The sequence below is a fragment of the Achroia grisella genome, unplaced genomic scaffold (assembly GCF_030625045.1).
Source record: "Achroia grisella isolate CSIRO2021 unplaced genomic scaffold, CSIRO_AGI_Agris_v1 utg2716, whole genome shotgun sequence".
NCBI classification, from domain to species: domain Eukaryota; kingdom Metazoa; phylum Arthropoda; class Insecta; order Lepidoptera; family Pyralidae; genus Achroia; species Achroia grisella.
This window is the reverse complement of record NW_026712761.1, coordinates 232,118-304,206: the sequence shown is the minus strand read 5'-3', so window position 1 is coordinate 304,206 and position 72,089 is coordinate 232,118. Positions and strand designations below refer to the sequence as shown.

The following is a 72,089-nucleotide window of genomic DNA, read 5'->3' as shown; positions in this document are numbered from 1 at the left end:
ATCGGTTATTGGAGAAGCAAACCCATTTAATTGGCACATTGCGAAAAAACAGAAGAGGATTGCCTAAGGCTGTTGTTGATTCGAAACTGCAAAAAGGTGAAACAATGGCTATGGAGAATGAAGATGGAGTAACAGTGCTTAAATGGAAAGATAAGAGAGACGTGCTTATGCTGTCGACCAAGCATTCCGACAAAATTGCTGTGGTGGTGAAAAAAGGCAAACAGATTCGTAAACCAAAAGTTATTTTGGATTATAATAAATTGAAAGGGTTGAAGACATGAGTGACCAGATGGGTGCCTATTCTTCGCCATTGCGGAAAACCGTAAAATGGTATAGAAAATTGGCAATAGAACTACTTCTAAATACGGCAGTTGTAAATGGGTCATGTACTTGGGTCATGTACAATGAAAATAAGCAGAGCAAATCTTCAATTGTCGACTTTAGGAGGGCTCTCATAAATTATTTGACTCGGCCAACAGATTCCCAAGAAATAATTATCAATGAAAGACCTAAAAGACTCAAGCATGTTCTAAAATTAAAGGAAGGAAAAGTAAGAGACACGCGTCGTTTTTGCGTGCAATGTTATAAAGATTCAGTACAGGAATTTTGTCGTAAAGTAGCTAAGAAAGTGAGTACGTACTGTGTGCAATGTAAGGGGGAGCCTCACTTTTGTCTAAAATGTTTCAATTATGTCCATCGCTAATATGTTGATGCTATAAAAGGTTTCTTATCTCATCTTTTACAGCATGTTTTGTCAAATATTATGGCTAATTATTTATATTTCTAATGGTTGTTTGTAATTATGCTTACTAATGAGAACTTTATTTTATTTTTCAGTAAAACTGATTTTTATCTTTGTATTTCATTAAAAAATAAAGACTGCTAATTTTCGTTTAAATAATAAAGACTAATTTGAATTATATATCCTGAATTTTTATTTTGGTTACTTTTTTCGCTATCTTTCATTTTTTCAATTCCTTACAAGGTATGTTTGTCCCACTGCGCAGTATAGTTCTACAGCGCCGTGCCGGTTACGGAGTACGAATAAAGTAACAGTCAGTATGGCCGGCGGCGAGAAAAAGTAGTTTGAATATGACTATACGTTGAGGTCACTGGTGACCACCATGGCGTTTAACGTGTTAATATTATTTTTTTAAACGATGCACATATTTATATCTATTTCTATCTGTATATTTATCTATCTAAATTGAAACGGCTGAAAAAGCTAAAGCATGTAAAATAGAAGGCTCTGAATATGATTTTCTCCCATTCGGTGTCGATACCCTTGGTCCGTGGGGTCTATAAGACTTTTTAAGGAAATAACAAAAAGGTTTGTCGACATCACAGATGACCGAAGAGCTGGCAGCTACCTCGGGCAAAGAATTAGTCTAGTCATTCAAAGGGAGAACGCTGCCAGTATCTTCAGAACCATGCCTAAAGGGCCTATTAATAATATATTTTAGCTATTATATAATATAATATAAATATATATATCATATTTTATTAATTCTAATTGTTGTTGTATGTATCATAATGTATGCAAACGTGTGTATGTATACATATTTATTTAATTATATTCGGTACTGGATATTAAAATAAATTATTATCAAATATGTAATAAGGAATATTTACTTAGCATCCCTTTACGCTTTGCTTTTACGCGCGTTATTAAACCTCAATTACTCTCTAATTGACTTCCAATAGATGGAGCTAATTGTTAAAGATTAATAAAAATATGGTGGATTGTGAAACTGAGATTGTGAGTGCCAGTGTTTTAGTGGAAAAAGATCGAGAAATAAACATGAAATGTCGTTTGTTTGTTTTACAGGTAATGTTTGTTGCATTACGATAACTCGTTTATAATTTGTTTGTTCCCAAATTGTAAAAGTTTAAATAAAATTACTTTGTTTTACAGAGCCTGGTTTAATTTGTCGAGAGACCTAATAATAGATAATTGACTTATATATGTTTGTAAATTCGCAACTCGAACTTTTTAAGGATAAGATGTTTTTAATAAAGCGAAATAGGACCAAGCGTTTCTTAGTATCTGTAACAAAATAATGTAATTAATTATTAACGTTAGACAGACTGTTCCGTTAGGAAATAGGGACGCTTAGCAACGTAAATACATTGAGATCGATGTCAGCGAAACCAAATGCAGTTAATTTGCACTGCTTTTGAGATATATATAATTATAATAATAAGAACATTCATAAGTTCAAATTATATGATATTTTAAAGTATAATAATAAAGTTTGAATATATTGCCAAAGAGTTGAATCTAAATTGTAAATCATAGGTCATCTGGCAATGGCAATAACATCGCCAACGTCGTATGTCGTATCGGCAATTTGAAATTGTGGGCATTTTTTAATTTCCATAAGGAAATGGCAAGCGGTTTCAATAAATCTGCCCAAGTCAGATACCATACCAAGCGCTTGTGGGAGGACGTCGCCCAACTACTAAAGTCCTCAGGAGAAGGTGCTTTTAAAGACTGGAAAGGACGGTCAAGTGTAAGTGTTATATAAAGTAATAAATAACAATTGAGTTAAATAACTAAAAGATTTGTACTAATATTATTTTTCAGTATTGGGTTGACTATAAGGCCAAAATCAAGCGAAGAGTAACTGCTGTACGGCAATCACAGACCCGTACAGAAAGAGGACCTTCCAATGTACGGCAATCACAGAGCCGTACAGAAGGTGGACCTTCCAATGTCCCTTTCCTAGACTACATAGAACAAAAATTCTTAAGCATTCTTAGTGAGAGTTTTGGAACAGGTTTACCAAGTATACAAGTTGACTCATTTCCAAATATGAGTATAAGTCATGATAAATGTTATTTAATTTATCTTCATGTCTCCTCCAGACCGCTACTGATTTCATACCACAACAATAGACATTCATTTTCTATTTCTTTGTTGTAAATATTTCTTCCTAAGAAATAAAAAGATATTTTTCATATATTTCACTAGAAGAACTGGTAGTGGGTAATACCAGTTCTTCTGTGTTGGAGTCTAAACCCCTTATGTCTAGAGTAATGCACAACTGCTGATCGAAACTTCGGTTTCTGTAGATGAGATGACACACCCTGCTGTACAAAGTGACCAAATGCCTATTGACGTAGCGTCTGATGTTCCACCTGAGGCGTCCACAGAAACCCAAGATTCTCGTCGGGTACGTCAGCGACGTCAAACGCTACACTTTACTTTGGATGCGACTAGAAGTACATTAGTGGATATAGATAGAGCCATACTTCAACAACAGGAAAAGCAAACCAGTGTCTTGGAGGATATGCTACGATCGCAACTTCGGTTTCTGTAGATGAGATGACACAGCCTGAGGTACAAAGTGACCAAATGTCTATTGATGTACCGTCTGATGTTCCACCTGAGGCGCCCACAGAAACCCAAGATTCTCGTCGGGTACGTCAGCGACGTCAAACGCTACACTTTACTTTGGATGCGACTAGAAGTACATTAGTGGATATAGATAGAGCCATACTTCAACAACAGGAAAAGCAAACCAGTGTCTTAGAGGATATGCTACGATCGAAACTTCGGTTTCTGTAGATGAGATGACACAGCCTGAGGTACAAAGTGACCAAATGTCTATTGATGTACCGTCTGATGTTCCACCTGAGGCGCCCACAGAAACCCAAGATTCTCGTCGGGTACGTCAGCGACGTCAAACACTACACTTTACTTTGGATGCGGCTAGAAGTACATTAGTGGATATAGATATAGATATAGTATGAAGTATCATGTAGAGTACATTTCGTCCATTTGTTTACAAACTACAGTCGTTTGAGTGAAGCTACTTTCGCCTTGCTTGAGAAAAATAGGAAAACAGGAATATCGCGTCTTGATTAAACATTGTTTTTTAATGGGAAAAACTTGCACAATCATTGCAGTGGTTGCAGGACTGTTATCCCACATCTGCTCCTTCGGGAACAACAGTTTATCAGAGGTTTAGTGAATTTAAAATGGGTCGTACAAGCACCGATAATGCACCTCGCTATGAAAGGCCAAAAGAGGCTAAGAATTCAGAAATCGTAAAGCAAGTTGCATCGAATCGTTTTGAGTGATCATAAAATGAAGTTACACAAGTTAGCGGAGGTCGTGGGCATCTCAAAAGAACGGGCGGGATACATTTTTCACGATCTCTTGGAGATGAAAAAAAGCTAACGTCACGATGGGTGCCACGTTTACTGACCATTGACCAAAAACAGCAGCGCGTTGATGATTCAACGACCGCTTTGGCGTTGTTGCAACTTAATCGAACGGACTTTTTACGTTTTGTGACGATGGATGAAACGCATAAGCATGGACCCACCATGGTTGGAAAGACACGAAAGTCGACCAAAGCGGTCAAAAGACCAACGCTCGACCGGGAAGGCTATGGCCTCCATTTTTTGGGATGTGCATGGCATAATCTTCATCGATTATCTGCAGAAGGAAAGAACAGTCACAGGAGAGTATTATGCAGCGTTATTGAACAAACTGAACTAGGAAATAAAGAAAATATGGACCCATATGGCCATATACCATCACGATAACGCACCGTCACACACGTCCTTGAAAGCGATGGCTAAATTGGACCAATTACGATTCGAATTGGTTGCTCACCCACCGTATTCTTCAGACTTGGCCTCCAGCGACTATTATCTGTTCCCAAACCTCAAGTGGTGGTCCCAGAGAAAGAGACTCACATCGAATGAGGAAGTCATTGTGGAAACCGAAACCTATTTCGAAGGTATGGACATTTCGAAATGTTAGAAGATCGATATACCAAGTGAAGCCCTTGAAGGCAACAATGTTGAGGAATAAATAGAATTTTACCCCAAAAATGCTTATATTCATTAAAAATCCCGGGACTTTTCAGCTCATGTAGTATAAGGTAATCTTTGAAACAGGTGGACCGATTTTGACGGGATTTTTACTTACATATGGTAATGTTATTATTTAGGTTACTTTTATTTCAGATATTTTATTTTAACAAAAATGTTCGAAGGCTATTCATGGCATGGCAACTTGTGATAGCGTGTTACAATATGACGTCTTATTAATATCATTAATAAAAACCGGCCTTTGGTATATAGATAGACTTTGATGTTCACTAATTGCAATCCTCTATTGATGATGCAGCGGAACGTACATCATCACCGGCAACGTGAGCTCGCGGTTGCGCAAATGTGCATTTGAAACGGGTTTCCGCTCACCCCTTTGCATAGGAATCAATCTAGGATTACTCATGAATAACTGTTTGAGTAAATATAAAATAAATTTTTGAGTAAAAAAATATAACAATCCAAAATAATTGTATGCCGAATGGCCCATTTTATTATATATAGTAGTGAATAGAATGTTGAATAAACAAAACAGTTATACTGAATACACAATTCTCGTGTTATTCATTGGAAATGTTTATGTAACACTCAAAATGATTTAATATTCTTAATATTATATATACTAGAAATAATTATATATTTAAACTTAACACTCATATAAAAGAAGAACATGAGCAAGATAGGAATATATAATATTTCGTAAAAAAAATTACATTGACATTGTGAATGAGTTTTAATCTTCACATTTTTACTGTGCTCATATAGTTGCAATATAATAATATAACAGTTTCTTGTATTATATTAAAACCTTTACAATATTGTTACACTTTACTTTCAGAACGATGTCCCGAGACACCGACACCCTTATGGTCCAGAAGACGACCCCAGCTATTGTGTACAAATGAACGGACAGAAGCTATGTCATCATTATGCAATAGCTACACCAGTATAAATAAAAAAAAGGAATCTATAGAGGATCTAAAAAGACAATTACTGGAGGATGAAATCCTCCAATTTAAAAGGAAATTGTATGAATTACATGAGGTTGAAATTAAAAACGAAGTTTTAAGTCAATTAAAAGGTATTTTATTAATATTATATACAGATTAATTATTAACAGTTATCTTATGTTACTAAAATATTGAGTTATTAAATTTCTTTGAAATCCATAACTAGGGTCATTGCCTGTAATAGGTACTCTGGGTATTTGGCCATTTCGAATCAACTCATCTAAATCTGGAATATATACATCTTGGATGGGCTCCTGCTCTTTTCGTAATATGCATATGTATGTTGTGCAATATGCAACATGCAAGGATAACATTGATTGCTGAAGTCAATTTTAGACGAATCCCTGTAGCTAAAACTGGAAATCGCCTTTTTAATACCCCATACTGACGTTCAACAATGTTCCTTGTCTGTATATGGGCTTCATTATAGTACTGTTCTCCACGGGTTGATGGATTTAAATATTGAGTCAAGAGATGACTCTGAAATGACATATTTACACAAGAATATAGGTATTATAGTAACTGAAATTAATTTTATTTACATTTTTCAGGTGGCCCTTCAAATTTGCAAACACTGTATGGGTTACTAAAGCAGCATTAAATATTGTAAATAAAAAGATTCTATTTATAATTAATGTTTTATTTATATTTAAATAAGTGCCGCAAATTGCCAATAGTGTTTTATTTTATCTTCAAAGGATAACCACTGTCTCCCAACAGATTAGCCGCTCCATATTTACCACTCTCAAATTGACTGTACCGTCTGCTATTCTGATATATAGTGGAATCGTGTGTTGAAACTGGCCAACGGGCAACTACATCCAATATTAACAAATTGGCATCGCTGATTGTCTGCACATTTATTGACATGTACGAGTTTCTATTGCGAAATAGCTCTGCATCTTTACCTCCTAATTTTAATAATAAAATCAATTAAGGTAGTTTGTAGGTAAATAAATATCACATACAACTGTTAAAACAATTTTTTCTGTAAATACTTGGCGATTGAATTTTTATGTGAGTACAGTCTATGCAACCCAGTACGTTGGGAAATCGTGCCACTTTATAAAACTGTCTTTTTACAGTAGATATATCTTCTTCGCACTCTGGAAAACGTATGAATTCGTTTCGGTTACTATTGCATTTGCAACACGTTTTACAATGCGATTACAAGTAGCAACGCTAATTCCATCTAGATTCCATCATAGTTTAGATACCCTATATCTCATGAAGAAATCTATATCATCATATTTATTAAAGTTATTTTGTCGTTCGCGGTAAACACGTGCTCTTCTAAACAATCTGTGATTAAATATCATATCTACCGTTTCAATCTCTTCCAAACTCTCTAAATATTCCCACACAGAACTCTGCATTTCGTAAAAGATTATTAACATGCAAGATTTGGTTAGAAATCACTAAATAACTTTCACCTAAGACTTAGGGAGTGAAATATCGAGCTCCTAAAATATAAGGGATCCCTAAGGACTTAGGAGTTATCTAAAGGTTGGTGAAAACGAATTTCATACTAGCGGACCCCTAAACTGAAGTTAAGTGGCCCCTAAACATAGGTAGACGTTAGTGAAAACGGGCATTAGTCAAATCGCGCACGTATAGCAGTTCACTTGTTTATCGTTCACTTTTTGACGCATCGAATTTTACGGCTGGTATCGAGATATTTTTCATCTTTCATACTCGCAGTTTAGTTCATAATTGTAATTCTATAGTACATATTAGCCGTCTTGATTACAGAAATATGTCTCAAGTTAAAACACGACGAACGACGAGCTGTCCTGTGTTTGGTTTGCCGGAGAAGTTTCCTGTATCTCAGTTACCAACATATAATGACGTTATGAAAAATTATCTATTCATCATACATGAATTAAAGCCTGAAAGAACAACAAAAGAGCCGACAGTTCACGAAATATCTGAAAAATTGGCTCAACAAATTATAGAAATATGGCAAAAATCGTTGCTGCCAACTGTGAGTGTAAAAATAATTCTACATATGATTCGTTCCTACCACGACAAATGTAGAAGTTTAATGAAACCATATCAAGGCAAAAACCTCTACGAACTGATACATACGCTATGCTGTAGAAAAAATTTATAACATACATTTACACCCTGGACATATCGAATTAATAATACTGTTAACTATCGTGTGAAACACCATTAATTTAAAATGGTAAAGTCAATAATTATGTTTCTTTATCTAAGGCATTCAGAGTAATCTGAAACGAAACGGCAGAGACCAGAGCCTAAACTATGTGACATTGACAAGTAGATTGATGGATGGTTGGAACTGACGTAGCGGGAGTTTGGAGCGAAAAGGTTGGAATGTTTATATTATAATAAAAACAAATAAGAGAGAGGTAATTGTGAATATTAAAGGCATTGGGGGGTTTATTATTTGAGGTTCTCTCCCTGAACCATTCGTGGCCGGCATCAATGCCTAAGTCGTCATCATAACTAGTTGTTTTAAAAAATACACACTAAAACTCAAGTTCACATTTTAGTGTGTATTCCTTTACCTTCCACATACTTACAGTAAGATGATGATTGATGTAGATAGTCGACTAATATTGACTATAATCTATTGGTCATCTATTCGCTGAATATTCCAGTCGCAGTCGAGATACGCACTGGAGTTCAGAAGGAGGAAGAGAAACATGTAACTAGCCGCTAATAAAGCGAACATTCCTTTTAATTAAAAAAGAAAAAAAACGAGACTGAACACTCGGCGTCTTTTAAGTTAATAAGAATTTCATAAGATGACTTTGTTCTATGTTTTTCTGTACAAAATAATTATTTGTACCCGCGTTACAGAACAATTCTAGAAAATTACTCCTAGACGAAGATACCGTCTGTGTTTACTGTTAATACAAACTATTTCGCGAGTGGCGTCATTATTATATCGTCATATTCTGCAAGAAACTGTCTTCGTTTTCATTCCATCCGGACGTCTTTTAGCTACGTCTGGTGTGCGCATTGTTCTTTAAGAATACTCTAGATTAGATTGCTTCAGTCCTATTAATTCAGAAGTAAATAATAATAAATTATAAATCAATTAATTATACCTGTATTTATTGTACAAATGTATAGGGGCCGTTCAAGTATTACGTAAGCACTATAGCGGGGCTATCAAGTCGAACATGCAAAACGTGTGGTCTTTATCATGCGTCCGTCAAGTCACTAAATCGTCACATCGAGAAGATCCATAAAAAAAAGTAAACACGCACACTGATAGGAAAGTTAGACCTGTAAGAGTCGCTGCTCGTCGTGCTAATGAACTGATGTGCATTATTCAAAATTTAGAGCACCATGATGTTGAATGGCTCGATGAGAACGACGTAGACATTCCAAAATCGGATGAAAGTGAGCAGACTTACAACACTGAGCAGCAATCCAAGCAATCCAATATCATCGAAAACTTAGAATCATGGATTCGGGTTTCATGGACTGAAGACTGTTAATTTGAATTTAATATGTGTACCAAAAATTGAAAATAAGTTTGTTATGTTCGTAAGATTATAATAATTTTGCTGATTGATGATTTTACTGATATGGTATTCAACATAGAGTACTATGTTGAATACCATATCAGTAAAATCTCTACATCCTAAATCTATTTTCTTATTTTTAAAATTATAATTATAACCTAATAATTACAATATTTAAAAAAACGATACATTAATTGCAAAATGTTTACGTAAGCATGGGGGTAGGGGGTTAAGAGCTTTGCTTACTTTTGCTGACAAGGGGGATGGGGGGGTAAATAATTGTAATAAATCTGCTTACGTAATACTTGAACGATCCCATATAAGATATTCTGCATATTGTAAAAACAGAATATAGTATAATAAATTAATAATAATTAGACGAAGACGTTGGCAAATAAAGTTTTATAATCAATTCAAACGCTTAACCCTTATTCAAATATTGGGAAATTATTTCCCACTTGACAGTACCGTAATATTTCTTTATTATTTCTTTACTGGTAACTCTAATCAGTACCAATCCAGGAACAAAATAATTTTACACACTTTTTAAATATTTTACTTGGCAACATTTTGGACAAAATTGCGTAATGTCATCGTATGTCAATGTCAAAGTCACAATTTGAATTTTTTGGTGCACAAAACCGGTTCTCGCAGGACTTTCGAAAATTTTTGTAGAAAAAAAATCTGGTAAGTACATAAACAATATATTGATGTAAACTAGACTTATTTTCTGAATGCTTTTTACGGTTTCTGTGCTTTTTGCACTGATATTTCTTGGATTTTATTAGGTTTAATTAGGTGGGAAATAATTTCCCACCAATGTTCGTTCCTGCTTTGATAAACATCAGTGTCTTTATATATATATAAAATTGTTTGTCAGCTGTAATAATAACGGTATAGGAACTTGTAATACGATATCGAGTAAGTCAAATTAGTGGCTTTTTGCAAAATTGTGACTGCGTTTATGTGATTTCTATGCTTTATTCCAAACGAAGCCACTTATAAGTTTTAGGACTTTTGTAACTATTTGTGCAATATGCTGATAAAACTACATAATTGCCAACTTTTTATAATTTACTTTCAGCTATTCAAATATGGACGCAAGAAAGGAACGTAAAGTGCTCGCCAAGAAACTATTAGAAGAGGTGGTACAAAATTTAGACGACTTGTCTGATTTATCAGGCTCAGATTCTGAGGATGACTCATGCTTTATCAACAGTATTCATTCTCCTTCCGATAGTTACCTAAATCAGCTCGATGATAACCTAATTGAACAACGTCTTGAACATATCTTTGGCTTTGGATTGACGGGAGACAAACAAGACCCACCTTCTCCCCCTATGCAAACTCAACAGATTTCAACGGATGCCTTAATGACAGTCTTAGATGAAACATCGCATTTCACAAACACACCAAAAACAGACAACAGTCTTTTGCCAACTCACTTAGGTACTGAAACTGAGCAATGTTATGATCAGCCTTCTGACGTTCACACATTTAATGAAGTTCAGCAAAATTTTGATGTCATTGATGCCCCCATGGAAGAGTTTTTGGCAGATGATGGGCAAGAGTCTGAAACTAACAACGAAGTACGCAGAGATCGTTCTCAGCCAAGAGTATGGGAGATAAAATCGGAAACCCATGAAGTTCCTCTTTTCGAAAAACGTTTTAAGCCCAAGGCTAACGATACTCATAAAACATCACCTCTAAGTATTTTTGAGCGGCTTTTTCCTGATGAACTGATGGTAATAATTGTGGAACAAACCAACAGATACGCCCGTCAGAAAAATAGTACTAACTGGAAACCTGTAACTCTACAAGATATTAAGGCGTATCTAGGAGTTTTAATCCTTATGGGCTTAAATCCTTTACCGGACATGGAACTCTACTGGTCATCAGATCCCTTTTATTACAATAAGGAAATTGCCCAGGTTTTCCCAATAGTAAGATTTAAAAAAATTACAGAAAACCTCCACTTAAATGATAACGAGATGGAACCACCAAGAAACTCCCCTGAATATGACAAATTATTTAAATTGAGACCCCTCCTCACAGAACTCAACAAAGTTTATCAAAGAGAGGCATACAATTCAGAAGTACAATCGATTGATGAGTGTATGGTCAAATTTAAAGGGCGCAGCTCCTTAAAGCAATACATGCCGAAAAAACCCATCAAGAGGATTTAAGGTATGGGCAAGATGTGACGCCAAAACTGGGTACTTGTACCAATTCGAAGTGTATTCAGGAAAAGGCGACAGCACCGAAAATGAAGGGTTAGGCTACAATGTTGTCATGAAACTCTGCAGTAACGTACCAAGAAACACTTTAATTGCCTTTGACAACTTTTTTACTAGCTGTAACCTCATGAAGGATCTTTACGATAAAAATATTTATGCAGTGGGAACAGTCAGATGCAACAGAAAGGACTTACCTGATATGATAAAAAAAAAACAACCGAAACCATTGCGATTAGATAAACATCAGTTTTCAGCGGTTACTGCAGAGCCAATCACAGCCATTAAATGGCTTGACACAAAGGAAGTTACTGTCCTGACAACAGCACATCAGCCCTTAGACACAAGGATGATAAAAAGAACCCAAAAGGATGGCTCTAGAGCTGACATTCTCTGCCCGGCTGCAATTGCTTCATACACGCTCAGTATGGGCGGAGTAGATCTTTTTGACCATTTTAGATCGTCATACCCTATAAACCGGAAATCCAGGAAATATTGGATGCGACTATTCTTCTTTCTGTTCGATGCATCTATAATTAATGCCTACATAACGTACAACTACTCCCATGTCCCGACCCTGCATGGCCACCGTGATTTCAGACTACGGTTAGCACGTGCCCTTATAGATAATCACACGACACGAAAAACTCACACACAAACAGATGTAGTTTTTAAAAAAAATAAAAAAGGTGGTAGGTTTGGCGTTCCCGATGAGATTCGGCTGCTAAATGTTGGCATACACTTGCCTGAAGAAAGTGCTACTTACAAAAGATGTCGCTTTTGCAGCACAAAGCACAAAGAACAGAGGACAAAAATAGTATGTTCCTCCTGTGGAGTAGCTCTTTGTGCCAAAAACTGTTTCAAACCTTTCACACAGTTCTTACTCAGTAATGTTATTTTCATATAGTATTTGAAAAGTTCTTAATAAAATATTATTTGTAACATTCTAGTTTCATTTTATTTTTATAATTTTATTCAATCACTCAATCATGTTATATTAAATTAAATTATATAAAAAAAATAAACAAGTAAAGTAGGAGTAAGTAATATGTATAGAATTTGTAGTAAAAATGTCCCAAAAAAATGTAACCATTCCGGATGATGGGAAATAATTTCCCACCGTAAAACCCCCATTTCCCCTCTTTTTATAAAAAAAATGTTTTTTTTTTTTGAAATCTACAAAGCCCTTTTACTTAGAAACCATGATTAATTCATAATTTTATTTTAAAAAAAAATCCATTTGATTAAGGGTTAAAGATGGGGATAAATTAACAGCTTCTCTAAGAACTTGTGCTAGCGTGTTACAATATGACGTCTTATTAATATCATTAATAAAAACCGGCCTTTGGTCTATAGATGGACTTTGATGTTCACTAATTGCAATCCTCTATTGATGATGCAGCGGAACGTACATCATCACCGGCAACGTGAGCTCGCGGTTGCGCAAATGTGCATTTGAAACGGGTTTCCGCTCACTCCTTTGCATAGGAATCAATCTATGTAGGATTACTCATGAATAACTGTTTGAGTGAATATAATAATCCAAAATAATTGTATGCCGAATGCCCAATTTTATTATATATTGTAGTTAATAGAATACTGAATAAACAAAACAGTTATACTGAATACACAATTCTTGTGTTATTCATTGGAAATAGTTTATGTAAGACTCAAAATGATTTGATATTCTTGTTATTATATATACTAGAAATAATTATATATTTAGACTTAACACTCTTATAAAAGAAGAACATGAGCAAGATAGGAATATCTAATATTTTGTAAAAAAAATTACATTGACTAAAAATACTTTGTATTTGTCACATTTCATCGAAATACAAATAGCTACTTTGTTAGCATATAATATACAAAATCCTGTTATAAGTATTGTAGGAATGGGTAACTATGCCGATTGTTTTTAGTAGCATGATTCTTTAAACTTTAGTTACTGACAAAGATAAAGTCATCACAACTAATGTTAGTACAGGGTGGCTGCAATAGAACGTGCATATTTCATCACTTTTTTTGGGGGATGGAGAGCGCGCGGACAGGGTGTGTCTACTCACGTTTAGTAGTGTGTTTTGTGTAATATTGTTATTAGTCACTTCGGTCAGCTTCAGTCTTAAATAGTCCTCAACTTGAAGTCTGTGACTATGTTTTGTTTTTAAGTTCGTCAAGGCCGAAAATCCTGCAAAATAACTCTTTGATTAAAATCCAATGCTTTTTCACATAACAGAGGTCCAGATAGGCTAGCCGCATGCTCTCTTTTGTAAGAACTAAGTAAAAATTACATTCTCCAGAATTTCATTTTGAGATTTATTCATGACTACGTTGCGAGCTTCTATCTTCTTGCTCAAGCGCGCAGTTGAATTTCATTATAGTATCAGAATTCTTTTTAATGTCTGTTCCGACACCATATATTTGTACTTACTGACAGATTCACCATTTTTTATATTCTCAATTAGGGTTCCCACTTTTTTTTGCAGTTAAAGTACATTGGTTAGTACAGGTAAGAAATACACAGTATCAAAATAAAGTACGATTTATTTTTCTTTACTTTTTATATACACTCACTGCCAGCAATATATAGCATGTATATAGTGCGCCGGCGGGTGCCAACAAATCTGCTGCGGTAGGCCGTCACTAAATATTGAAAAATAATACAGAAGGTCATGGGGTCCGCCAGCGGCAGCGGCAAGATCAAGAAAGAGTGAGATCACAGAAATTGATAACTTTAACCAAGGTGTCATAAAAAGATGTGTACACAATTTTCATCTAACCAATGATGAATTACCAACAATTAACAAATTTAAAGTTAAGTTAGAAGAGAATAACATATCAACTTTAAGGGGTCGTCGACGAGCTTACGGCGCATTTTAAAGAAGCTTGGGTTTCACTAGCAGAAGGCCAAAAATAATAGAAAAATTTTAATCGAGAAAAGTAAAATCCGTTCCATCATTTAAAGGATGAGTCTTATGTCCACATTAAAAAATTACGGTCATGTTACCGTCATAACGTCATGTATAGTCATGTTTTCTTCGATTATCGTGGTGTTGTGCATTATGAATTCCTTCCGCCGGGCCAAAAAGTCAACAAGGAATATTAATTGAACGTTATACGTCGATTGCGTAACGCTATCCGCCTAAAAAGGCCGGAATTGTGGAAAGACAATTCTTGGTTTTTACATCACGATAATGCACCAGGCCATACTACACTCGTAATTCATGATGATTTCGCCAAAAACTCAACAAATGTTGTTCCGCAACCACAGTATTCACTTGATCTGGCGCAGTGTGACTTCTGGCTGTTCAGCAAGCAAAAGACCGATCCGGGGACACCGTTTTGATACGATAGAGGAGATTCCAGCCGCAACGACGACGAACTGAAAGCCATCCCGAAAAGTGACTACAATCAGAATTTCGAAGATTGGAAAATCTGCATAAGTGCATTGCATCAGGAGAGGATTACTTTGATTTGGAAGAATAAATAAAGAATTTCACAAAATATATTTATTTTCACCAAAAAATGAGGTAACACTGTATTCAATGTCACCTCATGTTTTTGAGACAGTACAGTATATAACGAATTATTTTTTAAGAGTTAAGCTTTTAAAGTTGGCGGCTCTGGTTGGTAATGGCGTCCAAACGTCATCTGTCAAAGGGAAAAGTTTTCAATATACTCTGCCATTTCATCATGGAAAGACTTATAAACGAGCAAGGATTGCAAATTGTTGAAATTTATTATCAAAATTCGTGCTCTGTGAAAAATATGTATCGTTTCTTACGACCATATTATGATCGTCATAATCGACCTGGTGAATCAACAATTCGTGCTGTTATCACCAAGTTCACTTTCTTGGACATTAAAACATTGTTTCGCATGCGTAGAGTGCGTATTGAAGAGAATATTGCAGCCATAGCGTCCAATGTTAATGAGGATCGTGAAATGTCAATTTGTCGCCGTTCTCAGCAATTGGAAATTAGTCAACCACATGGAAAATTTTATGTGTTAATTTGAGTTTGAAAGTCTATAAAATTCAACTTCTGCGAGAATTGAAGCGGAATGACCTACCACAACGTCTAATTTCTGGTCAATGAAAATCCGCTGCATTATTGAAAAATTGTATTCAGCGATGAGGCTCATTTCTGGCTTAATGGATACGTATATAAACAAAGCTGTCGCATCTGGAGTGATGAACAGCCACATGCCATACAAGAATTAGCGATGAATTCCGAAATAACGACAGTTTAGTATGGTTTATGGGCTACGACCGTGGAAGAAAGGTTACCGTCAACGGCGAGCGATATTGAACCATGATACGCAACTTTTTTTGCCCTAGTTGGCAGAGTGGAACATGGTTAACATGTGGTTTCATCAAGATGGTGCCACATGCCACACAGGTCGTGAAACAATGGACATGTAGGATGAATTTGGTGTGCAACTTATCTCTCGAAATGGCCCTGTGAATTCGTTAGTTTAAGTGGACAAGCCGAACATGATTGAAGCCTTACAGGATAACATAACATGCGTAATTCGTGGAATACAGGCCGATATGCTCGAAAAAGTGACGCCAAATTGGACCTTCCGAATGGACCATTTGAAACGGAGCCGAGGACAACATTTGCATGATGTCATATTTAAAATGTAAATGGCAAAGGCCAAGTTATCAATTTCAATAAAAAAAAAAAAAATTATATGCAAATTGATTCGATTTAAAAAAAGAACTACGCTTAAATGATCATCCGTTACCTTAAAAACAAATATAAAGTTGGTTATCCCGTTATTTGGAAATCTAATATGAAAGTTTAGTTGAGAATTTCTTCTTTTTGGAAGACTGGTTTGGAATTTATTTTATTCCAGAAGTAGAACGTTATTGCCAACAGAACAATATACCATTTAAAATAATGTTACTAATTGAAATGTTTAAAGTGAGTATCGGCTAGTTTAGTCGCTTTAAAAGTTGTTGTAATTGGCATAACGTCGCAGAAAGTGAAGGCGACAAGTGCTTACAAGCCAAGCAAAATTTTAAGACCTTAAGAAGTAGCTAATGCAGCAGCCAGACATTAAATATTTAAAGGTAATAATGGCTGATTTAGCCGGTTTAAAAGTCGTTACAATTGGCATAACATCGCTGAAAGTGGACACGACGAAAAAATATTCGTCTCTATCCGGAAAATTCAAGAAAATGATTGAAGGCGATAGGTGCTCTAGCCAAACCATATTCATTTCGTAAACGAAACCGATTATATCTGAAAGAAAATATCTTGGACTTAAAAAAACCTTTTCTTATGTGTGAATAAAACCTTTCCGACAGAGATAGTTGGTGCCCTAAGCTGGTAACAGTAAATTGAAACCACTCATATTTTACCACTCAGAAATCCTAAAGCATGACAGATAAATGTAAAGTTGGTTGTAACGTCATTCGGAAATCTAATATCATACGACAGCTTAGTTGACGTCCAATTACGAGTAATTTCGATTCATAGATGACAGTTGTATTTTTACCACTAAACAACAGCTCGCTTCAACAACCTATGGACCAGGGAGTCATTAAAGCATTCAAACTTTACTACACAAGACTTTTACTTGGATATCTAAATGAAGCTGTAAGACAAAATAACGCGCTTTTTGTCAGACTTTTGGAAGCAATTTAATATTTTAGACTGGATAAAAACTATAAATCAATTTTGGAATGAGATTAAACTTAGTAAGGCGTCTAAGAATTTTACCTTTGAAATTTAATATTAGTTAGATGTATAAAAAATGGGCTCCATCGTGAAGATGCGAAAGGTCTTTTTAATATATATATGTAAATATTTTTTCAAAAAGTCGGCGGCTGTGTTAACATTGTCGTAGTCAGTAGGATTTGCACACGAGCCTAGTAATAGTGTTTGCATGTGCGTAAAAGGTACTTCGAAGTCACGCAGATGACTTAGAAGTAAAAGTTTGACAACATATGATTGCATTGAAAAATCTCAAGCAAGCAATGAAATCATTGTACAGGGTGTCCGGTGGCAGAATTAGGATTTGAATTTCGAATATCTCCGTAACCGTTGAGCGGAGGAGCGGGGACGGGGCCGCGTTGGCTTCGTCATCCGTGCGGGTTATTTAGTCGCGATGTCGCAGTGGACAGGTGAACAACGTGCTTTCGCAATCGAAGCGTATTTCAAAGCCAATGATTCATGTGCAATTGCTCGTCGAAGATTTTGTTCACGGTACAATATTCGACGGTTACTAGACGCCCCAAGTGAAGATTTGATTCGATTATAGGTGCGAAGGTTCCGGGCAACAAGTTCAGCAGAAAACAACTCACGACCGGGGCCCAGCCGGACGTCGAGAACAAATGAAAACATTGAACTCGTCGCGTCCAGTTTGCGGGATAATCCGCGTCAGTCAGTTCGCAAGAGAGCGGCTGCCTTGGGGCTTCCAAAAACTATAGTGCACGAGATATTGAAGAAGGATCTTAAATTTCACCCATTTAAAATTCAAATTGTGCAAGCGCTTAAGCCTAATGATTACAATATGCGTAAAAACTTCTGTGAGACAATGTTGGAGCGATTTCGCACGGTGAACACTATTGTTTGGAGTGATGAAGCCCATTTTCATTTAAATGGAAGTGTAAATAAGCAGAATTGTCGTTATTGGTCCCCTAAACGACAAAATCCCCGCTTAAAACATTAACAGCCACTTCACAGTCCCAAAGTGACGGTTTGGTGTGCATTATCAAGCAGGGGGATAATTGAGCCGTATTTTTTTGAAAATCATCAAGAGCAAGCAATATCTGTAGACGGTGTTGCTTATAGGCGAATGCTTAATGATTATTTTGTTCCAAAATTGAGAGAACATCCTTTCTTCACTTCGCAGACATGGTTTCAGCAAGATGGCGCCATGCCTCACACTGCTAGGGATACCATAGCGCTACTTCGTGATTTCTTCCCTAACAAACTGATAAGCCGTTTCGGTGACATCCTCTGGCCACCCAGATCCCCGGATCTTACACCAATGGATTTTTTTCTGTGGGGGTATCTCAAAAGTAAAGTCTATGAAACAAGCCCGGCGACTATCTCAGCATTAAAAGAAAATATCGTTCGCGAAGTTCATGGCATCTCGGCGGCACTTCTCCAGCGAGTGGCAAGAAATACTGAAGCCAGATTCCAAGAATGTGTCCGACATCACGGTCAACATTTAGACGACATAATCTTTAAGATATAAAACCCGCATTTGTCTTCTTTATAAAGATTAAAAATATAAATGTATATCTTTCGTAGTTTTTTTGTTATATACATTTTAAATCCTAATTCTGCCACCGGACACCCTGTATAATAATAATATAGTCGAGCTTGGTATAGGTGAAATATTAATATACGCATGTCACTATTCTCAATCCCTGACTAAAGAACAGAGTAGGTTCCATTTATAGTATTAATAATTTAATATATTCAATTCCAATTCAATTATATTTTACTTTGGTAGTAACAAAATTGTAATAGTATGACTGGAGGTAATTTTTATCTACCTAAAAACAAAAAAAGTATTGCTACATTACTTTTCGCGGTTGCGGCTGAAACTTTAGTAACAGACAATGTTAGCAAGCCATTCGCTGTATTTACATTTGGACACATAGCATCAATAGTATTAAAGTTGAGAACAAAAAGCAATATTAATTATTATATGGTTTCGACGCATTATTAACACGTAATCTAGACCAACATCCGCTTGAGAACTTCTTCGGAAATGTTCGTTCTTTGGAAGTCCAAAATATAGCACTAAATTATAAAGGATTTGAAACATTATTAATTAATAATTATATTACCACTCATTTATACAATGCTAATTGTGAAGAGGACAATAATAGGTGTTTACAAACACTTTTATTTTTTGTTGAAAATAAACAGTCGAATGCCCCCTCAACATCCTCCACATCCTCATCCTCAAGATCTCAAAATATTGTTAATAATTAACCCTTAATTTGATTTTGTTCACTGTGAGAAACATATGAGAAAAAAAATGATTTCGTTATATTTTTACACCAAACTCATATTTTTTGTAATATTATCATACCGTATATAATATTTTTAATAGTAAAAAAAATATCTACGCACCTGGCAACACTTTTACTTGTCATTGTCAAAGCAAAATGTCGGCGCCTCGCAGGTCGTCTATGTTCCACAAGGTAAATATAAAGATTTTACTTGATTTTCTATTGTTTCAAGTATTTTAATGCTTTCACTAACTTATCTAGACTATTTGTTATATTTTGGTGTGTGAATTATGTGCCTTTATGTGAATCCTCAAGTTTTATGAACCGCCAAAAGCTTATGTTTATTGTGATGAACATTGCCAAATAACCTATAAAGTACCTACATGTTATGTTCATCACGGTAAACGATGCCAAATACCTAATGATAAATTAATCCAAAATAGTTATGTCTTTTTTTTAACATTTTGAAGTTATGGGTTTCATTTTGCCTATTTCGGTATTTTCTGTTGCCAACAGCATACTTTGCATGGACGCACGGCAAAAATATTGGCGCTTGTGCCTATACAACATGCTCCCTCAGATACCAGTGATAGGTCCGACATGGACAATGAATTGGCAGATCTGCATACTCCAAGTTTAGCTTCATCATCATCACCATCTCTAGATTCATCTTTAGAGCGAATGCATATTTTAAGCAGTCCTAAACCTGATGCTGAAGATCATGACACTGGGGACGATCCACCTGAATTTGATTTTACAGAAGCATCATTGCAATTGACTCCAGTTCTACGTCAAATTTGCCCAGCTACGCCGACTAGAGAACATACCTTCCTTATCTTCTATACCATCTCTTCCGTCTGAAGCCCCTTTATCAACTCCTGAAAGTGCTACCAGGAAAACTCGAGCCCAAAGGCACATTACTCCAATGCTGGCTAAAAGACGAAAGAAAGTTCCGAAATTCGTACTAACCTATAAATGGAAAAAAAGCGTCACCTTCCGACAATTGAAGAAAACCAAGACCATAATATAATGAATGCCTCTTTCCTGCCCACTGCAGATTCCCTAGAATATTTTAATATTTTTTTTTCTTCAGACATTATGACCGATATTACCGTACAGTCAAATCTATACTCTGTTCAAAAAACTGGCAAATCTATTCAAGTGACAAAAGACGAAATGCGTGATTGTATAGCTATCCATATACTTATGGGTATTGTCTCAATGCCTAGTTACCTAGACTATTGGAGCAGTAGATTCCGGTATGCTCCGATAGCAGATCTAATGAGTTTAAAACGCTATCAACAGATTCGTAGATTTCTACACTTTGCTGATAATAGCTTAGAAGATACTGATAGATATTACAAAGTAAGACCAATAGCAGAAAAAATAAGAAAAAACTGTTTGCTGCAAGAAAATGAAAACAAATTTAGTATAGATGAGACGATGATTGCTTATAAAGGAAGAAAGGCAAGCAACAGAAAGCAGTACATGAAAGATAAACTCAACAAGTGGGGATTCAAAATTACGTGCGAGCTGGAGTAAGTGGCATGATTTATGACTTTATCCTATATGGAGGAGAAGATACATTCCGTTTTCATAAATTCACTGAACAAGAAATTTCAATTGGGTTTGGGGCACAAATTGTAATAGCTCTTTGTCAATCTATTCAAAGAAAGCCAGCCACCATATTTTGTGACAATTTTTTTTCATCGCCTGAGTTATTTTATATTTTAAAAGAAAATTATGGCGTATTTTGTTTAGGTACGATTCGTAACAATAGAACCAGGGGTGCTGGATCTATTTTGCCTAGTGAAAAGGCAATGAAAAAGAAAAAGAGAGTAGCTTATTCACGGGACGTATGTGACAAAACCAAGCTGGCTCTCGTTCGCTGGAACGACAATAAGCCTGTCACCCTGATAAGTTCATTTGTTGGATGCACACCTGTGCATAAAATAAAGAGATATTGTAAGGTAGAAAAGCGAAAGTTAGATGTTCACTGTCCTCAAATAGTAAGGGAGTACAATATATGGGGGGTGTAGACCTGGATGATATGTTAGTATCTCTTTATAAAATACCATTTAAGTCTAGAAGATGGTATATAGGTATATTTTGCCAGAAAAAAAAATCTTTGAAAATATTTCGGCAAGATCTATATCTAAATTTAACAAAAAAGAACCGGTCTGTACGTTCTCACTCTATCGTTGAAAATTCAACAATAAAGAACCCTAAGTTACCCAGGCCCATTAGCCCCATACGTTTCGGCAATATTTGCCACTTTCCTAATACAAAAGAAGACATGAGGTGCAAATATTGCCTAAAAAATACTACTGTGTACTGCATGAAATGTAATATAAGACTCTGTTTTGTTACCGGAAAAAATCTCGTAATTGTTTTCTCAATTTTCATACACAATAATACAAAGTTTTGTGTTTGTGAAATGCTAGAAGAGGCTCTATTATGTTATAAAAGATATTTTGTTATGTCTTTGTTTTGTTTTTTATATAAATAAAAATATTTTGTAAACTGCACTACCTGTTTGAATGTGTACCCTAATTTGATTATGTTCATCACAGTAAACATTACAATAAAGTGGTATTTCTCGACAGATTTGGCAATGTTCACTCTGATGAACATTGGTTTCCTGGAAACCTGAAGGTCGCAACATTTTTTTTTATTTTTCTGGATTCCTTACTACCCTAAACTTATAAATATACATAAATTTTACATATATATAACACATTGATCCTCTGCCAAATTAAGGGTTAACAAAGTAATAGAAAATATTAGTATTAATATGGATGAGGATGCTGGGGCTGACCAAAGAATATATGTAAGCGGATGGGTGTTAAATCGCTGCTTAAATAAAATAGTAAAAAATTGCAAAAAATGTAGATTAACATTATTGGGGGACAGAAATAAAAAGACATGCGAATATTTACGTGCAAAAGACAATAATCACAAGAGATAGTTATGCTATCAATATTTTCATGTAATAACTTGTTTTAAAGATATACAGAATATTACCACATCACTATTAAATTCAGTGCCTTACAAAAAGGGTATAAAAGAAGTAATAATAAATTTAGTAAAATTGTTTGTAGATTTCAATTTCATTAATTGTAACATTCTTTCTATATCCCCAGAAATAATGTTTTCGGAACGTGTGTCACAATTCGTTTATTACTCCGTTGCACTCGACGAGAGTACAGACTTAACTGATACCGCGCAGTTGGCTCTGTTTATTCTCGACATTGACAGGAATCTTGTTGTCACTGAAGAATTGGCTGCTTTAGTTCCAATGAAAGGCAGCACAAAAGGTAGTGATTTGTATGAATCATTCAATGCTGTCGTAAATAAATATAAGCGAAATATGTCAAATTTGGCTGGGATTACTACAAACGGCGCTCAGGCTATGGTTGGAAAAAATGAACGATTTGTTGCTTTATTAAAGAAAAATAATCCTGATGTTTCTTTTGTACAGTACCATAGCATGATTCATCAAGAAAACTTGTGTGCAAAGTTTGTTAATATCAAAGAAGTTATGAGTATTGTAGTAAAAACTGTGAACTTCATTAAATCTCGAGGCTTGAATCATAGCCAGTTTCGGGAATATTTAAAGGAGATCAATGCTGAATAGGGTGACAATTTATTTCTGCGATGTTCGTTGGGTGAGCCGATGTAAAATATTAAAACGATTTTTTACTTGCGAAAAGAAATTGCCAATTTTAAGCTGTGCCGCATTTCAGTGATGAATAATGGGTGGCCGATTTAGGTTTTCTTACCGAAATCACATAACAACTCAATGATTTGAATCGAAATTTACAAGGAAAAAATAATTTAGTTCACGAATTACTTGGTTTTTTAACACAAAAAACACTGAATAAATTGCTCAAAACTATGTGATGGAAATTTACATCTCTATGCAGTAATTTCACTTGTAATGTATGGCAAACATTTTTTTGTAAATGTTTATTTTATGTTGTGTTTTAGGGAAACTTGAATGAAAGAGATATTGAAGATTATCTTAGTAAGTTACAAGGCGGTTGGCTCTCAGAAGATGACCTCGATGACCAAGATTCCGATGATGAAAACCGCGATTCTGTTGACGTTATAAGAGTGTTGCAGGAGGAGAACGACGATGATGATGATGGGGATGATGTGGATGAAACTGCTGACATTGATCCTCCTCTTGTAGAAACAGGAGATCAAGAACCCTCTCACCCATCAACTTCATCCAATTTGCAGTCTTCATCCAGTTTTCCATTTGACAAAAGAAGCTTGATTTGGAAAAAAAGGAATCTGGTGTATGACACAGATAAAATTACTTTCTTGGGGACTTCTACTGCTTCAGGTGGTCTATCACACCTAGAAACTCCATATCAATGTTTTAACTATTTTATCACTGAAGATTTTATCAAAACATTAGTAGCGGAGACAAATTTATACATAATACAGAGTAATCCCAGTTCATCTATAACAGTTACAGAATATGATTTGTATAAGTTCTTTGGTATATTATTGTACATGTCAGTAATCAAATTTCCTAGCACAAGATCATACTGGTCGCCAAAGTTTGGATATGAGCCCATTTCTTCAACAATGCCACTGAACAAGTTTGAGAAAATAAAGTTATCATTACATTTTAATAACAATGATCTTCACAAACCTATAGGTCATCCAGAACATGACAGGCTTTATAAAATCCGCCCTGTTATCAAGCATCTCAATGAGAGGTTTGCCACAGTGCCAATGGATCAAAGACTTTCTGTGGATGAATAGATGTGTTCTACCAAAATAGGGCATTTTTTAAAACAATATCTGCCTAAGAAGCCCCATAAATGGGGCTTCAAATTATATGTTCTCTGTGATTTGATGGGATATGCCCACAAGTTTGAGGTATATTCTGGACAAGAGAATACAGAAAAGCTCACAGATGAACCAGATCTTGGTTCAACAGGAAATGTTGTAGTTCGTTTACTTCGAGGAGTGCCAAGAAAGCAAAACCATATCATATACTTTGATAATTTTTATACATCTTTGCCATTGGTAGTTTTTTTAGCTAAATCAGGCATTCACACAGTGGGAACTGTGCAACAAAACAGGATTCCAAATAATAAACTTCCAGAGAAGAAAAACTTCATGAAAAAATCTGTGCCCAGAGGTAGTTTTGAGGAAAGAGTGTCTGTGCATGATGGCATAGATTTGAGTTGTGTGGCTTGGAAAGATAATAAAATAGTAACCCTGCTATCTTCTTATGCTGGAGCATTACCTGTAACTAAAGTCAATAGATATGACAGGACAATAAAAGAAAAAAATTGATATTACTTGCCCGTTTATTGTCCAAGAGTACAATAAACATATGGGAGGAGTAGATCTCATGGATAGCTTTTTGGGCAGAAACCATATAACAATAAGGTCTAAAAAGTGGTACTTGCGTATATTTTATCATTTATTAGATCTAGCTATTATAAACTCTTGGATTATATATAAAAAAAATGCTCAAGAAAGAGGTGAACCCAAAAAGAGTTTACTTACAATGGGCCAATTCAGAAATGAATTGGCCTTTGTGCTATGCAACAGAGGACCCACCAAAGACGCCAAAAGAGGTCGTCCTAGTACCAGTTCACTAGAAGAGGAATTACTATCAAAAAAAAGAAAAGGTTCTCCAGCACCACCACCTCCAAAAGACATAAGAAAAGATGGTGCTGAACATTGGCCAACAGTAGGTGGGTCATTCCGGTGCAAATTTCCCAAATGCAAAGGCTATTCCACAATTTCGTGTAGTATATGTGGCGTCAATTTATGCTTAAATAAAAATAATAATTGTTTTTTAAATTATCATAAAGAATAAAGAAGATTGAGTAAATAATATTTTTTTATTTATTTAGTACTGAGCCAAATATGTGACAATGCATGATGATGTAAATTTCCATCATATTGTTTTTTACATAATACATATTTTTATTTACATTAGGATTTTTTTGAATATTTTTCCTTTAATCTAGAGCATTAATTACATCACCCTGATTTATTTTAAAAAAATAGCAAAAATCATGCAAAGAAGGGTTAAGCGTTTGAATTAAAACTCGAACTATCAGCCAGTTCCAAAGAAAAATTACGACGCTTTACGATTATTGGAAGTGATAAACCTACAGTGCAATTCAACCTTAAAAAATAAATTTGATGTTGATTTGCTTGATTTCTTTTCGAAATACGTCTCTATTACAGATTTTGTGAACTTATGTATATCACTTTTTAGATCCACATATACATGTGAGCAGTTATTTTCACGCATGAAAAACGTGAAATCCAAAATGAGGACCAGAATCATCGATGTTCACCTTGAGAAGTTTTAGGATTGCAACCAGCAATATTAAACCAGATATTGATAAGCTGGTTAAAAATAAGAAGTGTCGAAACGACAATTCTTAATAAACACTTTCATAAATTGATAAATCATAATGTTTTTCCATTAATTATAATCGTCATGAAACGCACTTTCTATAGGTATGACTTTGACAGTTGTAAAGTATTATACTTTTTGAGAAAATTGGACTAAAGTTCAAATGTAGCGAGTGGCCCGGTTTATTTGCTGTCCAGTGTATTTTTTTAAAAAGTCCTCGGCTGTGTTAATATTCGCGTAGTCAGTAGGATATGATTTGAGACGAGCCTAATAATGAGTTTGCATGTGCGTAAAAGGTACTGCACAGCACCTGCATGACTTGAAAGTAAAGATTCGATAGCATATGATTACATTACAAAACCTCAAGCAACCAAAAAATCAATGGGAAGCGATCTAGTAAAATTAATAAAATCATTACATAATATAGTCGAGCTTGGTAGATATGGGTAAAATATTGTTACGCGCATTTCTCTATTCTCAATCCCTGACTATACAAAATAGGTTCACTTATACTATTAATCATTTAATTTATTCAATGAGATATCATTGTAATGTTTTATTTTGATAGTAAGAAAGTTGTTACAAATATATGATATGACTGGAGGTAGTTTTTATCTACCTAAAAAACAAAAAAAGGCTGAAACTTTACAAACAGACAATGTTAGCAAGCCATTCGCTGTATTTACCTTTAGACACACAACATCAATAGAAATAATGAAAATATACAAACAACTTAATAACACAAAAACTGTCCTGACGATATAAAAAAGTAACGAGTTTAGGGATATTTAAAGCTGATTCTTCCGACTTAGCAAAGGCCACCAACAATTTATAATTAAGGTAATAATTATGTAGTTAAGGTTATGAGGTTCAAAAACTGTAACAAACTGTAGCAGCACTGTTGAATTCTCGATTCAAGAAACTATACTCGCATTTGTATCATATGATTCTGGGATATTCTATTCTTTAGGATAAAACAAAATGCTAAACAACTTGATGTTCCTGGAGCGCTATCAAAAGGACTCGACCTTTGACGACTATGGATGCTAAATACCTTACAGTTGGTCTCGATCTACCTGAACTGACCCCAAAGGTTGTTCAGGCTGCTCAAGCTGCTGCTATTCCCATCTCTCTTTACACCAAGTTTCGATTTAGTTTGTTTGAATAAATATATGAAATATATAATTTGTTCGTATCATAAAGATAGAAATTACTGTTAATGCCAAAACTTGGTTTGATAAACACTATTCAGACTCTGCACCAGGAAAATCAACCGTTGAGAAGTGGTTTGCTAAGGTTTAAAAGAGGCGAAAAGCACCGACGATTTTGCAAGTACTGTTTCAGTCGAAAACCAGAAAGGCCACAAAATAATTTTGGTTGACCGTACTTAAAGTGAAGTTGATCGAGATAGCTGAGACTCTCCCGAGACCGAAATCAATAACAAAGGAAAATGTTGGCCATATCGTGTATGAATATTTGAGTATGCGAAAGCTATGTACAAAGTGGGTACCGCGCGATCTCACAATCGACCAAAAACAACAACGAATACAGGAATAGAGATTCTGAGTAGTGCTTGTTGTACGACCATATATAGAACTAAAATTGTCCTTTGTAATATTGTGAAACCTAGCCACAGCATTTATTGTTTTGCATGTCGATTAAAAAACTTCTCTTTACCACGCAATTACCGGATACGCTTTTTGTAATAATATTAGGCTTTTTATACTTGTCCCAATCCATATAATTTCTGGTGTTTTCCGCATTCGATTAAACATTCTTCTGACTTCATTCTGCAACCGTTTGAGTTGTGCATCCCTCCAGGCTGGTTTTAGGTATTGGGGGCTCTGTGACTGGATATTAATGTTTCAAATCATAATCTTCTTGTTTCCGAGTTCCTGTTTGTTTTAAAGCATAAGGGGCGCCAAAAACGCCATTATCGAAAGCATCACAAGCGTTTATTCCATTGTTAGCTTGCTCTTCTACTTTAACTCTTGTGGTTTAACTCTTATCACTTGCAATTGTACCTGCGTCGCGTCATCGGTCCATGATAATTGGCGGTACATGCGATCTCTGACATTCGATGATTTCGTGTTCGCTTCCCTAGGTTTATAACCTAGTTCCGCCATAACCAACTGTTTCTTCATAAATGTAGTAATCTCTGAATTCTGCCTTTGTAGGTTACAACGCTGGATAGACAAATCTGGTTCAATTATATTTAGCTGCCCTACAGCCAACGAAGTAGAGGGTATGGACTCATTATGGATGTAACCAGACGGAACAAAATCAACAAAAACTTTTTGAGATAATCCAGGTGCCGCACACGCATTCGATGTAATTTGAGTGAAACTAGTAGTAGGATTATCATCAGCGAGTAATAGTTTCTGAAGTTTTAGCTTTGACCGTGGGCGTGTACGGAAGCGTTTTCGCCACCTTCTCTTAGATCGGACACAAGGCTCTTGTTGTGAGTCGTGTTTATTATTTGAATTGTGGTCGTTGGGTTTTTCGAGTATCCTTAACGATATGGATGGTATAGGTTCGCACTCAGAAAGACTAGGTGTAACTAAAGCATCTTGGGAGAGATCAGATACAATAATGCATGAATTTATAACAGAATTAGAAACGTTAGAATTATCTAAAACCACTGGTTTGTTGCGTCTTCTCCTTGTGCGACGGAAGCGTTTCCGTTTCTTGTTGTTGGAAAGAAACGACTGTTGACAAGAATCGTGTTTAGAATTGGGATCGGATACCGGAACAGAATTTAATTCCGATTTAACGCCTAATTGACGGTCGTTAATCTTCGCTATGGACTGTGAGCAATCCTTGCCCTCCCCAGAATACGAAGGGCAGCCTGAGCTAAGCTCAGGGAGGGATTCTCCTCTGCTGAAAGCAGCGGTACCCTCCTGGGGTAATATCTTTTTAAAACTGCTCATGATGGATGAAAAATGTGGGTATCACACCTGCCGTTTACCCAACACGACAGAGTACAAACTTTTTGGATGATTTAAACTCCAGGGCCTTGTAATTGCCAGAGGTGATAAGGTCACCTTTCCGTAAAATAGACCGAGACTACATGCACTAAAATAATAATGGAATGACTGAAATTAATAGCATATTACGACTAACTTATGCACAGAAATTCGGCGAAACAGCTTAATAAAAGTGCGCCTTAATAAAAATATTGACTTTGCAAATAATAGTGCTAACAAGAACTGTATAGCAATATGCGTCTGCAATAGTACAAAAAGCATCAGGATACCATAAATTATGGCGACAGCAAAAACAGAAACTATATATTTACATAGTACTTAGATTTTTTTTCATTGCATTGAGCTACAAAATCATCGAGTTGAACAAAGTCTACATAGAATATTCAAAGTAAGTTTTAAATTCTATTACCGGCATACGCCAAATTATTTCGTATAACAGTTTTCTAGTTGAAACAAGAAATTTATACTCTACAGAAGACCGTGCAATAATAATAATATACTAAGTATATAAGTTACTTACGTAGTATGTTTCATTTTACTAAATATTATCAGTGTGTAACGTCCAGCACTCACTACGGGACGTATCTTTATTCTGACATGTTTTTATCTTTGTTTAAAGACAAAACGTAGGATGTATTGCGACTAGGCTTCGTGAATATCTGATACCCACGCTGATTCTGAGAAAGGCCAATCATTCAATACTGGCATGACTTATACTTTATTTTATTATAACTTCAGTGTTAATAACGAACATACAGTGGGTTGCCAAATTAATCTGTAATCGCCCAAAAGAAAAGGCAAATGTGGCAGAAAACGTAACACAACAGCACGTTTCGATAGGAAAATTCGGGATATCTATTTGCAAAACAGAAAGAAAAGTGCTGGATTCTTAACTCAGATAGTACTGGTATCTGGAATACGTGTTTCTAAAAGAACTGTAGCGAAGGTTGGCAGAAGAAGGCCTGACAGGTCATCGTCCAGTTAAGAAAATCCGTTTGACAGAGGCAATGAAAAAGAAACGGCTTGCTTGGGCACGTGAGCACCGCCTGAAGACTGTTGAAGACTGGAATAAGGTCAGTTCTATTGTTAATTATGTTTGTGTTACATAAAATCATATTTACAAAAATTATAAATAGGTTCTATATTTTTTTAGGTATGTTTCTCAGACAAGTCAACTTTTGAAATTCTGGCCAACAAAAGCAACTTCGTGAGGCGGCGCCCAGGGGAGAAATTTAATCCTGATTGCATAGTGGAACGTATTAAAAACCCCGTAAAAATAATGGTTTGGTCTGTCTGATGACTGCGCCCAACCAATATAGAGGCGCCCAACCCCTTTTGCGCATCAGCGCAAAAGGGGTTGGGCGCCTCTATATTGTCCAGGGAACCATGAGACAGGACCAATTCAAGCAAGTATTAGAAACTCGCCTGTTGCCGCAACTTCAGAAATGGTTCCCGAATGGGGAGTAATTTGTGTTTACGCACAAATCAGCTTCATGTCATAAAACGAGGAGTGTAACCGAATTTATGGAAGACCACAACATTCCAGTTTTACCTTAGCCTGGCAATTCTCCTTATATGAATCCCATAGAAAACTTGTGGGATATTACCAAGGCGGAAATTGCCAAGGAAATCATAACTACAAAAGTAAAACTGATTTAAAAATTACTAAATGTATGGTTTCACAAACTCATAATAAAAGTAATTGCTAAACAGTGTATGGAAAGTATTCAAGGCAGATTCAAGCACTGATAGAAGCAAAAGGAAATGTGACAAAATACTAACAATTTCCTATCACCATATTTATTATACTTGTTTATATTTTCTAGTTGTTCAAATATTAAATTATTGTAGCCTAAATTCATTATAAGATATAAGTCTCATATTATGAAATATAATTATAGCCTAGTGACGTTTTTTAATTTATTATATAATATATAGACCAATATTTTACAAAAAACGAATATTTCGTGACTGTCCCTATTAATTTGGCAATAAACTGTAAACCTGAAAATATCCAAAGTGCCAGATCCAAAAAAAAGAAAAGATACATTACTTTACATGCAATATTCTTTATTTAAATTGTACAGATTATTTAAATATCATACAAGAATAGAATAGTCTTAATTCATAAGAATAGACCAGACCCTACAAGCAGGACCCATTTAAACAAAACCCATTTTTATTTAACTAAATTTTCTACCTCTATGGTACATTTCCCTGAGTAATTCAATTTATTTTTAAAATTAAATAAATCAATTATTGCATTCAACCAAATTTTATGAGAACAAACAACCTGATCGCATCATAGTAACTTTAAACATTTTAATACAACTCTATTCAATTTTTTTTTTATTGACTATTAAAGAAAGAAATATAATAATAATCAACTTTATTTCATAGTGAACAACACAAAGACCAGTTTCCAATACCAGTAGCATCAAGTGACTAAAAATCAAAGAGTGTGTAGCTATAATCGAAGACTAAATCGTACATTGAACCTTAGACCAATTAACTCCATTTTTACATAATTTTCCAATATCATGTATATCTGACAAATCTATTTTTACACAAAAAAATAGAAACATAACAAACCACTTTTGTAACTACCAAGAAATTTATTAATGAACAATAAGATAATTTCCATTTTCATTCTAATCAACAGCGTCAAATATGAGATCCTACTTTATCCTACTAAGACAACATTTCAAACAACTCCATTCAATGTATTTTTTTTTATTTAACCAACCAATATGATAAAAATTATCATCAATCATCAATAACACAAAGACCTGTTTACAATATCAGAAGAGGATCATAGTGACCAAATTCGAAAAAGGTGTAGCTAAAATTGAAGAAACTTGTATATCAAACCTTAACCAATTATTATTTTAATAATTTTTACAAATTATAAATATAAATATCGAATTTTCCAATATCATGCATACCCCCTCTGATAAATCAATGTGTGCGTAACTATGAATATCACAAAATAATACAGTAATAGTAATTATTACCTTTACCAACGATTTTTGTAACTACAAACAAAAATATTAATGAACAATAGGTTTATTTTCATTTTCAAAGACCGAAATCCATTTCCAACCGAGACTGACAAGAGTTTCTATTTTTGTACTATTTAACTTCCAACCTCAAAGAAGAAACCTAACTAATACCACATTTAAGAAACGACTAACAACAAAATAACTGAAAAATCAATAATGTAAGGCGGCCAGCCGCCGACGAACAGTGAACCAAGATTTCGTAATCTAAAAGCACTGAAACTACTAACCAAAATTAACAATCTTTTTTTTTTATACCCTTAGGTAGCAAACAAGCAAACGGCCCATCTGATGGTAAACGGTTACCGTAGCCTATGGACGCCTGAAACACCAGGGGTGTCACATACGCGTTGCCGACCCTTAAGAAACCTTAATATACCCTTCTTGAAAAACCCCATGCTGTAGTCTCTTGAGAAAACCTCGGCAGGTAGTTCATTCAATCTGAATGACCATTAAATATTAATGGAAAACAAAGACGAAATTTCACTAACTGTAAATTTTATAATTTACAGAAAAACGTTAATGGAGGAAGAAACATCTCGAACAAAATAAATAGTATGGAACAAATGAAAATGCGAGTGATGATTGACATGAATAATAGACAATCCTGTATTTTTTGTTAAAACTTTATGGCTCAGAGTACTAGCTCAATTGAGGAGCTAAAAATCATATCCAAAACGGTAATATTATTATTATTACTAAATGTGAAATTTTAATATTTTTTGAATAATGATATACTTTGTTATTGTATATTAATAAGTGTTAATAATAATAATAATTTACATTATATATTTTTGTATTGTAGTTAATTTGTGTGCGAGTTTCACCACGTGTACTGTAAATCAACCCAGCTGAAAATAAATGCTGGAAACCATATTTCCAGTTGTGGTCCACATTGACTCAGTTTTGTATATCATTGTTTATGTTGTTTACTTATACTCTCCTAATATTTATAATGTAGTTCTAACTTTTGTTTGCTGTTGTTTTAGCTTTATCTTCCAAATGGCCGTAAAACTGTGCAAGACGCAAAAAATCACAAGATTTTACTTTGTATCAAATAGATTTTCTTGAAATTGAAGAGTTTTTTTGCAGTAAACGAGTACATTGTGTCTTCTAGGAATTATACTGTACTGTACCAGTTTGTATATGTGACAATCTGTTTGTCAATCTGTCATCAATCATCATATCAATTGGAAATATTTATTCCTATATTCTTATTTTTAAACTTTATAATTTTATTTGCAAAACACAGTCAAAAATTATAATTTTCAATAAATTATTTGAGAGTTGTTTCAGCTAGCAGTTTATGTTCCTTGATCATGGCGTAGTAAACATTCACCGTGTTTTCAATAAAATGTATATCAAATCCATTGTTATCGTACTGTTATAAATATCTCGTAATATACGTTCAATTATCCAAGTTGTCTATGTAAGTAATCTTTTAAAATATGAAATACTATAATTAGAAGTGTACGATAAATGTTCAGGTAGTGACTGAAATTGACAATGAAATTGTTATTTTGGTCATGATCATCATTGGTAAAAATTACAGTATCGTAGATGTAGGAAATGTCGAGACAGGTAATTTTATATTATCTTAAGGTCTGACTAATTATATTTATTAATGTATACTAAATGTGAAAGTTTAAATGTAATTATTTAGTGTACTTATAGCTGATAATAGAATGGTGCACCCTCAACAAGCACTAACGGTTTATACTGGCTGGAATTTATTTGGTGTTCAATTACCATTCCTGTCATATATACATGTATATCATAACTTCCTTCCTAATAATACACACACAAACACATAATTGTTCTAACTAACACATTAATATGAATACAAACATGTGTCTTGTAAATTTTTATGCTTAACTTCTAATAAGTAACTTTTGTTTACTAATATTTGGTATCTAATGTTTTGAAATATGTTTTTAAAAAAAGTGACAATGTATATGAAAGATTGGGGTGTACCAGATACATTGGTATGCTTACTAGGTCACCCCAACACTGTTATTGTAATTCAATTGTATTTTTTAATTTTTATTTTTCAATAATTCTAACTATGTTATGGTAGCCTGAAATCTCTCTTTTGGCACAACTTTTTTTAGCCAAAATAAATATGTCATGAAAGTGATGACATGCTTATGTCTTTCTTTAGACACCTTGTTCCTGTTTTATGTTATATAATTAAAATAATGTATTATCACACCAGATCCCTTATAGGGTTCATCTATGCCCTAGAATTAGTTTTTCTAATGTGGGGCCCATTGCAACAAAGGCTTTTTGAGTTTTAAGGGGCAATTCGAAAATGGACACTTGCTCTGGGCCATTTAAATGCAATACTAGATTTTGATGCCAAATGTAATGAAAAAGAAAATTCTGGAATAACTGTCTTATCACTAAATTAACATAGGAAATTAATATAGAAAAATCTTTATTAAAATTATTTAAAATTTTTAATTTCAGTATTTCTTCTTTATGTTTAAAAATTTAGTCATCATGTTTCATTAACAATTTTCTACAATTTCTTCCCAGAACATTTACAAACAATTAATTTTTTTTATATGATCTACTATATATGTTACATTTTACAAAGGCTAATGTGAGGCATGGCGCAATAAGGATGGTAGGGAAAAAATTATAATATAAAATATTCTCATAGTGACTAAAATATCCTACATGAATAAATTATTTTTTAATTAATAAATCTGTGGTAGACTAAAAACATAACATTTCAAAAATTGTTTATAATAATAATAATAATATACCCCTTTTTTCCGAAAATTGGGGTACATTTTGGTGTTTACAAAATGTCCTACAATTCGGTGTGCCTTTTGGCATAGGCCTACTCCAGCTCTCTCCACTGAACTCTGTATTCATGTTCATGTTCATGAAAATGTTTACATAAAATTTATTTGAATAACCATTTCTTTTTACTTAAATGTAATTACAATATAATTGTTTATTTCAGTGTGTCTGCACCATAGAGTACAAATTTCAAAATGGAGGTAATACAGAATCGAAGTATTAAAGGCAATAATGGTACAGATAGGAAAGCAGATGACGCTAACAATGAAGTGTCTTCCACATCAAGTGATGAACAGTTAAGTCGTGGTGTAGTGAGGAAATATAAGAATTTCCATAAATCTCCCTATGAGACTGCTACATCTGATAATGAATCTTCTAAACCCAGAAGCAGATCACTACAATCCAGGAGTCACTATAAAAGCATGGGTAACATTAATGATAACAGTTATCATGGGAGAGATTACAACAAAAATGTAAACAAGGTACAAAATAGCGTAAGTACAATAGATCTAAGTCTGCACAGGGAAGAGATTAAGAAATTTGAATCCCTACAAATACCAATAGTAGGTTATGAAGTTATGGAGGAACGAGCAAAGTTTACAATTTATAAGCTCAAAGTTGAAGATGACAAACGTGACCAATCCTGGCTCGTTTTCCGTAGATATACGGACTTTGTTAGACTATATTCTAGAATCAGAAGTGAGCTACCAAATATAATACTACCATTGCCAGGGAAGAGATGGTTCAGGGATAACTTTGACACTGCATTCTTAGAAGAACGAGTGAGAGGTTTGCAGATCTTTGTAAATGCAATATTGAGTAAACTTCCTAACCATGCAACGGTTAGAGAGTTCTTCTGCTTGGATGAACCTCCTCAAGTGTTCACCTACCAACCGGAGGTCCAAGCAGTGTATGGTGCATTAGAGGATTCAATAACGACCCTAAAAATTAAACTAAAACAGAAAGACGCAACGATTGTGCATTTACAGAATCGTATCGCACAATTAGAGCTGCAATCGAAGAATTGTCCTAACTGTAGTTCAAATATAAATTGTATCTAAAAATAGTAATGTAAGGAAGTATTTATATTTGGTTATTTTATTATTGTACAAATGTATACAGAATGAAGCATTCTGATAAGGAAGCCTTGTTATAAACTCAAATAATTTCTACTGATTGTCTTTTACAAACATTTTATACTGGATGACATTAAAAATATTTAAGTCAGGAACCATACTCCAGAATATTAAAGGATAATACTAAAGGAATACTTTATAACTGATTTGTTGAACTCTTAAATGTATATATAAATGTAGTCGATGCTAGATCTCCCAGCGACTTATGCACACCTAGTATTCCAAACAAATAATAGATTCTTTTTTATTCACACACAAAAATGTTACCACTAAGGTGATGACCTGACAAATTGTATTTGTGACAATGGATCCATTATGAATAAACATCCCTCGCTCCTTGTCAATTTATGAATTTCAAAGATCTGTAATTCCATAGAAGATTATTGTCTTCTGTGAATAAATATAAAAAAAACCAAAAGAGTACAAATAAAATTAACTTAAATAAAAACAATTTACGGGTTTAGTCTTAAAGGGTATAGCTGAAAACGCTGTGGAATACGAACTACTTTGGAAAAGAAAATGGAAATCAGGAATTGTCATTTACAGCCGATTTAGTCTTTGGCAGCATGATTTGTTGAAGGTTTCAAACATTATTTCTCCCTTTGATAGAGACTATCACTAGCATTCATCCTTTAAGACTAACCCTGCATAGATAAACTATACTTAATACAAGAATCTCTTCCATCTCTCTTTCTCTCTTGTATTTATATGGCAAATCAGGTATTTGTGGACCAAATATACATATCCTATGTGAAATTAAGATATTTTCAGCTAATATATAATTACAATAGAAGAAATATAATTATTCACATACAATTAATGCAAAATAAACCCAAATCGATTATCTTTATGCATGTATGTATATTTCTGTCTATTTTTTATTTTATTTATTTATAATAATTCAAATATACAGTCAGTTCGGAGTGCTTTAGCTAAGCGCTAAGGAGCTAAGAAGAACGGAGAAGAAACTCGGCTATTATTCTTCTCAAATAAGCTTGTACACAATTACAAACATAAAGATTTATGTTAAAGCTAAGAGATATATTTTGTATCAATATGATCAGGGCCGGATTAATTTTTATTTTTTTAACTTTAATGCACACAATATAATATATAGTACAGTACATTTGGCGGACTTAACACCATGCGGCATTTTCTACCAGTCAACCATAGGTGGTGCAGAGAATAATTGTTGGCGGTGCAAAATTATAAACGTAAACAAAATGCAACAAAATATAAACAAAATAATTAAACGTAACAGGGCCCATGGGCAATGGTAATCTCGAGGCCCTTGTCAATCCGAGAATATTGATAGGAACTAGTTTATATCCATATATTAATAAAATTTCGTTCTATTACTCAATTCGTAGCTAGAAAATATGTACTAATTGTATTGAATACGAGATGGTTCTATACTGTAAGTGTCAATGAAATATTTTATGAACTACAGTTTGCGTCGAAAATAACTATGACATTGTACCTGACACTGAGAATTAAAAATTTCCAATTAATATGTCGCTCTCTGAAACATTTCAAAACAAAAGATATTTTTAAGTCCGCGCGGGACCTCTAGATCCCCTACTGGTTAATCCGGCCCTACACGTGATAAACATACATATATCCGTAGATACTGTAATTTTTTAAAGTAACTCTAATTTAGGTGCTATATTTGTCACTAATTTTATTATTTATAACTCTGAACTATTTATAAAATTGTTATAAGGGGTCATCCATAAACTAACATACGTCACAATATACTACAGAAACGTAAAATATATATACTATAATAAACTTCACATATTAAAGGGGCGGCGTCACAAAATGTGACATTGTATAACAAGTGATTGGTGAAGAACATAATTAAAAAAATCGAAAGAAAAGTTATGTCACAAAATGTAGGCTTGGGATGGTCCCAACCTTTTTTTGTTACTTGGAAAAAATCTTTGTCCGAGATACCCTCAGGGGAAAAACGGGTACTGTGAGACTCCTACTCACTAAAAACTCGAAGATATCCCTCGTCCAACACCATGTGCCGGAGTAGCGGGATCGAAACAGTCCACCGCGACTCCGACGGTGAGATGAGCCCAATTCTACATTTTGTGACGTAACTTTTCAATGACGAGCTGTGACAGGGATGGGGGTAAAAACTATTGAAATAAGTGTGACGATTTATGTATGGCCTCTTACAGATAATCCTGTATTTATAAAATTGTTGTAACATAAACTATTCATAACACAAAACATACATTTCGCATATTCAATACAATAACTTAAAAAGTACTGATTTTTGGAATTATACTTAAAAGTAAAAAAATAAGGTAGATTTTACTAAATTTGTATTTTTTATTAATGCAGTATTTTTTAGTAATAGTGTATTAACTCAAAAATTACTTATTTTCGGAATGAGACCTCAAAGTTGTGAGATTAAAGTGGATTTTCCAATATAAGATTTCAATAATGCTGGATAATTTATACATTAGCATCTATTACAGTTCACGCTAAGCGGAGCTATGGGTACTAGAGAACTGATAGAATTTTTTTTTCGTAAATACAATTTATACACAATAAACACTCAACAACAGTCATACTTATGATGATGAAGCCGCTACAAAGTAAGGCGTAGTGTTAACCGCTTGACTAGCAGGGCCGTGTAGCATATTTTTATTGTATTGAGTGTGCGGTTTAATGATTGTAATCCGTGATATTTTGTACAAGAAGCAATATCAAAAGTGCCTTATTATACACAATTACATTATGCAGCGAGATAAAGCGATTACTATAGTGTTATGGACAAGTTAGACCGTTTGTTTTATCACTTGTTATTTACCCCTACGTCATCTGCTTTTTATTAATATAAAAGATAACATTTGTGAGTCGAAACTTAATATAAACTACATTTATAGAGAAAAGGTTATTTTGAGACTAAGTTTCGTATAAACTATATAATAGAGGTTCGAACCCCTAGCGGTGTCCTCACAGTAAAGTCGTATCCGTCAGGTGGGAGTTGGCCTTCAGCCGCTCCATAAGTCTTTCCTCGGGTTTGGAGTGCCTTCTGCACTCGCCCTTTATCGTCCGGTGACGCTGTAAAGGCTAGCTGCGGCCCACAGCAATAGAGTAGTCCGAAATAACTCTTGCCTTTTTCAGTTCAATAAAAAAAAGAAATTTACACTCTAGAAAAAACAGGGGTAACTGATATGAAATAACCTAAAAAGTTCATTGTTTTATATCGCTGTATATATTTTGCATTTACTTGTTCATCTAATGAGTTATATAATGTATATATTATGTATTAAGTGTTCCACAATTTCTAATTGATCGTTTGTGATATAATTATAGGGTATATATACTATATATCTTAAAGTATGGTGGTAGTGACAGATTGGCGGAATACTACAAATTAAAATATTCTCGAAGACCACTGTAAATAAAATATTTGATCGTGTTTATCCTTTCAACAGGACTAGTTCATAAATAAATTATATAGTTCAAAATAGCGCCAAATACGAAATCTTGTCTAGTTCATATACGAACTAATTCAAGTTGAGAACTATTTCACAGATTCTATTCTTTGATTCATTACCGACATAAAAAACAGCATAAAAGTGGAATATTGTAAAAAAAAATAGCAAATTTACTGATTATAAAAATACAAGAACACTCATCCGAGCTTTAATAGGTCAGATTAAGTCAGTGCAGGCTACATTGCAGGAGTGGTAGATTGAAAAAAAATAACTATGACTATTTAAAAGTACTTAAAGTAAATTAATTTGAATAAAGGATTTTCTATTCTGTAATTGAGGCAAGCAATAGAATATGATTTCAAATAGTTTACAAAGTAATTTTTTGTTGTTCTTTTTATCCTTTAAAAGAATGGCAAAGGGAACTGCACCAAAACAGCCCTGTCTGCATGTTTTTAATTTCAAAGGTATATATAATTTTAATACGTCATCTGTCACTAACACAGAATTTATCGCGCGAAATGTTTTTTTTTATTATTGTAGTGCACCCAGTACCTAGTGTGTATGCGTAGCATATCTATATAGTTTTTGATAGTGTGTAAGTATGAAATATGCGTATCCTATTTTATTTAGTCGTTTGTCTGGATGAGAGGAGAGTGGCCTCCCCCGCCTTTGTTCATCAGTGGATATCTTCCGGGCCGAAATGCTGATGATGTTAATGAAGTAAATTCATTTTTTGTATTTCATTTTACATATACATTTCATTTTACATACATATATAGATATGGCTCGAAAAGAAAAACAGATAATATTAATATGAAATTGTAATTTTGAAATGTATAGTGGAACACGTTTTTAGGTTTAGAACAAGAGTGAATTAGTTAATTTATATAGAAATATGCAATATACTATACCAATATTGAAATTTATAAACGTTTTTAGTTAAATAAAGTTGTATAACATTTTAGTAAGTATTTTATTTAAAATATAGGATATTTTTGATCTACTTTAAAAAACAGTACAAAATACTACTGTCATGTTTTTTTAGTGATGATAATGGAACGATGTACTCGTCTGCGCGAGCGGTTTACGCTGGCGGGGACCAGTGAAGGATGATAGGATAAACATGCGGTCAGGTCAGTTAGCAGATCCTGACAAATTCACCAGGAATGTTTTCGGGTCAGGATGGTTTCCATGGAGAACCGCGAGGAGGTCAACCTGATAGGGCACATTCCTAGCAATGGGGTCATCAATTAAAAACAATAACCATTCCCCCACTACTGTCATGTTATTTCTATTCATATTGTGGAATAAACTAACTGCCGAGATTTTCTCAAGAAACTACAGCATGGGGTTTTTCAAGAAGGGTATATATATGTCGCAGGTGTCCATAGGCTACGGTACCATTTACCATCAGATGGACCGTATGCTTGTTTGTAGTTAAAACAAACTGTAGTAATAAAAGAAAAACTTTTCTACACTAATATTACAAAGCTGATGAATATATGTGTGGTTGAACGTACTTATATCACGAATTACTGATTCGAATTGAAAAACTCTTATTGTTGAATAGCCCATTTGACGAGGCACGGTCAAGGCTGTATAACGGCGACGCATCAATAGAAAATGTTCCAAAAACGGAGAATGAGAGATTTACAACGCCCATCTCTGTACTTTTTTGTCTTACGTGACACATACGAAGTTGCTAATGAGCAAGTTATTTATGAGTATGTTTGTTAGAACTTACCAATTTCTGTAAATATACAAAAAATATTTTTAAACAAGAGTACCTAATACTCTTATTTAAAAATATTTTTTGCATTTGATAGTTCGTTTTGCATGAAAGCCTTAAAAACAGTAAATAATAGAATGTACATAAGCTAAGACGAAATTAATAGCACGAGCGGACGAGTAGACGATACGATGCTATGAGTCAGATGTAGAGGGCGACTTTCATTTTTTAAATATACTGGCAGCTGAATTATTGGGATTAATTAATATAAGACTTCATTGACATTGACTCCTAAAAATTTGCTTTTTGTTTCAAATGAATAATCTAAAATCTTATCACAAATAAAAAAAAATGTAGATGGATGACTGTATAAATACAGTATCTTTGCCTTATAAAATGGATAAACAGGACCAAAAAAATAAATATTTGACATTTCGTTTGTTTACATTTTGTTATCATTATTTTTATACACTATTTCTCTCTGAAACGATAACTTAATATAATAAATAATACTTCTACTTGTTTCCTGTTTGAAGTAATGGAATCAAATATTTGTCACATCTGCTTAAGTGATAACAGAATATTACAACAACCTACAGAAATATTACGTATTACGTTAAAAATGTTAACTCCAGGATTGGTATGAGCATTTTAAGACAATAGTATTCTTTATTCCTTTGAAAACACTATTTCAAATGCAAAAAATAAGTATCCAGGTGTTTTCTTCTATGCAATTATATTAAAATTGTTATATTAAAAGTTTTTAAGGTCTTTAATATAACAAATTTAATATAATTTTATAAATTTTAAATTGGATAAATAAAATATCAGTTTGAGATGTTGACAGAATCTGTTTATTATTCTTTAGTTCTAATTACATGTCATTCACTAAGAAGTTTCTATATAGAACATCCTTCTCTTTGCATAAATGAAATTAATAAAAAATAACTTCCTTATCTTAATTAATAATCATATCTATGAGGACGATGTATTATTCGACCAGAACGAGTAATATATGGGAAAATAGTGTCACTATTAACAATTGTTTCTTTTACCCATTGTAGTAGTATTATAACTGCTGGAGAAAGCTAGGATGAGCATAAAGTTATGTCTGGTACTTTAATGCCGTGAATTTACCAGGAATTATCCAAGATGGTGTACAGAGGAAAGATATGGAGATATGGAGAGGTACTTTACTAGTGATGAGGCCTTACACGTTTTTTCAAAATTACGACTTCGGCAAACAGGCCTATGGCCCATCTCATAGTAAATAGTTACCATAGCCTAAGGACTCCATAACTACTAAATATTAATAACAATTACCATCCTAAGTCATAACTAATTTAAATTAACTGTTTTCTTTTTATATGTTTCAGGATATACAGAGGCTGTGTTGGGAATGTAATGCACATCTAAAACATGCTAATATTTTAATGAGAAATGCTCTCCTATCTAAACATATATTAGATGAATATGCCTTGGTGAGTCTTAAATAAATAATAATAATAAATAACCCTGAACAATTAACACAGCGCCATCTAGTATCACGGTAAGCACAGCTTGTGTCATGGGTACTAGACAACTAATATAAATACTTAGTTTTTTTGTAAATACATACATAATATACATAGAAAACCCACAGACTGATACAAATAATCATATGCATGGATACAATTGGTAAAGCGGTGTGCTCAACCCCTAGACCATCAAGCTTGTTGATGTCATATGTATATATATATATAAATATATAACAGGTAAGGGCAATGTGCATGAATCACGATGGTGGCTTTAAGGTTATGTTATCCTTACTTATATTAAAAATGGTCTGACCATCTAGCAAAGCACAACACACTTTCACTCAAAAACTACTGAACCTATTTAAATGTGTATTGGTACACAGATAGTCTAGATACTGAGAAAGGACATAGGCTACTTTCAAAATCGAAAAATGGTTGAAAAGGTAGATGAAAAATTGTATGGAAGTATCATTTTTAAAGCTAGTGACATATAGAAGGCAGGTAAAGGAAATCGCAGGAGACATCTGGTACCTCTACAATAAAAGGTTAAAACATCCACTATACCATGTGCGCTGTAGTGTGAGTGACAGTTTCAGTAACATTTCATTTACAAATTATGACTTAGTATTTCAGCTGTACCACATTTGTAATATATTAAATCATTAATAACTGTAGTAACTTAAATATAACCCAGACAGAATGTTCTAGTCTACAAATACAGGCAAATGTCACTCCCACCATGCTACAGCACACATAGTATAGTTTATAAATGCAACACATTTCAGGGCCAAAACTGCTGTATGATACCAAAATCTAATTTAAACTTCTCGAATCTATCAATAATTAGTTCTCCAGAAGAGATCACAGATATATCTGGTATACATAAGAATGATTTATCAAAATTCAGTAATAAATTAAATTCTGAAACCACACATATTAAAAAAGTACAGCATTCCAGACTAAATATGATTAAAAAATCCGAATATTCTGTACAAACTGCAAACAGTGAACAGAAAGAGAAGAATATTTCAGAAAAAGAATCAGGCAATGTCAAAAGACGAAGTATAGTTCTTAAAAAAGTAAATTATAAAAGAAGAAATAGACTGAGAGCAGCGAAAAACGATTATAAATGTAAGGAGTGCAGTAAAGTTTTTGAGTAAGCAAAAACAAATATTCATTATATTTTTATATATACTATATTATAAAGCTAAAGAGTTTGTTTATTTGAACATGCTAATCTAATCAGATTACTGCCAATAATTTCCCTTGTCGAGCCTGTGGTAGGCCATGCCGTTCTCGTATCGGTTTATACAGCCACGAAAAGAGCTGTTCACGGACCATTACGCCATAATTCGTCTATAATAGACGCATAGGCCATTATATATATATATAATCTCAGGAACTAGTAGTTTGAATTTAAAAAAAACTGAATAATGATGTCATTTCCCATGTTCTATCTAGGTATATTTTTTACATTGTCATTAGCATGAGTAGTTCTGTCTATTAAGCAGTTTGCTTTGTAAACTGTATTCCTGGTGGGAGGCATGATCTCATAGTCTACCGGAATGAGTTCTGTAGATAACCCTGGTTATGTATATAGACAAACAAAAATACTTATGAATACATATGTTTGTATCGTGTGATCCCGCAACCATCAGAAGTCAGTCAATGTGCTAAAAAGCTAGCATTTTATGAGTTATGTTTACAGTGCGCAATAAAAAAAATACGTTATTATTACAGGAGCCGTGGGAAATATGAATATCACAAGCAGAAACATAATGGTGGACTGCAGTGTCCTATATGTATGAACACGCTCGCGAGTCGGGCGGCACTTGCAGCGCATCGACGAGCCAAGCACGCACGCCAGCGAGCACGCACCGACGATACCAAGTACGTATATTACGTACGTGTGACTGTATACAGAGTACTAGTAGTAAGCGTGAGTAGTAGTAGTAAGCGATTGCATGCCATGAGACTCTACGAGTCGAGCGGCTGCAGTTGCGGGGAGTCGGAAGAGGACCTCCCACCACGTTGTGTGGGAGTGCTCGCTGTATTCCGACCTTAGGGGGAAGCTGTCGGAGGGGATACGTCGAAGGAGAGGGTCCGGTGTACTACCCGGACTTGGTGTCTACGGAGGAGAATTTTAGGAGGCTGCGGGAGTTCGCGCATCAGTGGCACCGGAGGCGGAGCGAGTACGAGAAGACTGAAGGTGGTACGCGTTCAAGAAGGAAGGAGGCTGCTGAATATGGAGTGCTGCCAGCACCGAAACTGTTGCTGAATCTGAATGTTTCGTCCGCTGCCCCAGAAGGGGTAGAAAGCAACAGAAGGGACAGGAGTGGAAATAATTTGTAGGGGTCCAGAAAATACGTGCTTTTCAGCGCGCATTCCCCGTAGATTCGGCCAGTATAACCGAAAGGTTGGAATGGCCATGGGTTGGTGGAGGGTTGTATCCAGAGTACATTTTTAAGGCTAACGCAGGCAGGGCACCAGTGCAGGATGATAAGATGAGCATGAGGTCAGGCCAGTTCGCCCATCGTGACAAATTCACTAGAAATTTATCACGATGGTTTCCAGGAGGAACCGCGTGGAGGACGACCTAACATAGTACATTGATAGCAATGGGGATTACTAGTTCCCATTACTAACAATCGTCTTCTCCTCGAGTGTACATATTATAATTGATGTAGCCAGAGATAAGGTGATGAGAAATGAGTGTATTATCCATTATACACAGACATACATATAAGACGACAGACATAAACTAATCTACTCTAATATAGGCGAGTAGCTAATATTGTATATGACTCGAGGATTGACATGTATAGAAAACAATATTAAGTACAGATATTTGTCAAATTTCAGTTACTACTGTCAGCCGTGCGGGAAATTTTTCAAAACAAACTGCAGCTACAGGAAGCACCAGCGTACTGCCAGTACCCATGTGGACATTAGCACATTGAAGTAAGTTTATCGTATTTTTGTGTGTGTAATGAATGTCAAACAAGTTGACGGCACACCTTTGTTTGTTTTTTGTTGTGGAGGACATAGACTTGAAATAAAATGAAAAATTGTGTTAACTTTAATTTGTATTTTCTTATGGATGATAATGGAATTGCGCACCCGCCTGCGCTATCGGTTTACGGTGGTGGGGCACTAGTGGATAAGATGAGCATGAGGTCAGGTCAGTGAGCTCAACTTGGCGAATAGGAATTTACCACTATGGTTTCTAGGGGGAACCGGATGAAGATTATCTCATCATCATCATCATCAATCTAAGATCATTAGTAACAGTCCCTAATCTAATGTCTATGTTAAGCATATAACATCTATTTGGATAAATAATTTAAAAGTAATAAAAATTTTAATTATGTAAATTAAAATTATAGGTATACATGCCAGAATTGCGACATGCGCTTCCCAAGTTCCGCCAAAATGAAACAGCATAATGATACTGTGCACCTACGCATGAATTTGCTGATATGTGATATTTGCAATAAACGGTATTGCAGCGCTCGAGCGCTTGATAATCACAAGCGACGTAAGCATTCCAGCGATGCGCGTATAAGGTGCTTTATGTGCGAAGCCTGTGGGTATAGGTTTAAGGTATGTTATACTATATATATATATATTCCGCATGAAGTACTATTTCTTTTCATTAATTTTCATTGTGAATAGTCTTGGGTAATTAATATTATATTAGAGAAAATATTTTCTGTTAATAAGTATTATAATATACTGGCTGTGAGTAGTGGACAGTACTCGAAATTGGACCATAATAAAAAAAAAACAAAAAGATCTTTGAATCAATAACAATTAAACAAAAGAGTGTATATGCGTGTGTGTCAAATATATAGTAGTGTAAGTAATGTTTTTTTTATTGATTTAATGTATTTTTTATGCATAATTTTAAGAAAATATTAGGATTCTGCACTCCTCAACTATAAGTGTGCGAAATTTCATATTTCTCCGTCCACGCAATTCACGTATTAAAGGATGATAAGGTTTTGCTTCACGTATTAATATAACAATAATAACTCAGTGCTAGACGCGAAGATGCTGAAAGCCCGACCACCTGCGGCTATCAGCTATAATTATATGAGCGGTGTGCTCTCATGCCCGCGATGTGCGAGGATTTTTACACACAAAATAGGCTACATAAGTCACATGCGAGCACATCAACGGCAAAACTGGAATTGAAGACAGTCACCGTGGCCGAAATCGGCCGGGATTACACCATCATCATCAATAACCCAGTACAATTCACACAGCGCCATCTAGTCTCAAAAAAAGAACATATACTTTTGACACTAAATAATTGAAAATTTGTGGTTTAACAAATAATAATAGAGGCGGAATTAAACAAAATAATAAAAATCTATTAAGTAAAGAAATGACTTCAATAACACCTAATTCCAATCAAATAGATAATATAGTTTTTTTTTTATTTCAGACATTTCAAATACTGAAACGCCATCTGCAGACACATTTCAAAGGACAGCTTAAAGAAGGAAATAAAACATAATATATTTTTTTATGAGCGTTTCGATTATAAAACTCCAAGTATATATAAGTCATATTCAATCATTTATTCATGTAGGACATTTTAGCCGCTTATGAACGTAACGATTTATATGATACTAGCTGTCCCGGCAAACGTTGTTTAGCCTTAAAATAAAAAAAATAAAAATTATGGGTGGACTAACATTTAGGGAGATGAAAAATAGATGTTGGCCGATTCTCAGACCTACTCAATACGCTCACAAAATTTCATGAGAATCGGTCAAGCCGTTTCGGAGGAGTATGGGAACGAAAACTGTGACACGAGAATTTTATATATAAGATTAAGTCTTTTCCCAACTTACCTTTCATAGGCATTAATGGACAATAACGATCATTCATTCATTCATAATTTAAGAGCTGTGCTCTTGTCGGTGGAGCTCCCGCCTCCTTCCACGATCTTCTATCAGTCCTTTTACCTGTTGATAGGACACGACTTCAACTTTTTCTTTAACTTGCTTGATATAGCTGTGTCTTGTCTTCCCCTTCCTCTCTTTCCATCTATTTTTCCTTCAATAATGTTGTTAATTAGTTCGTTGTGTCGTATCAAGTGCCCCAACATTTAACGATAGCAATACTAATAATGTGTGGCAAATAATTAGCATAAAGATAAAAATAATTAATTGCTGCCAATTAAATTAAACGAAATAAATACATTTAAAGGACACTAAATTGAAGGCGGCTAAAAGACCCGGTTCAGCGTATGTCGACTGGATGTTCCTGTGCGGCACTGGACCCTTTTCTACAAATTATGGACTCACTAATGAAAATCACTATTATATCCTTACTTAATATTATAAATACGTAAATAACTGTCTGTCTCGCTTTCACGCTGAAACCACTGAACCGGTTTAAATGAAATTTGCTACACAGATAGTCTAGACTCTGACAAAGATCCTTTTTAATGCAAAAAAGGGTTATAAGAGGTTGAAAAGGGAGATGAAAGGTTATATAAAAGTATCGTTATTTTACGCAGACGAAGTCGCGGGCACAGCTAGTCATAATAATACTTTTTAACCGATTTTCATGAAATATTATATGTATACTCGGTAGGTTTGAGAATAGGTTATCTATTTTGTATACCGCTAAATGACAAGGGTAACCCATTAAACATTTTTTATTGTTTTGATAAAAATATGTACTTCAACCCTTCTACTATCAACCCCTATTGATAGCGATATTAATTTAGGTATACTGCAAAGGAACTTATGCGGGAACCAAGTCAGCTTAGAAGGTCGATGACTTCATTAACAGAAAAACAAACTGAATTATAAATTAACAGTTTTTCTAGTTGCGAGATTCGAATTCACGATCTTCCATGTTTGTAAGTCAAGGTACTCAACCATTTAGGGCGTTAACTGCATCACTAAAACAATAAATATATTACAATAAATGTTTATTTAATTTAATTAAAAATAAAATGTCTTAAATAGTCGTATATGCTATTTAACATAATATTATTATATATAATAGTCACTTAATTAAATATATGATGTAACAATGTATTTATTTACATAAGAACGTAAGACACTAAGGTGATTTCGAATTAGGATTGAGTTATTATTTCATTTGTATAATTTGTATGATAACATTATGAAAGAAATCATAAAATTCGTGTAAAACTAGTGAATTTCGAGTGACAACACTGAAGTAATCATTATGTTCAAGAAATTATGAATATCCTGTGATCAAGAAATACTAAAAATTAATAATCAAAGAATTTACTTTAAATAATAAAATTTGTCTGACGTAACAAGAGTCAAGAAATTGTAATGTGTTTGAAACTATTCTAATGCTGTTGGCCGCAGCTGGCCTTTAGCTTCATCGAACGATAGGGGGCGAGTGCAGATGGCACTCCAAACCAAAGGAAGGACTTATGGAGCGGCAGAAGGCCAACTCTCTCCTGACGACTGTAGTCTGAGAGCACCGCTAGGGTTTCGAACATCGGCTCAGGCCGTCGTAATTTAGATCCCCGTTTGAATTGGATGGGCAATCAATAAGAATTCGTGTGTAATGCACTTAATTATGAAACTCGTGTAACATAACTCGAGTAATAATGAAACTCATGTGACATGACTCATAAAATTATGAAACTCATGTGACATAATGGAAAGTTTACCTTATACCCAACGTTAATACTTTATTATGTTGTGATGATGACATTAAATCTAATGGAGTCTTGACCTCTATTGCTCTTGTTTTGTAGAGTCCATGAACTCGACAACTCGCTTCACCGGATACACTTTGTGAACCCGTTTCCGGTGCGTGTACAACGACGCTTTCTGTTTGAACGACTGTTGACAAATGTCGCACGATAGCGGGCGATCGCTCGAGTGTATTACTTCATGTTGGGTCAGCGCCTTCTTGTCCTGAGATAAAATTAAATATAATCAGACTGTTACCTCAGATGGTATAGACAGAGGCATTGAGTTATCAATGCCTCTGCAATTGGTGAATGCAACATTTGATTTCAGAGGTGAAAGGGGATTGTTAGTAATGTGGACTGATGATCTTATTGCTAGCAATGTACCATATTAGGATGTGGTTCCCCTGGAAACCATTGTGGTAAATTCTTGGTGAATTTGTCACGATGGGCTGACTGACCTCATCTTAGCATCCTCCACTGGTGCCCAGCCAGCGTTAACCGTTAGCGCAGGCGGGTGTACCATTTCATTATCATTCATAAGAACATTTGATTTGTCGTTTAAGTGGGTATATTTAAATGAAACATAATTTCAAAGTTAAGAACCTTGCAAAGATACAATAGACATTATTCTAATTTTTTTACACTGATAAATAACATACCGTAAACGCTTTGCCGCAAGTTTGACACACGTGATTCCTCGGCTTCTCCTTCTTTTCCGAGTGGACGCGCATCATATGCTTCTCCACGTATGCCCGCGACGCGATTGGCTGAAAAGAAAACTTGAACTTAATAGAGAAAAAAAAGTTATCTGCGTGGGCACTACAGTCTCACTTATTTCAGCCACCAAGCAGCTTGCTTTGTAAGCTGTTTCGGTTGTAGGATACAGATTAGACAGTGAAATTACAGGATAAGAGACGTGACATCTTAGACCTGTGGAGCAGCAACTCTCAAGTTTACTTATATGAGCTGTCAGCTTGTTTCCTATTCCAAACTATACATACATATAAAATAGGAGTATGGAGTATAAATAATATTGAATTTAATTTGTAATATTGAAATAACCGTTTTTTACTATATGCATATGAATATAAATTCGATACATACACCAAAATAACATTGTTAACATTTTTTGTCTGTCTGTTTGTTCTGGATAATCTCTGAAATGGCTGGACTGATTTTGATGGAACTTTTATTGGCAGGTAGCTAATGTAATAAGGAGTAACTTGGCTACTTTTATTTTAGAAAAATTCTCGAATTAACTTTTTTGTTAAATTCCACGCGGATGAGGTCGCGGACAGCTAGCTATAAATAACAAAACTTTACTACCTTATCACAAACGGGACATTTATGCGCCGTTTTCCCCAAATGTTGGTAGTTAAAGTGGTCTTGCATGGCTTCTTTCGTGGGATACCCCTTGTTGCACATTGGACACGGAAATCTGTAGATTAATAACATAGGTTATAACCATAGACAATTTACACAGCGCCATTTTTTATTTTTTATTATACTTCATTAGAGGCAAACAAGCATACGGCCCATCTAATGGTAAACGGTTACCGTAGCCTATGGTAGGCTGAAACACCAAAGATTTCACGCGCGCGTTGCCGATTTCTTAAGAAACCTTAATATACTCTACTTGAAAAACAAACATGCTGTAGGAGGGAGAAAAAAAATTAGTGAAAGAATGAGATTGACGGCAGCTAAATGAGCATGTTGAATACAACGAATGGGATAGCAATACTCGTGCGCTCCCGCTCGCACCAAGGTTATAAATATAACAGCGCCCGCATTGTTAGCATAAGGGCAACTAACCTCCCCTAAATGGTCTACCCGTTCCATCCCTATCACGCTATCGCACACACGACACCGTCCTCGCCGGCGAAGACGATGACCTCAACCACATCATACAGCGCAATCAACTGGGCGCTCCACATCCGCTCCGATCGATTCCCCGTTTCAAACGGGGACGTATCCGTCAGGCGTGAGTTGGCCTTCAGCCGCTCCATAAGTCCTTCCTTTGTTTTGGAGTTCCATCTGCACTCGCCCCCTATCGTCCGGTAAAACTGTAAAGGCCAGCTGCGGCCAACAGCATTAGAGTAATCCGAAAAACAAAAATTATAATTGCGCATGCAGTTAGCTCACTATTTCTCAAATGACGTGCGTTGCTATGACTTCCTATAATTAATCTATGATTTACTTACTTGAAAACCTGATCGGACGCGTGCGCCCTGCTGAACTTGAGATGCGCCTGGTACGTGGTGAGGTGCGAGAACACTTTGTTGCAGTCCGTACATTCATAACGACTCTTGTTCTCGTGTCTCCGTATGTGGTACTTCAGTTGGATGACGCGCACCATCTTGTGACAGATGGGGCACTCGGACCGCGGGAGTGGACCCTCATGCAACCTGTTATAAGGACCAAAATTGGTTAATTTATCCCTAGCAAATAATTTAATAAAACCTAGATAATAACAAAAATAGTAGTTACTGAACCTTGAAATGAATGAATATAAATAAAAACTATTTAAAAATCAGTGATTTAGTTACCCTTTTTATCTGGTCACTAGATGGCGCTGTGTGATTTGACCAGGATTATTGTGGCTGGAGCAGGACGGGTATGTAATTATTACAAAAATCAGGAATAATATTTTACTTTTGACTTTGTTAAAAACTCTCTTGGGAATTATTACTTTTAATTATTCCTGATTTTTATAATAATAACATACCCGTCCTTTAGATTCATTAAATCTATACATATAAATAAAATTGTAATGTCTGTTTGTAATCTTGCAATAACCGTTTTTTACTACATGCATATGAATATAAATACATACACATATATACCAAAATAACAATTTTTACTATGTTTATCTATCTGTCCGTTGTTCCGACTAATCTCTAAAACGGCTGGACCGATTTTGACGAGACTTTTTTTGGCAGGTAGCTGATGTAATCAGTAATTTAGGCTACTTTTATTTTAGAAAAATAAAGTAAAATTCCACGCCGGACGAAGTCGCGGGAACAGCTAGTGCTTAAATAAATAAATAATATAGAATCACTCACCGTAGATGTGTGGCGAGCGTGGTTCGGTTGACGAATCGTTTCTTGCAGTGGTCGCACTGTAGCCCTTCCCGATGGAACCTTGCCACGTGATTTTTGCGCGCACGTGAATTTCTATAACAAATGAATACTAAACTTATAACATACAATAATATAATAATAACCATTTTGTAGCTTTTATTCTATATGCATGCAGGAATATGTGCTGGGACACAGAGTAGAAATGAACTTTAACTACCGTTATCTCCTCTGCACCGCCACCATTCATCTACCCCTTTCATTCGATGACAACGCTTTTTCGTGACCGAATATAGAAGTTTCACTTAAAAAAAATAAAAAAGAAAACAATACTATGCTACAAGTTGAAAGGCCCTCAGCCCTCAGGCCTCCACTCAGCCATTGCTGCAGCATGTCACTGCAGCGCTGATTTTCAATTGATCCGAAGTCGAGAGAGATAGTAATCATGACAATACATAAACAATTAAAATATATCTGATATATAAAGATTTAAAAGACCCTTGTCTGCCTGGGTGGGTTAGAGGTTTACTTTAAAGCACGCCTCTTTACTTCCGATGGACGCGGGTTCGATTCCTCACACGTAAAGCTGAAGAATTAGTTTGTTTAGTTATATGCGCGAATCTCAGGAACTACTGGTTCGAATTAAAAAATTCTTCTAGTATTCTATAGACCATTTACTGAGAAAGGCTGGCTATATAACATCACACTACGATAAATAGGAGCGGACCATTATTGAAAATATTGCACAACTGGGGAAAATGAAACGAGGACGGAGTCATGACTATATAAGGTTTCTAGAAGCGAATCATCATTAAAAAAATCTTGAATCACAAAAGAGGCGGATGGACGCAGATGGAGTTACGTGGCTTAGCTATTCAGCTGCAGATGATACTTACTTGAAGAACATGTCACACTCCAAGCACTGGTACCCCTCTATCGTCGTCTTAGACAGAAGTTTCCTTAAATCACCCTGTCGTGGTGTCTTGCCTTTAGATTCTTTCTTCTTTCGACCCTGAAACAAAACATTATATTATTAGTTTAAACGCGAGCTTGAAAAAAGCCGAATTATTTTGAGCTACAATATCATTTTTTTATAATAAAACTAGCTGTCCCGGAAAACGTTGTTTTGCCTTAAAATAAAATAAAAAATTTTGGGGTGGACTACCCCTAACATTTAGGGGGATGAAAAATAGATGTTGGCCGATTCTCAGACCTACTCAATACGATCACAAAATTTCATGAGAATCGGTCAAGCCGTTTCGGAGGAGTATGGGAACGAAAACTGTGACACGAGAATTTTATATATAAGATATTACATAGTAACTAAAACTCATCATCTGCTTCTTCCTTATCCCATTTCTTTGTGGTCGTCGTAATATGTTTTTCGCTTCCATTCATCCCTGTTCGCAGTCATCTCGTTATTTACTGCTTTTCTTACCATATCATCTTTCACACAGGCCATCTTTTTGGCCTTTCTCTGCCCTTATACGGACGGCCTAGCAATTACATCGCCTTACATCCGATGGTCGCGGGTTCGATTCCTCGCACAGCACAAACATTTGTATTCATGAGTATGATTATTTTTATCAGTCCACGTGTTTTATATATATAATATATTTACGAAAAAAATATAGCTATATGTTTATCAGTTATCTAGTAACTATAACACAAGCTTTATTATTATCTCTGATCAACGCGTCGGTTGACTGGTAGAGAATGCCATCAGGCATTAAGTCCGCCATGTATACATTTTTGTGTGCAAAAGAATAAATAAATAAATAAGCTTTAGGTAGCGTACTTGGGTCTAGATGACGCTGTGTGAATTTTTCTGAGAATATTATTATTATATCAGGTTAATCGTAACGTGTTTCCCCCTGGAAACCATCGTGATAGATTCATGGTGAATTTAACACGATGGGCTAACAGACCTGACCTCATTCAACTGATCATCCTCCACTGGTGCCCCACCAGTGTAAATCGTTACCGCAATATTGGTTGAACCATTCCATTATCATAAAATATTATGTAAAAATATGTGTAATAAAAAAAAATTATCCATTAAAAAAATTTGCCTGTAATAAAAGTGACAAGTAAAAAATATATACCTTGCCAGTTGGACGGGCTTGTTTGGTGATGTGTTTGTTCATATATAACTGCATCAGTTTTGTGCTGTATTCTATATATGTAAATTTAATGTAATGTAAATTTAAAATTTAATGTTTATATGGAAATATTGTCATTTTTAAAGCTAGAAGCTTGAAGTTTAATTTTTAGCCTATTTATTCAATATATATTTAGAAAAAGAGTTATAGGGGTTGAAAGAGTTATGTGTGGAAGTGTCGTCATTATTGAAGCAAAAAGGATGAAACTTTTACATTTGGCTTTTATTGGGTTAGGTCATTAAATATTTTTTTCGTTATTTGGTCAAGGTCACTAATTTACGCGGACGAAGTCGCGGGTACAGCTAGTGTAAATGTAAATGTTACCTTGCCAGTAGCAGACGGGCTGTCTCCGATCTTGATGACAGTGTTGGGCACTTGTTTGGTGGTGTGTTTGTTCATATGTAGCTGCATCAGTTTGGTGCTGTACTCGGTGTGACCGCACAGTCTACACGTGCGTCGCAGGTAATGCTCGTCCACGTGGCTCGACAGCTTCCCTTCATCCACGTACACATAGCATACTTTGCAGGGCACGCGGCCTGGTTTCTGTAAGTTTTTTTATTATGATACACCGCACACCATTGTACTTCGTCGATCACGGGTTTGATTCCTTACACGGTACATATATATATGCACTTATGTTTTAAGGGGGTGTGTGCGCTGCTGCCGGTAGCAATTGCCGGCCTGGAGGTCGCGCATTGCTAATGTTACACGTGCCGTGCGATAAGAATTCTAGGAAGTTTCAAGGACTAAAGGTGGCACGTGTAGAAAGTATGCTGCTACACTGTAATAGTTTGGGTGTTTCCTATGCATATTTAAAAAAAAAAATTATCAATTGTCTAGTACCCATAACACACCGTCTAGATAAGAGGCTAAATGCGGAGAATAGAGTCCTTCTAACATTACATTACGCGTAACACAAGCTCTGGTTAGCTTGGGACTAGATGGCGCTGTGTGAATTCTCCAGGGACATTATTATTATTAACTAGCTGTTCCCGCGACTTCGTCCGCGTGGAATTTAACTTTATTTTTCTAAAATGAAATTAGCCTAAGTTACTACTTATTACATCAGCTATTTGCCAAAACTAGTCCCTTCAAAATAGGTCTAGCCATTTCAGAGATTAGCCGGAACAAATAGACAGACAAAAATGGAAAAAAATGTTATGTTGGTGTATGTACCGTATTTAAATTCATATGCATGTAGTAAAAAATGGTTATTCAATATTACAAACAGACACTCCAATTTTATTTATTTGTATAGATTTATCTTACCACTCTATGTGCGCTTACAAAGTGATCCTCTACTTGTTGTTCAGAGTAAAACCCAATTATGCACAATTCACATTTGTAAACCGAACTAGCGTACTGTAGTTTTAGTTTTGCCTCTTCTCTGCAAAGAAAAAAAAAACAAAATGACATTTTAAACCGTGTGGAGACATAACATATTTTTTTTATGTAAATGATTTTTTTTTATTTAACTTGAATGCCAAGCAAACTAGTGGCTCACCCGATGATAAACCATCACCTACGTACATGAACTACTTACATCACGTTATCATGTAAAACCCGTGATACAACCCATGTGTTGTCATTCTAGAAGACTAAGTAAGGCCTCTTATCTTGTAATTTCACTGCTTAGTCTTACCCATCTTTCTAGAACCGAAAGATGGCTTATAATACAACCTTCTTGGTAGCTGAAATAGGTAAGGTCGAGGTACCACTTCTTACAAAGGTTTTTTTAAAGCTTCGTTAAAGAAACGAGTTGTGAAACAAAATGAACTACAGATTCCCACTTTTATTTACCAAACAATTGCAGAGACCACAAATATATAATATTTACGACTTTTATTGCATATAATTAATAGTATTTTTTTAAACATTTTTTATGCAATTTAATGGCAACAAATTTGACTTTCAAAATACATAAAAAATTAATAAATATATAGTTTAATTGGGTTTTAATCTAGCTTTTAGCCTATCTATATCTATATTCTTGTTCTTAGTTTTAATTGCTCTGTGATAATATTAACTAACCTGTACGCTAACATTTCCGCCTCTGTCATATACTCTGTGACATATCCCGACTTTATTCCCCTCTCGTCGTCGCCGGGCGACTTACGACAAACCGCGATCATTGATTGTACTTTCGGCGACGTCAGTGTTCTGAAACAAACATATATATTCAAATTAAAAAATCATTTATTCGTGTACATTTTAGGAGCTTATGAGCGTAGAATATTTATATTATAATTCTTTCCTTGTCGTCCAGTTCAGTATACAGAATCAATTGAGAAGAACTGGTAAGACACTCAATTGAATTTCTTTTTTTTAAAAGCCAGTGTTTACCTTTTACACTTATATAGGTGTCTATGTCTAACATTAAATGTAAATACCGTGTATTACCATGCACGTTCGTCATTGAAGTAATCGTTTAGTGAGTGCTTTGCTCAATATATATGTGGGATTGGATGTTTCTGGAAGGCGTGTGAAAGGAATAGTAACGAGTGAAAGAGATGCACGATACAAGTATGATTGGTGGACGAATGAGTATGGTAAGATGGCACTACGATTGTAAAAAAAGAGCTGTGGAGCAAATAAATTTATAAAAATTGAAGATAGTCTGATTTTCCGCACATGACTTCCCACATATATGTCTAGTTGACCCGCGCAACTTCGTCTGCATTACACTTATATGACATTTATCATTATATTTCGCCCAATTTACATAATATCTTTTAAAATCCTAGCCTATGTGTTGTCCTGATATAAGTCATATCATTGTAAAGTTTCATCATAATACGTTCAGTAGTTTTTACGTGAAAGAATAACAAACATCCATTCATACTCACAAACTTCGTTCGCATGTTTTTTTAAATGAAAAGCATCCTATGTTCATGCTAATACCTCTAAGAACATGTGTACAAAATTTTATGATGATCGGTTCAGTAGTTTTTGCGGGAAAGCGTAACAAACATCCCTACTTTCTCATTTATAATATTAGTAAGAATTAAGATTTAACAGATGTGTCTGAATAGATCTGACTATTCCACCTATGATGACGGTCCTAAAGGTACTATAACAATTGCTAAGCGAAAATGTGACTTACTCCACAACCATCGAGGTTTCTTCTTTGTCGTACATATCGGGACGGGAGACCAGGGCGTCGCTGCCGACCACTATATGCGACATCACGCCCGTTACCGGATTCTCCAGCACTATCTCCGGCACTGAAATGGGAATTTATATATTTTATTTATTTATAAATATATACAAAACGCCCAGAGTAATACAAACAATCATACTAATGAATATCGAACAAGCGACCACCTGGAAGTAAACCGTTAGACTAACGAAACCGTCATTTAACGTAAATAAAACTGTCGAGTTTATAATTTTAAATGAACCATTTGAGAGTTGCAGATAATTGGGAATATATTATTTTTTATATTTCTTGGCGGCGTATATGATTACATGGCGTATTAAGAAACAATCCCAAAAAAACAATCATTGTAATCGAGGCAGCGTACCCACGACACTGGCAGCGTTGCCTTTGAATGGGCATATACCTTCGGGGCAAACTATCTACCAGCTCTCGGGTCACGAGTAACCTCGATAAGCCGCGCTGAAATACTCGTGAAAAACAATTTAGCTTCCGGGCTCCATGGATTCAGCGTGTCTACGGCAAATGGCAAAAACCAATACGACCCCTCCATATAAGATTTTGATTTTGTCGACAGACACAGGTCAACTGTACTCCTCTAGGGGGGTTGACGGTTATGGCATCGGGGCAAACACATTTTCTGCAATATCGACTTACCCTTGACCCTATCCGAAAACTTCAGGAACACCGTCAACTATCTTACCTTCCAGCATTGACGTCGTGTATCGTATATATTATATTGTCGATATTGGAGCAAATGGCCCCAATATCGTCTCTGGGGACACCAAAGTTGTCAAATATCTTAACTTCCAGCATATGGTCGTCAATGTCCAAATTGATATGCTTTTGACGTGGTGTATCGTCGCTATAGACATGAAGTCTTGGAACCGAAGGCAATATTGGCAAATGGGGCAAATGGCCCCAAAATCGACTCTGGGGACACAAAGGTTGTCAAATATCTTACCTTCCAGCATATGGTCGTCAATATCCAAGTTGATATTGTCCCGCACAGCCTGCGCCACATCGTACTGCTCGCTTTTGACGTCGTGTATTGTCGCTATAGACATGAAATCCTGGGGCCACTCCGTTTCTTGTGCGTACTCCAAATATATCTTGTCATAATCCACTTTGGTAAGCATCTCGAGGGAAGACAGGGATTGAGACATGTATGTGTGATCCATACTCTGAAATAGGATAGGTCCCATCTACAAATTATGTGACACCGATTTCAGTAATGTAACGCGGGATAGCCAGCGCGCTATCGTGAGGGATTTCTCTTTCGTGCGCAATAGCCCGTATATTTGAAGTCATGTCTCTTTCTTCTAAAATTTTATTTATTATTCAACAGATTTTATTGTCCAAAAACACGTTTAATAAATTGACAATAACTCCATAATTATGCATTTGCTCAATCCTCAGATATCCTATATTGCAATGGCAAGTAATTATTACAAAAGAGCACGCACGATTGTAGGACAAGGGAATGCGCTCACTAGCGGCGCGTGCGGTCTTTCTCGTTCTCTTTGTCTACATTTACAAGCACATTCTTTCCCGAGTGGAAGCCGATTCGCGCCTAAAAGAGCGTACGTGTAAAGGCAGTTAACAAATGTCGTATTTATCGTAAGTATTTCATTCGACGCCCCTATTGCCTTGATGCGTGATAGCGGCGCACATTTCGCACAGAGGGCGGTGTTATGTTATGATGGTAATGGTATGAGTATCACAGACGTGAAATGATGACGTGGCCAATTATTGCGTTACCGTGACCACATAGTATGTTGGTTTCATGCCAGCATATGTGTCATAATACTTTTAAACTGTTGTTGTTGGCGCCTTGCATTACTATTGCTGAAATATTTGGCTTAAGGCCTAATAAGTAGTATTAAATACAGGTATAGTTCTATTTTATATCTATAGTAATGCTGTTGGCCTTTACAGCGTCATCACGTTCTTATTGATCCCGACGACCCCATTTCCGCCCCGACCACGCCTTCACACACATACACGACACCGTCCTCGCCGGCGAAGACGACGACCTCAACCTACCATATCGTCTGGTAAAGCTCAAAAGACCAGCTGCGGTCAACAGCATTAGAGTAGTCCAATAAAAAAAACAGCGTCACCGGATGAAAATGTAGACGATTTCCGACTGGACCCTCTCCAATACCTGCAGAATGACTTACGGAGCGGTGCAGGCCAAGTTATGGCCAACGCATATCACTTTTGTTTGAGAATATTGCTTAACCCTAGGGGTTTCAACTTCAAAGGGCTATAAACTTTGGTAGGAAAGGTAATTTATATAGATGTTTTTTTTCTTATGAATGATAATGTAATGTCCCCGCCTACACGTTTTACCTTGAAGGCACCAGTGGAGGATAAGATGAGGTCAGGTCAGTTAACCCATTATGGTAGATGATTGGGAGAACCATGCAATATAGTTGTTAGTCCACATTACTAATAATCTCCTTTCCACCCTATATTGATGTATTATTTTGTTGCATGTATGCTCAAGATGAAAATAAATCACTTATGAAAATGAGGCAATTGTTAGTACTGGCCAATAGTGGCCAATGCTAGGAATGAACCATGTCAGTTCCACCTACATGATTCCACCTTGTATACCATTATAATTATTTTCTACTGAATTTGTCACAATGTGCAAACTGAACTGACTTTATGCTCATCCTATTACCTTCTACCGGTGCTCCTGTATATTGTTAGAGCAGGCGGGTGTCCCATTATTATATTTTTTTATAAACAAATTTTTATATACCTCTTGTGTGCTGCTTATGGCGAGAACACGGAGATGTTCCTGAGCATTATGAACCTGCTTCTTGAACCGAGCAAATCTTTTTAGGATTGCCAGACATTCCCAACAGACCAGTTGCTGCATATATGTTTTATTTTCAATTACCTGCAAATAAATAAATTAAACAGATTATAATAATTAAATTAAGAAAATTAATAAAAGAAAACATAAAGAAGTTAGAGAGAATATAGAAGAATGGAATGAAGTACCTAGTACACTTTTAAATTTTCATTTTTTAACACTAAGATCATGTTTTGTCTTAAGAATGATATAATTAATCTTAATAAATAAAATTCTTCTGTATGTGTTTATCATCAATCTTCTTCTAAATTGCTGGACTGATTACAATGAGATTTGTGTGTGTATATTTTAAAGGGTTCCTGGATATTTTTTGTCTAATAACACTACCCTAAAAATCACTGTAGAATTATATTTATTGATATTGAAGTTATTTCACAAATAATATTAAAAATTAATTCAACCATATTAATATATACATAAATGGTTAAAAACTATAATTATTACCAGAAAAAAAATACAAGTTTGGCAATGATATTTAATTTAGAATTTAGTAAAAGAAGTAGACTAATTGTCTTGAGTTAGTAAGATTTATATTTATTTAAAAAAATATAGATCAATGACCTCATTCTCATTACATTGAGTGTTGAGCGATTAATTCTGATACCAATAATAATAACAATGAGTTTCAAATTCAAATACATACCCTGTCTACCGGGAAATCATATGTAAGCAACCTAAACATTTCGTAAACATGTTGTAAATTACATATAGAAAATAAATCCCGATCGCTACTTAGGCAAGCGCTGCAAACAGTTCTATAGCCATTATCCACATCTTGCTCCATTTTAGGTTAATTAATTTAATATTAATATAACTTTCCAAACTTGTTTATTGTTATGATTAATTTTCAAACCACAACAAAAAGTAATACTTCCATGTAAAATAGACGAATTTTAATGAAGAACAATCAAGTTAACTACGACACCACAAAATGGCTGCTTTACCCGGTGTTACAATAGTATAAATAATTGGTACCATTAACAATTTTATACTTTATGTAATTCTGTATTGTATTACTTAGAACGCAAACTACTTAAACGCATAACGAAACTGTACATTTTTATTATGTGGTATCATAAATTAGTTTTGGTTATAAACTACAAAAGGAATATTCAAGTATTTCATTTAAGTAGTTTCATTGAGTAGTATTTAAAGTATCAATTTGATATATATGGTAAGACCGGATGCTAATCTGTCAAAATAAATTGTCAATGTCTAGTAATGTCATCCGCGTTCTTTTAAATGTTTTCTTTATTTATTTGATTTAACTTATTATAAAATTGGTTGAATGTTAATATAGAACAATTTATTTTATTTTAACTAATATTTTCTATGAATATAAATAATTTGAAAATTACAAATTTAAATAAACTTATATTAATAATGTAGATTCATTGATTTTTTTTGGTCGTATAAGCTTCTGGCGAATGCAATTAGAAATTTTATGTACTTATTTTATTTGATGTAAACAAGGTTCAACAAAAATGGAAAAGAAAGATGATATCGCGTGCAAATTGATATGTATGTCTTGTTTATGTTTTGGTCGATCTCTGCAAGCAGTGACCGAGGAGAAATTAAGGAAATATTATGTGGACATATTGAACGAAATACCAGTAAGTAGTAATTAAATTAAGAAAACTTATTTTAATAAAAAATATTAAAATAAATGTTATAAACAAAACTAATATTGCACTGTCTTTGGTCGGATACAATTCAAGCTTTCTCTTTTTATTCTGTGCCAAAAAATATTATTTATTTAACACAATCAATCAAATACAATTACTATGATGCACCTTTTTTAATATTCTTATAATATACTGTTATCATTAGTACTTTTAAAAATAAATAGAAAATTTATTATAAAAAAATCACATTACTTTCTACATAGCAACAGCTTGTAGTCCTACATTGATTGATTGTAAGTTGTATATTAAATAGGATAAAAAAATTATTGAATTATTATTTTATATTAACTGTGCCTGTAGTTACACCTGCATGAAATATAGCCTATATGTTATTCTGATGTGTAAGCGATATTACTGTAAAGTTTCATAAAAATCCATTCAGTAGTTTTTGTGTGTGACAAACATCCATCCATACTCACAAACTTTTGTGTTTATAATATTAATAAGATTAACTAACTAATCCAACTCTTTTCCCAATAATAATATGATGCTTTTCTATCCTTTAACCAGTGTTTTCATATTATTTGTTACAGCTGTGCAACACACAAATATCATACCCCAACTTGTGTGTAGACTGCAAAGCTTTGCTCAAAAAGGCTGTCTCATTTAAAGAGCAGGTACAAGACTCATTTAGGGTGCTACAAACATACACAAATGAGGTAAGTATTATTTATTTCTTTTGATAAAAGCAAAAGTACTCATGTTAAGTTTATTTGAATAAAGATTATTTCTATTTCTATTACAATAAATAAAAATCTATGTCTTTGTTGTGTTTATATATTTTATTGTAGAATATAATAGTTCCGCGGAGTGAACTAGATGTTTCTTTGTTATTATGTCTAAGTTCTATGAAATGGCAAGGTTATTTTGCATTCAATGATATTATATACATTATTTTGACATGTCAGCCTATTCTTACTATGGAATATACTAAGTTATAAAGATAAGGTTGCATTTTAATATAATTACTTGGTGTTTTCAGACTCTCAACGAGTGTCTACTGACGGAAGTGACGCGACAGCCACGACTCCGTGTCCACACCATAGATTCCATTAACATATCACCTCTCGATGATGACAGTGTGGAACTCCATGATGTCCAGTTGGTGTGTGTTAAAAATGAAGTCAAGAATGAATGGAATGACAAAGGTGGTGTCAAATAACCTCTATGTTCTAAAGGTTTAAGATGGTTTTTTACTTCCAATGATCGCAGTTTCTATTCCTCGCATGGTACAAATATTTCTATTGACTATGATTGTTTATATCTGTCTGAGTGTTTTCTATGTATAATAATATGTATTTACAGAAAATGTATTTATGTCAGTTGTCTAATATTCCTAATGTACTCGTATTTATCTATAGATGGAAGATCCCGGAAAGTGGCAAGAGACCTCGACCGACAAGAGCGTAACTCTTAGACTATGTATGAATGTCAAATACCCTTAGCGTAGCTTGGTACTAGATGACGTTGTGTGAATTGTCCCGGGATGTTATTATTATATCAATAAAATGTAAATGTAAATTGGACTCCAGTCTCCGCAATTAGCCTCTCATTTGGGCCGTTGTGCCTGTAGAGCCAGACTATTACAGTACCCAGCCAGCATCATAAATATATGGTTAGAAAAATATTATCCATTGTCAACTGTTGATGTTGTGGTCAAAACTACACTTAATATGGCCACATTTCATTCAGCATATTTAAATTATTTATTTTTTGCTATGACATCAGTGTTTTCTTGTGCCTCAATCAGAAATATAAATTGCCACACATCTGCCAGATTTGAACTCACAATCTCTAAAATGTAATTGAGGGTAGTAAAGGATTGGGCCACGATCCCCTCTTTTCTAGAGCTGTCTATCTACTCCAAACCTAAGCAGAGCATGTGGTATGGGACAACTGATCAATACAAACAATCATAGTCATGAATAAAAATGTTTTCATGATAAATGGAATCAAACCCCGCAATCATAGGAAGTAAGGTGATATGCTAAACTGCTAAGGATGTAAAATTATGAATAATTACTAACAATATTTAATAATATATCGTTTCTAGATTTAGATGAGACAGTGCACTCCGATTGTCCTCTATCTGAACCAGAGGATATAAAAGATATTGATGTAGAATTAGAGAGTTTACTGCGAACAGTGAAGAAGGGCAAGAAAAGAAAGAGGAAAGAACAAGACAGCAAGGAGAGGAAAGGAAGGAAGATTGTCAAAAGTTTACAAGTCAACAGTAAGGTATTAAATATTCAAATATTAAATACTATTTGGTTGTATTAGTTAGCCAACACTGCTGGAGTAGCAGTAAACTGCTAGCGTTTTTATGGATAATAATGGAATGGTGCACCCGCTTGCGCTAACGGTCTACGCTGGGGGGCAGTAGTGTAGGATGATAAGATGGAAACCATCATGATAAATTAATAGTCAATTTACCACTACGGGCTGACTGACCTGTCCTCAAGCTCATCTTATCCTCCACTGATGCCCAGCCAGAGTAAACCGTTAACGCAGGCCGGTGCACCATTCCATTACCATCCATTGACGGGATTTGGCCTTCAGCCGCTCCATAAGTCCTTCCGCGGGTTTGAGGAATATCTGCACTCGTCCTCTATCGTCCGGTGAAGCTGTAAGTAGTCCGAAAATAAAATATTCATAAAAAATATTTATTTCCAGGATATAAATAATTCAAAGAGACCAAACGACCAAAAGATAATAACCATAGAGCTAAGTTATGAAGAAATGCTGCTAGAAAGAGACAGCGAGTCGAAAAGAGAGAGCTATACACGTTCAGAATACAAGTGCGAATCTTGTCTGGTCGGATTTAATTACAGTAAAAGTTATAAGAGACACGTATCGAGTAAGCATTCACCAGTGAGTATATGTTTATTTATAAAATTAGAAATAGAAATCCTTAGTAATAATATTATAAATGCGAAAATAAGTCTATCTATCTGTCTCGCTTTCGCGTCAAAACTACTGACCCGATTTAAATTAAATTTGGTATATATAGTCTAGAACAAAACAGCCATTTTTTTGTATGTAATGTATATAGTTTTATATGCATTTAGTGAGAAGCAGTTAATTTCAAATTACAAACAAGCCAGTCAATTTATTGGTAAAGATTTACATAGAAATATTTTAGTATTTTTATAAGGTTTCTAGTATCAATATCACAAGCTTTGCTTAGTATGGGACTAGATGGCGTTGCGCGAATTGTCCTGGATTATGGATTTGTTTGTTTATTTGTTGCAGGAACTGGGGGATTATAGTTGTCCCATATGCAAAACGATTATAGCGTCAGTTGAATCATTTACGGCCCACTATAAACGACATATGCGAAGGTAATTTAAGCAATAACAGCTTTGTTTGAAACATCTCACAAAAAAAAATGTAATGGAAAATAAACTTTAAATGTTTACTTGTAGAGTCCATTTCTCGAAATGTTTTTAAAGCTAATACGGTTTATTATCCAGTGCGTCGTATGCTGTAAAAATACAAGTGTAATATTAGAAGACCGATTAATATATGATTAATTTAATCGATATGTTGGTTTATAGATACGAGTGCAGTATCTGCCAGAAACGAACCCAAGACATGAAGGTGATGCAGCAACATTACTACAGCACCCACGACATATCACTGAAAAGGTACAAGTGTGACCTCTGCGGCAAACTGTCCAAGTTAGTATTGAATTATATTATTTTATTAGTTTAGGTTCTAAGGATGGTGTTACATAATGAATGTGGATGGTTATAAGGGCAGAGGAATACCGAAAAAGAGATGGATGGACTGTGTGAAAGATGATATGGTAAGAAAGGAAGTAAATAACGAGATGACTGCGAACAGGGATGAATGGAAGAGAAAAACATTTTACGACGACCACAAATAAATGGGATAAGGAAGAAGCAGATGGTGATGGTTAGTTTAGGTTTGTATATTTGATTATTGTCTTTTCACAAATAAACAGCTTGATCAATCCTAACGAAAGTTGTATTATAAGACGATATAGCAAAATAAATTGTGTTTTATTTCAGTTCCATAGACACACACCGGTACCACAAGGACACGCATAAAGCACGCGTGCAGTGCTCAGAGTGCGACAAAACATTCACCCACCGGGCTGGCCTCATGAACCATAGACTGTGAGATTTCTTTTTTATAATAAAAGCATATTAGAAGTGACTCATAGAACGGTATTTAGCTTTCCTTACCATTTATAAAATATTTTTTATTTTGTAAAATTTATATCAAAGTCATAATTTTATTTATTCTTATGAATATTTTGAATATATATGCATACATTATATTTAATAGTTTTGAAAATATTAAATGGAACTAGCAAAGGTCAAAACGTTCCAAGTACGGTTTGGTTTACGCATTTAGTAATTAGGATCAAACACATGCTAATGGTAGCAAAATTAAATAAAACAATATAAATTCTCATGTCGACAACATATAAAGATCAACATTTAAAGAGTAGGATGTAAGATCTAGGAAAGTGCCAAGAGATCCACAATCTCCTAAAGCAGATTTCAGTGACTGTAACATCTAGCTTCTTTTTGGGATAATAATGAAATGGTGCACCCGTCTGCGCTAGCGGTTTACTCTGGCCCCCGCCTCCACCAGTGGAGAATAATAAGATGAGCATAAGATCAGGTTAGTTAGCCCATCGTGACAAATTCACTAGGAATTTATCACGATGGTTTTCAGTGGGAACCGCGTGGAGGTCAATCTGACATGGTAAATTGCTAGCAATCCCCTTTCCCCAAACGCCATCTAGTTTGAGTTAGATAACGACCACAATATATTCCGATCTCCCGTCCAAGTACAACGGGGATCGAAGTTCGGCCTAAACCGACGTTCGTGCCCCTAGCGGTGCCCTCAGACTAAAGTCGTATCTTCGTATTCGTCGTAGTTGGCCTTCAACCGCTCCATAATGATGTTCTCTCTTGTTCTCTCCTATTCTATCCTTTCTGTATCCTATCCTATACCTAAATGTATACTTGTTCTATAACATTTGTTTGTTGCAGTGCAGTGCACGAGTTCAACAATGCGTTCCCCTGCACTGTTTGTGAGAAGGTGTTCCGATGGAAGACCAGCCTCAAGAGGCATCTGGAGAAGCATGCTCTGGAGGTGACATATATTTCAGGACATAATTGACTCAGCACCATCTAGTCCCAAGCTAAGCAGAGCTTGTGTTATGGGTACTGGGATAGAAATACATTTTGTAAATACATACTTAATATAAGTGTATATAGAAAACGTCCAGACCAATACAAACAATCATACTCAGGAATACAAATGTTTGAACCTTGTGAGGAATCGAACCCGCGACCATCAGATGTAAACCGGTGTACTATACTGCTAGAACACCGGGAGCCTCAAATTAACTGTCTTAAAAAAAATATCAGTTGAGTTTCTTGCCAGTTCTTCTCAATTTAATCTGTATATTGACTTGGACGGTAGGGAAAAAATATAATTAAAAAAACTTGATTTTCATAAGCAACTAAAATGTCCTATATGAACAAATGATTTTTGGTGTATTTTGATTTGAAATATATGGTTTTTTTTCGGACTAATTTCATGCTGTTGGCCGCAGCTGGCCTTTACCAGATGATAAGTGCAGATGACACTCCAAACCAAAGGAACGACTTATGGAGTGGCTAAAGGCCAACTCTCGCCTGACGGTATTCGTCAAGCGACAGTTGAGGGCACCGCTAGGGGTTCGAACCTCGACTCAGGCCGTCGTAATTTCGATCCCCGTTTGAATTGGACGGGGGATTGATCAGAAATATATGTCTATCTATAATGTTACAGGGTAAGTCTGCTACAGCGGCCGCATTCTGTTCAACTTGCGGCGTTAGTTTCTCGTCTGTTTGTTCATACCAGCGTCATATGAAGAACAGCCTCAAACATGTCAGCCATGAACAGCTCAGGTCTGTATAATAACTGTTTTTATATTGCTGTAATGGCAAATAGAATATAATAGAATTATTATTGCGTGGGGTACATAATTTATTTTTTATGTATTATAATGGGCATGTAAAGCGTAGGAATGAAGATAATATTTTAAGCAAGTTGTTACGTATGGATGTGGATGGTTATAAGGGCAGAGGAAGGACGAAAAAGAGATGGATGGACTGTGTGAATAAAGATATGGTGAAAAAGGAAGTAAATAACGCGATGACTGCGAACAGGGATGAATGGAAGAGAAAAACATATTACGACGACCACAAATAAATGGGATAAGGAAGAAGCAGATGATGATATAATGAAATGGTGCACCCGCCTGCGCTGACGGTATACTCTAGCGGGGTACCAATGATAAGATGAGCATGAGGTCAGGTCAGTTTAGCCCATCGTGACAAATTCATCAAGAACTCATTACGATGGTTTCCAGGTGAACCGCGAAGAGGTCTTCCTGACATGGTACATTGCTAGCAATAAGATCATCAGTCTACATGACTAATAATCCCTTATCCCCCCCGGGTACAATAATCTGTAATTGATATAACAGTATTAAATTAAATATATACACCGCAAACGTTCTTTTGCCATATAAATTAAAATTGGGGTTGGTGATAGAAGGGTAAGAATTTAGGGTTACATGTATATTTTTAATGCCATAGTATTAAAAAAATATCTTAGGGTAGACAACCCTTATCACTTAGGAGTATGAAAAATAGATAGTAGCCAATTCTCAGACCTACTTAATATGCATATAAAATTTCATAAAAATTGGTCAAACCGTTTCGGTGGAGTATGGTAACTAACATTGACACGAGAATTTTATATATAATATTTGAACTTTCTCGTTACAGGTTTATTTGTGACCATTGTAACAGGCGGTTTGCGGATAAAACGAAGCTCCGGGACCATATAGAAGAGAAGCATTTGCACAAAACGTACCAGTGTCATATTTGTCTCAAGGTAGGACAGCAATATATCTTATATAGATGAATATAAGCGGCGATAATATAGTATCGGTGACAGCCTAGCGGTTTAGCACACTGCTTTACTTCAGATAGTCTCGGGTTCGATTTCTCGCACGATGCAAACATTTGTATTCATTTCCAAACTTTTCAATTTATATTTACTTATTATGCTTCACTAATCCCTTCCAATCGATCCCCCATCCAAGTCAAACGGGGATCGAAATTACGACGGCCTGAGCCGAGGTTCGAACCCCTAGTGGTGCCCTCAGACTGAAGTCGTATTCGTCAGGCAAGAGCTGGCCTTCAGCCGCTCCATAAGTCCTTCCTTTGGTTTGGAGTGTCATCTGCACTCGCCCCTTAACGTCCGGTGAAGCTGTAAAGGCCAGCTGCGGCCAACAGCATTAGAGTAGTCCGAAAAAAAAAAAGCTTCACTAAACTTCTAATTTGAGTTTCACTTACATAATACCACTTAAAGTAAGTTAATATGTTATATTTTTTTATCTGTACAGCCCTCTAAGAATCGAATGGGGCTGGATCAACACATTAGGAATGTGCACCGAGGTAGACCGAACAACAAGATATGCCATCACTGCGGCAAGGGGTTCCCGGTATGTAACACAACAGACCAACAAACACTCTTTTATCTAATACTAGTAGAGTTATTATGGATGACAATGGAATGATGCACCCGCCTGCGCTAACGGTTTACGATGGGGCACCAGTGGAGGATGATAAGATGAGCATGAGGTCAGGTCAGTTAGACCATCGTGACAAATTCACCAGGAATTTGGTCATCATCACGATGGTTTATAGGAGTCGGGTGCACCATTCCATTATTTTGATGTGGATTAATAATATTGTCGTATTCAACAGACGAAGGTGCAATTGGAGTCGCACATACGAACACACACCGGGGAGAGGCCGTTCATATGTGAATACTGTCCGACCACGTTCTCGCAGCAATCGAATCTGTACAAGCATAATAGACAAGTGAGTTATTTAGTTTATGGTATATTGTATACTAGCTACTCGCCCGGGTGTACATGTATTCTACAAATAAATCTTCCTCTTGAATCACTATCAATATAAATATCTATAAATAAAACGCTTCAAAATCCGTTGCGTAGTTAAAGATTTAAGTCTACATAGGGACGGACAGACAGCGACAGTGACTTTATTTTATACTGTTTAATGATAATTGTATAATAATCATTTCACATCATTACCTCTTCTTATGACGAGACGACTTGACCGATTTTTATGAAATTTTATATGTATATTAAGTAGCTCTGAGAATCGGCTACTGTCTATTTTGTTCATACACCTAAGTGATACTGGTTGTCCACCCCTAAGATTTATTTTTTGGGCAAAGCTTTTCGTTTTTAATTTTTTTAATGTTCCATTAAAAATACATACAACCATAAATTTTCACCCTTCTAACCATCAATGCAACCCATATTTTTGATTAGCGATTTTAACTTATATGGCAAAACGACGTTTACGGGGTCAGCTACTTATATACATATTAAAGTTGCTTGACGTTCATAAGCGGCTAAAATGTCCTACATGAACAAATGCTTTTTCATCTGATTTGATTTGAATGAGCAAATTCTCACTTTTCAAATCGAGTATTTGTTTTCCAGGTACATCTCAACATAAAGACTAAAAGGTATTCGGCGTGTAAGAAGAAACAAGAGGCAAGAAATGAACCCCCGCCCGCTCAAACACAAGCCGACCCGTACAAGCCAGTCGCAGTGTTACACTACACGCTACCAGACAGAGGTTTCCTCATAGGATAGTTAGTTCTAATTTTCAACCTTATTTGGGAGAGATTAAGGTATACTTTTGTATAAACTCATCTGCGTAGGTAAATTCTGCCTCCTTTTCTTTTACTGTGTACAAGCCGACCCGTACAAACCAGTCGACATGTTACAATACACGCTGCCAGACAGAGGTTTCCTCATAGGATAGTTAGTTCTAATTTAAAACTTTATTAGGAACAGATTTTGGTATACTTTTGTGTAAACTCATCTGCGTAGGTAAATTCTGCCTCTTTTTTTATTGTGTGGATTTTTGAACGTAATTATATTGGCAGTCTGATGGTAAACGGTAATCGTCGCCTATGTTACGACTTTAATCTGAGGGTACCGCTAGGGTTCGAATCTCGAAATTTTTGATCCCCGTTTGAATTGGACGGGGATCTATTGTAGGCCCGGTTGTAGGGTATAGAATAGGCCGTGAATTTAAAGGTTAAGGGCCATGACAACTTAGTTTTTTTTTCGGACTACTCTAATGCTGTCGGCTGAAGTTGGCCTTTACAGCTTCACCGGACGATAGGGGGCGAGTGCAGATGGCACTCCAAACCAAAGAAAGGACTTATGAGCGGCTGAAGGTCAACTCCCGCCTGTCGCATACGACTTTAGTCTGAAGGCACCACTAGGGGTTCGAAGCCGGAAATTTTTGATTCCCGTTTGAATTGGGCGGGGATCTGTTGTAAGCTCGATTGTAGGGTACAGAATAGGCCGTGGAATTGAAGGTTGAGGGCCATGACATCTTAGTCCACTTGATCATTCTAATGGTATAAGATGTTATGCCTTACGCACATGAACACGGGTGATATGAGATCGCGGGTGTCACATGATAACATCTGTAGTGCTGTTCATGTATATAGGCGACGGTTACAACTAGAGTTGCCAGATTTTTTTCAGCCTATAAGGGGAAAACGGCAATTAAATAGGCAAAAGAATACGGAACTTTAGTTTTTTACCCGAGACAAATTATTAAAACACGAAGTGTCTAGT

The 72,089-nt window shown here is 35.2% G+C and overlaps 4 protein-coding genes and 1 pseudogene across 4 annotated transcripts; 4 read left to right on the top strand and 1 right to left on the bottom strand.

Annotated features, from left to right (window-relative positions):
• Nucleotides 1-20,049: 20,049 nt before the first annotated feature.
• On the top strand, nt 20,050-21,118 carry LOC131843022 (uncharacterized; annotated as a pseudogene).
• A 12,092-nt stretch (nt 21,119-33,210) lies between these two features.
• On the top strand, nt 33,211-36,669 carry LOC131842983 (sorting nexin-16). The gene is made up of 2 exons (XM_059191577.1): nt 33,211-33,454; nt 35,000-36,669. The coding sequence occupies exon 2, from the start codon at nt 35,031-35,033 to the stop codon at nt 35,895-35,897; it is 867 nt and encodes a 288-aa protein (XP_059047560.1). The 5' UTR covers nt 33,211-33,454; nt 35,000-35,030; the 3' UTR covers nt 35,898-36,669.
• A 4,946-nt stretch (nt 36,670-41,615) lies between these two features.
• Nucleotides 41,616-47,832, top strand: LOC131843007 (zinc finger protein 479-like). Its single transcript, XM_059191598.1, has 7 exons — nt 41,616-41,802; nt 42,539-42,643; nt 43,465-43,835; nt 44,420-44,569; nt 45,542-45,640; nt 46,066-46,282; nt 47,130-47,832. Exons 1-7 carry the CDS (start codon nt 41,701-41,703, stop codon nt 47,199-47,201), a joined length of 1,116 nt encoding a protein of 371 aa, XP_059047581.1. The 5' UTR covers nt 41,616-41,700; the 3' UTR covers nt 47,202-47,832.
• Nucleotides 47,833-48,994: 1,162 nt separating this feature from the next.
• On the bottom strand, nt 48,995-61,608 carry LOC131842998 (zinc finger and BTB domain-containing protein 41-like). Its single transcript, XM_059191594.1, has 13 exons — nt 61,312-61,608; nt 60,552-60,692; nt 58,743-58,962; nt 57,725-57,845; nt 56,653-56,781; nt 55,891-56,008; nt 54,946-55,164; nt 53,356-53,471; nt 52,445-52,555; nt 51,584-51,787; nt 50,709-50,820; nt 50,042-50,149; nt 48,995-49,605 (listed from the first exon to the last, which is right to left on the bottom strand). The coding sequence occupies exons 1-13, from the start codon at nt 61,450-61,452 to the stop codon at nt 49,423-49,425; spliced, it is 1,923 nt and encodes a 640-aa protein (XP_059047577.1). The 5' UTR covers nt 61,453-61,608; the 3' UTR covers nt 48,995-49,422.
• Nucleotides 61,609-61,981: 373 nt separating this feature from the next.
• LOC131843011 (zinc finger protein 16-like) lies at nt 61,982-71,172 on the top strand. Its single transcript, XM_059191603.1, has 14 exons — nt 61,982-62,281; nt 62,887-63,012; nt 63,336-63,501; nt 64,407-64,591; nt 65,027-65,224; nt 65,606-65,694; nt 65,911-66,033; nt 66,388-66,495; nt 67,384-67,486; nt 68,171-68,289; nt 69,175-69,283; nt 69,798-69,896; nt 70,162-70,278; nt 70,932-71,172. The coding sequence occupies exons 1-14, from the start codon at nt 62,153-62,155 to the stop codon at nt 71,085-71,087; spliced, it is 1,827 nt and encodes a 608-aa protein (XP_059047586.1). The 5' UTR covers nt 61,982-62,152; the 3' UTR covers nt 71,088-71,172.
• The last annotated feature ends 917 nt before the right edge of the window (nt 71,173-72,089 follow it).

Coding starts and splice junctions, on each gene's coding strand:
- LOC131842983 (XM_059191577.1), top strand. CDS start 35,031: ATGGAGGTAATACAGAATCGAAGTATTAAAGGCAATAATGGTACAGAT.
- LOC131843007 (XM_059191598.1), top strand. CDS start 41,701: ATGGAATCAAATATTTGTCACATCTGCTTAAGTGATAACAGAATATTA. Junction 42,644..43,464: donor TATTAGATGAATATGCCTTG/GTGAGTCTTAAA, acceptor AACACATTTCAG/GGCCAAAACTGCTGTATGAT. Junction 43,836..44,419: donor GAGTGCAGTAAAGTTTTTGA/GTAAGCAAAAAC, acceptor TTATTATTACAG/GAGCCGTGGGAAATATGAAT.
- LOC131842998 (XM_059191594.1), bottom strand. CDS start 61,452: ATGGAGCAAGATGTGGATAATGGCTATAGAACTGTTTGCAGCGCTTGC. Junction 58,963..60,551: donor CCATAAGCAGCACACAAGAG/GTATATAAAAAT, acceptor ATCCTATTTCAG/AGTATGGATCACACATACAT. Junction 56,009..56,652: donor GCGGAAATGTTAGCGTACAG/GTTAGTTAATAT, acceptor TTTTCTTTGCAG/AGAAGAGGCAAAACTAAAAC.
- LOC131843011 (XM_059191603.1), top strand. CDS start 62,153: ATGGAAAAGAAAGATGATATCGCGTGCAAATTGATATGTATGTCTTGT. Junction 63,013..63,335: donor TACAAACATACACAAATGAG/GTAAGTATTATT, acceptor TGGTGTTTTCAG/ACTCTCAACGAGTGTCTACT. Junction 66,034..66,387: donor CTCTGCGGCAAACTGTCCAA/GTTAGTATTGAA, acceptor GTTTTATTTCAG/TTCCATAGACACACACCGGT.